This window comes from Cryptomeria japonica, chromosome 7 (assembly GCF_030272615.1).
Source record: "Cryptomeria japonica chromosome 7, Sugi_1.0, whole genome shotgun sequence".
NCBI classification, from domain to species: Eukaryota; Viridiplantae; Streptophyta; class Pinopsida; order Cupressales; family Cupressaceae; genus Cryptomeria; species Cryptomeria japonica.
Genome location: NC_081411.1, coordinates 321,339,018 through 321,411,106, shown reverse-complemented (window position 1 = coordinate 321,411,106; position 72,089 = coordinate 321,339,018). Strand labels below are relative to the sequence as shown.

Below are 72,089 nucleotides of genomic sequence, written 5' to 3'. Positions count from 1 at the left end.
ATGAGAAATGGGAATGAGTTGGAAATGGTAGGAGAAGGAGATGAGTCTACAAAGGGGAGTAATGGGAAGTATGTAGGATGAGTTCCAACACTTCAACCTTCCCTTGGGTTCTACAATATTTGAGTAATTTGCATGTACATTCTCCATCTTTTGTGCACATAAGTCCAAACATATGACACTTTGTCCTCTACAAATTTATTGCCCCAATCACATACAATATTATTGGTGGCAATCAAAATCCATTAGAATGATAAGTATTCCAAGGTCCTCATTTATCCATGGAAATTTTTTATGGCATGGGGCCTCCCATTTTAATATTAATTCAAATATAATAGTCTGACTAGCAGCTGGCAAGCCAACACATAATATATGTAATTTTAATCTACATAAAGACTTGATGCACTAGTACCCTCCTTACAGTAGAATACAATTTTAATTCAAAGAAAAAGAATAAGATGAATAAAGGAGATTTTACTCTTTACACTATAATAAGAATCTCCTACAAAAAGATTCATGGAGTTTATTCTTGCATATGCTTTATTGGAATTCTAGGACATATATATGATGACATAGTGTGTATTCCAAGCAAAAGATTTGTTCCTTGGATTTTCTCATTTGGTTCAGTACTAGGCTTTCCCTTCAATTTTACATGGTAGTAGGTTGATCGATACCCTTTCCCAAAAATACTATCTAAGAAGTGACATGTAGAAAAGTCCTATGTTTCCTTTTTTTTTTCTGTTAGATACATATTTCATTTTATTTTCTACTTTTTGCTCAATCTGATAGTGGATCATAATGTATGATCCTAAATACCGATCAAAAGATTTCCAAATTTCATGTCTCTGGAACAATAAGATAATTTTTTTTTTTGAATGGCCAGGTTTGAGTAGGAGCTACTGTTTGTCAATATTTCATATGCATTTTTAATAATGTTAAATTTCTACTCTTGCTTTTGATTCATAATGTAGAAAAGCTATCTTGTTATGCATCAGATGATGTACGATTGATTCTCACATTTACACATTGTTTGAAGCTTAATGCCTCACAAAAATTAAAATGTGTTTATGTTCATAAAAAGGTATCACTTTAAATTTGAACATACCACACATCCAATTTTAATCCATCATACATAATCCACAAAGAATATAGAAATCAGGAGTTGTCTCAAGATTTAGCACAAGTTTGTATTGTAGCATTATATAAGATGCTAGGGCACCAATGTGCATAGTTCTTTAAGTGTAGAAGTAAATTATAGCTCATAGAATATTTGAAACAAGTTATAGAAATAAGTTATGTGTATCTAGAAATAGTGTAAACCAATCCTAAACAAAATTAGATGAATAAAAGAGGTAATTAAAGTAATAAGATCAATCATTTTACAATTGTGATCAATGTCTAATGCATTGGAAAAAAATAAATTGTAAAGTGTTCCCTTATCTAGTACAACTTCTTATGAGATGTAATAGATTCATAATCTTTAAAAAATAATAGCATACATTAATTGGTTCCTTAAACTACCATTACAACTAGTATATACAATATATTGCTTAAATGATCAACACCTTGCATATATAATGATATAGACAAAAGTGATAAGTCAACTATATTTAATAGGATATTTTAGCTTAGCATAAATAACATTTATAAAAAACCTTAAGAGAAATTACATCGATGAAGAAAATGTTTTTTGTATCAAGTTTACTACATGAAATAGAAGAAAAATCCCAATAATCAACTGAGAAGCTTGTAAGTAGTCTTTTTTAAATTGTTATCATTCATTGAAATGTGAAATAGGCACCCTTTGTAAACAAGAGACACATTTGCATCAGGTTCTTGCCATAATACCTTTGTATTAAATTTGGAACTTTTGTGAATTCTAGTAAAAACACTATTTTGACATCTTTAAATAATAATTGTAAGTATTTTTTTCTATATTTTTCACCAATAAGATGCTGACTAATAATACAATATGTGAAAGTAAACATGATTAGATTTTCAGTGTCTGAGGCCCTATGTTGTTATTTCCTTCTATGTCACACGTATGTAGAGAGTTTATTTATTATAGATAACTATAAGATTTAATGAAATAAACCAAGCAATTTTATTGTTATACAAGTTTCTAGGATAGTAAAATTATAGAGTATAATGATTAAAAAATGTAGCTACGTAATGAAATATATTTCAAAGCCATTTTTTCTGAGCATGAATTAAACCATAAATTTTATAAATATATATACATTTTTTATTTATCAACATTGATAAAATAGTGTAGTCTACACATGCAAAAAAATATATAGTAAATCTTTTGACAAATAGCAATGAGGTAAGTTTAACATTGAAGTAGCTATATTTAAATGTTAACCATAAAAAAAATTTCCTTAGTAAGTAAGAAAGAGACACATGTAGCATTTGTAACATGTTACATGTTGCCTAGTTAAACAACATTATAATAATTTTTTTTGCATTTAAAAGTAACTAAATATATATTGTACTTCAAATGAGCTTCTCTCCCATAATGGCTTCATGCTCATCCTTCCATCCCCAAAAGTCAAAAATCCACCTCTTGCCATTAGTGACTGGGAGTAATGAATCCGTTGGCAATGACTCTATTGGCAATGTATCTCTTGTTTGCAAATTGGTTGTGGAAATATCTAACTAGGATCAATCCCCCTCATACAAAACACAAAATGTCACCCTAGAGGATAATTATTCTATTAACTCTTCTCTCAAAAATATTTTTGTAGATTTATTTTCTAAACCCTTAAGGGGATCTTCTACACAGCCTACAAAATGACTCCCTTATGCTTGCTCTCTTTCAAAGGTGGTTTAGGGCAAGGAGGTTTTGAACTAAATTTTATAATTTGAATAGCTAGCACTTATTGGTAGGTTTAGTTACTTGTGGTCTTCTCTTCTAGTATTGAACTCCTAGATCTTTGAACAATGTAATCTACTGGTCATTGGTAAAGTAGAAATTTACCCTTGTGCTTGTGGTTTTTTTGTGATTTCCTTTGACTATATGAATGATAGGGATGCAGTTCTATCATTAGGTATTTGGAAATGGAGTTCACATGCTCTATATCATTTCCCTTAGATTCCCTCCTTCAATCCCTTGTGAACCCTATTAATTTTTCCCCTGCATGGATCAAGCTCCCCCACCTCCCTCTCCACTTTTGGTGCATTTCTACCTATAAATATAGTCACAAATAATTGGTCCTTTGGTATCTGCTCAAACTCTATCTTTGCAAAGTGTTGTTTCAGATCATCTACCAGTTGTTTGTAAGGCATTAGCTTTTCATCTTTTGTTTGATAATCATCAGTTGCTTGATGGATGACAAGTTGAGAATCCCCAAAAACACGAAGTTCTTGGATCTTCCACTGAACTGCAATTCTTAACCCAGTTGTTAATGCCTCGTATTCCGCTATATTGTTGGTGCATGGAAATGATAAGCGGTATGACTTTGGTATAGAATCGCCTTGGGGAGTTATAAAGAGTATACCCGCTCCTGCCCCATGCTGTGTTTATGAGCCATCAAAGTATAGTTGCCATGGCTTTGCAGGTGATATTGTTAGAATGGACTCATCTGGAAATTCTGACTGTAGAGGAACATCATCTATCATGGGAGCATCTGCCAGTTGATCTGCGATGGCTTGTCCTTTTATGGCTTTTCTGTCCACGTATTCAATGTCGAATTCACTCAAAATCATTACCCACTTGGCCAGTCGCCCAGTAAGTGTAGCTTTGTTGAGAAGATATTTTAGTGGATCAATTCTGGCAATCAACTTAGTCTTATGAGTGAGCATATAATGTCGTAATTTTTGTGAAGCAAAGACCACAGCGAGACATGCACGCTCAATAGGTGTGTAGTTCAGCTCATATCCCACCAACGTGCGACTGATATAGTAGACTGCTTTTTCCTTGCCATCAGGTATTTGCTGTGCTAGGAGTGCCCCCAATGCTGTTGGAGTAGCTGATATGTAAAGTAGCAATGGTTGATCCGGAATTGGTGGCATCAAAACTGGCGGGTTCAAAAGATAGTCTTTGAGTGCCTGAAAAGCCTGTTGACAGTTCTCATCCCATTTGAACTTGATGTTTTTGTGTAGCAGGTGCTGGAAAGGGTTACACTTATCTGCAAGTTGTGCTATGAATCTTCGTATGGACTGGAGTCTCCCTTGTAAAGACCGAAGTTGACTGATATTCTTGGGTGGCGGCATGTCCAAGATAGCCTTGACTTTTGCTGGATCAGCTTCTATTCCTCTTTTAGACACAATGAATCCTAGGAGCTTCCCGGAGGTTACTCCAAAGACACATTTCTTTGGGTTTAATCTTACCTTGTATTTTTCCAGCCTATCAAAAGCAACTGAAAGTATGTCCAAGTGTGTATTTCTGTCTATTGATTTAACCAAAAGGTCGTCAACATAATCTTCCACCGTTACATGCATGAGATCATGGAAGATAGTAGTCATAGCTCGTTGATACGTGGCACCTGCATTTTTCAGTCCAAAGGGCATGACATTCCAGCAGAAGGTTCCCCATGGACAAGTAAATGATGTTTTATGTTGATCTTCAGGTGCAATCCTGATCTGATTATATCCCGAGAATCCGTCCATTAAAGATAACATCTCATGGCCTGCTGTGAGATCAACAATTAAATCAATGTTTGGTAATGGGAAATCATCCTTCGGACAAGCCTTGTTGATATCCCTGAAGTCTGTACATATTCGGATGCTGCGATCTGGTTTGCTAACAAGTACTAAGTTGGAAATCCATTCAGGATAATCAATTGGGCGTATGAATCCGACATCCAGTAATTTCTCCAGCTCTGCCTTGACTAATAATGCCACTTGTGGATGCATTTTCCTCAATTTCTGTTTTACTGGTTTTGCCCCCGGTTTGACTGTTAAATGATGCATTACTAAATCGGGGTCTAGTCCAGGCATATCAGCATAAGACCATGCAAAGTTGACTTGTCGTTCCTTAAAGAAGCTTATGAACCTTGCTTTCTCGGCCTCTGTCAATGATTGAGCCAAAAATATGTTATGTGGAACCTCTGTTGTACAAATGTTTGTCTTTATAGTCTCCTCTACCAACATGGATGATTTTTCCTCGTATGATGCTGGGAGAATGTCAAGCCTTCCATCTTCGGGCGCCTCAGAGAGGTTTTCACCCTCAGATACGTCCTTTCTTTTTACTTTTTTAGAGTCAGATAGCGCCACAGTGTGGTTTTCGCCATAAGACCCTTGTTTTATTTTTATTTTCACATTTTTGCGACTAGAAGGCCCGACACCCTCACCAAAGTATGCCATGTTATTAAGCTCTATGGCGTATCCTGCTTTATGGTCTCCAAGAGGAAGATCATCGTGAATGCCAAGATAATCGACAATAGCTTCGTCATTTTGAAATGTATCAAGCTGTGTTGGTCCATCCTGATCCCAGTCAATGAGTTGGGGGTGAACGAGGGGAAGGTCTTTAGTGTTTTCAGAGTTCGCAAGGCTAATAGTGAAGATGTGGTTATATTCAGGTATGTCAAGATAGTCATCGAGGTCGTCAATGGCACTCTCCTCATCAGTTTCGATCGTGAGTGAGTCCAAATTATCATCACTAGTAGCACCCTCAGGGACAGGTGTCCTCATCCTATGTGATCTTGACCTAGGGCCTTGAAATGAATCTTGTGCGGGATCCTTATGGGTCGGTTCTTGACCAACTCTGAATTTCTTGTAAAACTCCTCCTCCTCTGTAGGTTCCTCTAGCTCTCTAAACGTCTTGTTGAGCTCATAGTCGCTGGAGGATTTGTCTGAACCCCATTCCCATTCGTTGGAATCTGTAGAATAGTCATCTTCTTGTTGGACTTCAGCCACTTTGACTCGCCATATCTGTTTTGTTCTTTTATTGTGAATCTTGGGGTTTAGAAAACCAAGCCCCTTGGAGCGTTCCCTTCTTGTAGTTAGCTCAGGTTGTAAAGGCTCCATGACACCTTCTTTGCGTAGTCCAAGAGGGCTTTTTCCATCATACCCAAATCTTTGTAGAATTTTGAAACCTTTGCCATAGTTCTCACAGGGTATTATAATTTGATCATGTGTATCCTCTTCAGCGTCCTTATATAGCATTTTATATAAATTTTCTTCCTCTAGTTCGCCCCATTTTTGAAAGACGGTAGGATCCCATTTGAGTAGCATGATGGAGATTTGCTTATTAGGCTGTGGCCTCCCATATTCCTTGGGAGAGGTCATGACTTGTCGTAAGAACATTGTTTGATTCAGAGTGTATTCTCCCATGCCTTTGTCTTGAAACTTGGCTCTAAGTTCACCTTGTTTGGATGTCGAGGGCTTTAATGACTCAGGATCAATATACACTGAAGAAGGAGTAGCCTCACGATTGCTGGGAATGATAGTCTCAGTATGCGATCTCAAGTTATTGCAATATATGAATGGATTTGGATCACCATTGACCGTTACTTCGACTCCATTATGAGGAAACTTAATGCATTGGTGGTATGTTGATGGAACTGCCCTCATTTCATGAATCCACGGACGTCCTAGCAATATGTTATACGTGAGGTCTAGATCCAGGACTTGACAAACCACATCCTTTGTGACTGGCCCTATTCTTAGTGGTAAGATGACTGTGCCCTTGGATGAACGCTCTTCATCATCATAAGCCTTAATAGTGATTTGGTTTGTAGAATTTACAGCTTTGTCAGAATATCCCAATTGTCTGATGGTGCTCAATGTACAAATATTAAGACCTGCTCCTCCATCTATCAGGACTCGCTTTATTCGGTGTTTATGTATGAAGGCTTCAATATGTAGAGGTGCATTATGAGGCTGACTTATGGAGGCGTCATCGGCTTCTGTGAATGTGAAGGAGTGTGGAACGGATAGGTATCCCACCATGGCTTGAAACTGGTCCACGTTTAGATCAGTAGGGATAGCAGTATCTCTCAAGGTTTTGTCAAGGACAACTTTATGTGCAGGAGATATACGTAAGAGCTCAAGAATAGAGATGAGTGCGGGTGTTTTCCCTAATTGCTCTACAAGGTCGTACTCAGGCTTAGTTGACGGAAGATTGGTATTCTTAGTAGAGGTACCTGGCAATGTGATCTTACCTCGACGGGTTGTAACATGACATTCGGAGGTAGATGTGGACGAAGATCCCACACCTCTTAGGACAATTTTGGGTCTTTGAGAAGAATTCTCAGGATTTTTATTTTTGATAGTAATGGTAGAAATATGATTGTCCATTGAGATGTGATTAATAGTGGAATCATAATTGTAAGATGCTCTGGTGTAATTGGCTTGATCATCTGTGACTTTGCCTTTTCCCTTGTCATGTTTTGGGAATGGTTCCTTAAACACCTCATGCTCTTGATTAGATGAATGTCCCTCAATCTCAATATCTCCTCTGTCAATGAGATCTTGTACAATGTTTTTCAATCGATGGCAATTACTTGTCTTGTGACCCTTGCTCTTATGAAACTCGCAAAATTCATCATCATTCCACCAATTTGGTTTGACCTTTGGTTCATATGGAGGAAAATCTGGGACTGTGATCACTTTGTTTGCTACAAGCTTTTTGAATACTGATTCAAGTGGTTCTCCCAATGGAGTGTACTTCCTTCGTGGTTTAGCAGCCATTTGATTGTTCACTTGATTGTCGGTAGAACTTGAACCAGAAAAGACGAACTTTGGTCTTACTGTGTTGGCATCAACAACACCATCATTAACTGTGTTCTTGTTCTTGCTCCAAAATTTTGGTTTGTCCTTTCCTTTGAAGTCCTCTTTATTTTCTTTGAATAGCTTGATAACTCCTTGTTCAATTAAGACCTTTTCTGTTGCTAGGCCCTTTTCAATGACATCCTTGAATGTAGACAAACAAGCTTTTCTGAGATCATAGCCAATAGCCTTGTTAACGTTTTGTGTGAACATCTCCACCATTTGTTTTTGCGGGATCTCACAAGAGCATCTGCTAGCTAAGTTTCTCCATCTTTGTAAAAATGTTGCGAAAGATTCTCCTTCTTTTTGTTTAGTATTGCACAAGGTAGTAACTGAGACATCTGTTTCAATGTTGTAAGAAAAATGCTGAATGAATGCTTCTGCCAAGTCGCCCCATGACTTAATACCGGGAGGTAATTGAGAAAACCATTCCATAGCTTGATCTCCTAAGCTCTATGGGAACAACCTCATCAAGTATGTTTCTTCTGCCGCTACCTCAATGCAAGCTGTGAATAATTGTCTTATATGTGCCTTGGGGTCTCCTCTCCCTCTATATTTGTCAAATTTTGGTGTTACAAAGTGCGGAGGAAACGGAGGCATTGGAATGCTCTTATCAAATGGATAAGGGCATATATCTCTCATAGTATATGTGGGTTTTGATGTGCCCATGTCTTCCACTTTCTTTTGTAGATCTCTAATTTGTTGCTCCAAATTATTTTTGGGAGGAGATGGATTTCTTGTAGCATATCCCATGTTTGAAACACCCATTTGAGGAGGAGCTTGTTGCATGTATGGATGATACTGATCGTAAACATGTCCATATGGAGGTCTATATTGTTGCGACATGTATGGAGCACTTGGCATAACTTCTTGTTGAGGGACCCCATATCTGTTTTGTGTGTATAAACCATATTCAATAGGCCTTTCATTTTCCATTGTGTTGCCCCCAATTTTGGCATGAGGTCTCCTTGTGTCAAAATTTTGAGGATGTCCTTGTGTATCCACTTGTCTTAATTGACCCATATCTTGAGCATGTGTTTGAGCATAGGGCCTCCATGATGGTCTTTAAGCATAAGTATCATGCATTTGAGCTTGTGTATGTGGGATTGCTGGTTTCTGAAGCAAAACTGATGGTGACTCCGACATCATATTATTTGGTCCTCCACTATTAGGTTGAGTTTGTTGTGAAGGTCTACTTTCCATAAATTGAGATAAGTCAAAATCATGTGGTATTTTAGCTCCACTTTGTGCCATCATGTTTAGGAAATATTGACGATCTCTCCTCATTATCTCTTCAACCAATCTATTGAATTGAGGATCCATTATAGATTCTTGTATGTCTGCTGAAAGTATTGAAGAATTGTCAACATTGTCATTGTGTGTAGCATTGTTGTTTATAGCGTTTGCGCTTTCCACATTTGGATTGTGTCTATAAACATTCATGTCTGGCAATGTAGTGTGCTCAGGATTGTAGAAGACATCATTGTCATACTCATAAGAACTCATGTTTGCGGATCTTTGAGCTTCTTTAGCTATTCTCCTAGATTTTTGAAGGCGGATTTCAACCATGAACTAGGTGTTTAGCAATATGTGAGAGACTAGACGGAAAATATGACAAGAGTATGGAAGACCAAGAGTTGTATGGAGTGTAAATGAATCTTGAGGTGTACTTGCAATGTCCAAAGTGTAAGACCAAGTATGTAAGTAGTAGAGTAGGTGTGACTTCCAAAGAGAGGATAGTTTCTCTTGATGAGGTAAGCTGACCTTGACTCTAAGTAAGACCAAATGAGACCCAATGGTAAGAAACCTTGATGAGGGACCACTTAGCAAAGTGTAGTTGTGTGTAGTGTGTTGACAAAGTATGATGAGGACAAGCAAGTGACCTTTTGACTCAAGTTTAGACAAGTATGAATGTAAAATGAGATGTGAAGCAATGATGGACTATGTGAGACCTTATAACAGGCTGAATGCTAGATGAAATCTGAAGAGACAACCTAGGAAGCTCAAGTATGCCGAAACTGATTTCTTTGTTTGTTTGACTGTTAAAATTTTCAAATCCTGACACAGACGCCTCTGTATACTTCACAGACGCGGTTTTAAGACACAGACGCTACTCTGTTTAACGCAGACGTGATTCTGAGATTTTCCTGTTGATGCTTGCTGGGATTGTAACAGTTTTTGCAATTGTGGACATAGACGCGCCTGTATACTTCACAGACGCGATTCCCAGACACAGACGTGTCTCTGTTCGACACAGACGCTGATAAAAACACAGACGCTATTCTGTACTTCACAGACGCGTTTATCCGACACAGACGCGGTTTGAACAGACACAGACGCGTTTCTGTAACCTTCGTGCAATCTTTCCTATCTGTGAAGTTGTTTTGTTGTGACCAAATCTGATTGTTCAACTGTTTTTCGTGACAAGAGGACACAGTGCTGATGACTCAATGTTTGCTAGTGTTTAGACTCCAAAATGACTCCAAGAAAGTGTGTTGTTTGATGTAAAAGGTTTTTGCATACACTTGAAGACACAAAAGACACAATGTTTTGCTGTTTTGTCTTGATTGTTTGAATGTTTATCATAAGTCAAGCACAATTCTTATGGCTGGCCAAGACAATAGTTGTTGATCCCACATGGGGTTTTACCCCCGAGGCTACGCTATTCAGAGCGGATACTTAGATGCTTGACCTCACTGGCTCCACCCTCGGCACTCACTTCTCGGGTCAGCCAAGCATCAGTCCCCATGAAAACTCCCCATGGCGAACTTTGTATCTCTACTAAGAACCGTATGTGTGTGGGCCGCTACCAGAGGTCCGACCTCCTGCCCCAACAACTAGAAGGATTTGGGCCTCTAAAACAAAATGGTGCTAGTAAGGGCATCCGCTCGTGTGGCCATACATGCGGCACTTTCAGCTCTGTAAATACAAAAGGCTCCCAGCCGGTAGGGGTTACGCCCTACAAATGATCAAATAAATTTGATCAAACGGGTTTATGGGGAGACATAGTGTCGGTATGAACTAATCAGCACACGTTATTCATAGTTTTCACCATGAATACATTTGATTATAGTGGTTTGGATGAGGTGGGTTTTCCTCACTACCACTTGGGTCGTTCTCTTCTCACTAGTAGTCCTAATGACCACACGGGAAGACAGGCCCTCTAAAGAGTAAACAAAAAGAGCCTATTGCTCAAGACACAAAAGACAATGATTCAATTTTAGTGCACCAATTGAAGTGTTTGCTAAGCTATGAAACAAGGCACACAATAAAAATTACAAAACCCTAGCTAAGGCCCTGCAACAAAATTGTTAGTAGTTTGGGTTGTTTCAAATGATAACCCCTTCCTGCAAGCACACAAGTTAGGTAAATTTTTAGAAAACCCAAAAAGACTTTGTGAAAAGGGGCCTTCAACAAAAACGTATTTGTCTCCAAAGCAAGCTGCACAAACCAGGTTAGCTAGATCTGCAAAGGTTAGCCGAAAATAAACCAGATCTGAAACCCTAAGTACAAGATCCAAAAATCCGAATCGAAAAACTTGAAAAATTTGCAAAACAGAATGCACAGATGTTGTTATACCAGACATAGACGCGTCTGTCTGACACAGACGTGGCTCTGTAATTCACAGACGCGGCCACAGAACACAGACGCTTCTTTCTGCTACAGACGTGATAAGATGATGCACAGACGCGATTCGGAATCACAGACGTGACTTTCGGAAACCTGCAAAAATAGAAAATGACAGAAACACAGACGCGATCCAAGATATCGCAGACGCCTCTGAAATACAATAACGTGATCCGAACACTCGCAGACGCGGAAAAAACCTAGAATGTCGTCGAAATCGTCCGATCTGCAACTTCAGAAATGCAAAATCTGCAACAAAAATGTTAAGTGTAAAGGGACAAGGGTCCCACCGGGCATGCCAAAATGTATATGGTGAAAATGGATAACAATGATAACAATATTGAAAGACTAAAATGGATTCAACCACTAAACCCTAGCCTAACAATGAACAAAGATCCACCATAACATATGAAGATAACCTAAGACAATGCAAATAACTCAAAAATCACAAAGATTATACCATCACATGTCCAATAGGGTTTTGATCTCCATTCTTCCTATCTCCATTGATCTTGCTTGATATACTTGCTCTCAGATTTTTATATGCACAAGAGCTCAACAAAGAACGGAATGTGGTTGCAAGTGGAATTGTAGTGTAGCCAAGTACTCCAAAATCAGTCATTAGGGTTTGACAATGAAGAAAGCATCTCCTTAAATAGAAGACACAATATGAAATGGAGGGTTAAGATTGAGAGGTGTAAAAAGAGAGGTCGGCTAGGATTAGAGGGTAGGTATAAGAAATACCAAAATAATGAAAGAGGTAGGTAGTGTATGAATTAAGAGATGAATGACATGTGTCATGTGTAGAAAAGGATAATGAATTAATTAAATAAATAAAGATTTATTTAATTAATAGAAGAAGTAGGACAATTAAATAAATAAAATATTTATTTAATTTAGAAAAGGGATAATTTAAATAAATAAATGTATTTATTTAAATGAGAAATAAGGCTAGAAGAGGATAAATGAATTAATTAAATAAATAAAAATTTATTTAATTAATAGAAGAATTAGGCTTAGATTATTAAATAAATAAAATATTTATTTAATTAAACATGACAATTTTGAGTGTCTACAGCCCCCATGACTGGTGATCATAGGAGGAATGTCTTGTATAGAAGTAGCCATTATGTTTGATGTAAAGGTAGGTATGCTAGCAATAGAAGTTGTCAAAGGAATAGAATGATTGACTTGTGTAGGAGGTTGTGTATAACCTAAAGTTTCAGCACAACTCTTCATAGGCATCACATTCGAACCCACAATGTGTGCAATACCACGCAAAATATCAATTCCATTCTTATCACTTTGAAGCATATGTTTTAGACCCTCAATTAAAGGAAGAGCTTGACTATCGGGGTATTCTTGAGACATCCATTGTCGAAAATCATCAAATTGATTATCCAATTTTGCAAGTTGTTCTACAGAAACCTCATGGAGATCTTCTTCATCATTAGGAGGATTAGAGGAATTACCCATGTCCTTGTTAAAAAGGCTATTCAAATTAGGTTCCATCTCCTCAGTAATTAAACCTCGGAAAGACTTAATTCTACGGCTTCGTCTAACGGGAATAGTGTAAGTAGGGCTTATTGTTGTAAAACTCATGCACTAGAGAGAGAGAGAAAATTTTGAATTTTAGAGGTAGCAATTTTCAGTAAAATCAGCCAATCTTCTAGATTTAAGCTATTAAATGCAATCACGACAGTCTCCTGAAATTTCGGAAAAAATGTCCGGGACCGTGGCGCTCGGAGTGCACACAGTCCTTGCAACTTTTTTCTAAATTTGCAGGATGAAAGTTATGATGATTTTACAGCTAACCTGAAAAAATTGAGTGATTTTACGATTTGTAGATAGGCCAAATTAAAGTTGCGATCTCAAAATTGAACCCTACCCAGATTGTCGAAAAATGCAAAATTTGAATTTTGAAAAAGAGAGGGAAACTGAAATTTTGAATTTTATGATTTGAGAGGGAATGTCAAAAGCAATGCAAGTTTTGAATTTTAAAAGTTGACTCAATTTCACGCAAAATTCAATTTTGGAAGCGGAAATCAAAGTTGTTGTAATTAAGCACTTAATTTCAAAAGTCACAAATTGCAAGAATTTGAATAAAGCACTAAAATTTCGAATGAATGCAAACACACTTTTCAGATTTAGGACAGTAAGAACACAATTTTGACACAAAATTTCAATTTCAACAATTTTTGAATAATTAGAAGCCTTAATCCAAGCAATCACAAGACCAACTTTGACTGTAATTTTGAAAGTGTTAGATTTGATAAAATCAGCCAAAATTCTGGATTTTAGCAGGAAAATACAGTAAGATCTTGCTCCCGAAATTTCAGAAAAAATGTCGTGGACGATGGCGCTCGGAGTGCACACGGTCCTCGCAACTTTTTTCCAAATTTTCAGGGATGAAAGATATTGTGATTTTATTGCAGAATCCAAAGTTACAGCTGATTTGGAGATGTTTTGATCAGTGAAATTGTCGGACAAAGGTTGAATCAAGAGGGTTTCAAAAATTAGGGTTTTGACAGTTAACCACTTAATTTTCAAAATTAAAGCACAAATATGAACTGATAATTTGCAATAGAAGGGCAGATCTGAAACAAGCATTAATAATTAAACATTTCACAAGTTCAATTACTAAAAAGAAAATTTAGGGTTTTTTTATGTAATTAACTTCTAAAATTTGCAAAAGATCAAACATGGAAATGCAATCAAGGAAGCCAATTTTCAGATCTAAGCATGAAAAATTAGAAAGGATGTTCATGTCGGGTTCACCAAAATGTAAAGCGGAAAATCGATCGAACCCTAGTTGCTCTCCCCTCTTCCAACTCCGAGGAGAGAGAAGGGAGGTCGCTAGGGTTGATGGTTTTCACTTAGGGGAGACTTTACATTCAAAAGAGGGGTTGAAACCCACAAGATCCAATCCCACACAATGCAAGATTGGATGCTAAATGAGTTTCAAGGGTTAAGACAGCAAGGCTACCCTCTTTTGTAAAGAATGTAGATAGAATGATTAAGCTAGGAATGCATAGAAAGTGAGAAAGATTCGCTTATAAACTGAGATAGGGATATAGGATGAAGCTGCGGACCTGGAATTAGCAGTAAAATGTCGATACGGCGCTGTCCTACAAATTTGAACAAAAGTTGATGAGATGATGGCACTCGGTGTGCACACGGTCCTCCGAAAAATCCGCGAAACGAAGGGGGATCTGTTCGTCTCTGCACAAGGATTCCAGATCTTCAATTTCAGCCGCGTACCTGTAACCTACACATAGAAAAGCGAAGACGATTGGGGGGTTAGGGATTAGGGGTTTGCCTTTAGGTTAAACCCCGATTTTGGAATTAACCAAGAAATGAGAAATGCTGTAAATGTAAATGATTGTAATGTAAAACAAGTACTAATACCTTGTTGTAAGGATGTTTGTATCCTTATGTGCGAAGGTATAGATGTTGTTGTATGTTGTATGTTGTAGTAGTATGTAGCATGTAGTAAGTGATCTCCTCTTCAATGGTTGAATCCTTGTCTTGAATGCAACACTTAGCCTTGAATGGAGACTTGGAATGATCAATTGCTTGAAGGAATGCTTGAATGCTTGAATGCTTGAATGCTTGAGTATCATTTCCACGCTTTTTCCATCATACCAAATGAGAGAGGAAAATGTAGTTTATATACTTGTCAATTAGGGCTGATAGACTGATTTTCCCGACCTTAGGCCGACCAAGAAATATTAATTTTCCAATTTGCAAACAAAAAGACCCGAAGTCCCAAGGAGACCGGGCCCAAAATAGGGCCAGGGACCAAGGCACTGGGTACCATGGTCCTGGGGGACCAGGGCACTGGGCGCCCTGGTCCTAAAGGACCAGGGCACTGGGCGCTTAAGTCCCACCTCCTGAGACAGCAGGGTGCAAGGAGGATCAGGCCAGGGTGCTTGAAAAATGCAGTTTTTGATGTCGTGGACAAGTTTCGGGGTCTCCATTCAGGTTCCGTGTTGCGTCGCCATCGTGAAGACCGAAATGCAGTCGAAATTGCAAGTGTTGCAATTTTAGGACGCTACAGTGGATAGATAAGTGTGATAAGTAGGTAGATGAGGTGAATACATAAGAGTGTTTTTTTCTAACTAGATAGGGTAGGGGAGTGCATAGGGATATGTATGTGTAAAAATGGATAAAGAGGCAATGAGAGTGAACCCAACTTCACACAAGAGTGTGTTATGTACCATTATGTGCATGTATGATGACATTGCCTCAAGATAAGCATAAAATTAATGGAAAATGATAGTCACAAATATTCATCCAAAGTACATATTTAGACACTAAAATAATATCATAAAGGATTCCATATAAATTAATAAAAAATATAAGAATATGATCAGGTGTGTTCAAATTTGAAGTATGTATTTTTCATAGATGGGTTTCTTTAAAATTTTAATTGCTATTCAAGTATATGAACTTAGTAATGTTAGTGATAGGATACACCCTGATAATTAGTTGTATTCATTGGATAAAATTAATTCTTAGAAGATAAGAAAGTGGTATATGAATGCCAAATCTTATTTGGGCGTGTAATCATGTAAGCATATTATTATATAATTATGTAATCGTATGAATATTTAAAGAAATAAAATTAAAGAGCTCATCATGAATAAACATGGGTTAAAAATAACATTAAGGGAGGTAATATTATCTCAAATATGAGTGATAAATTAATGGTGTTAGTATTAATATCCAAAAATGTCAATGTTAGTACTAAAGAGAACTAGGGTAGACATATGCAGCTAATTTGGCATCTAAGAACACAATAAAATAAAGGATATATGGAAGGAAATGCTTGTCCATATTCATAGTGATAAAATTAATGTCTTGAAATGAAATCTATGGGCAAGGGACCAAAACATGAGATAAAGACATTGTAGAAGGCATAATTTAAACATGATATATCGTAGGGTCCCATATCTAGGTATAAAGACAAAATTATGGGGAAAGTAATCAAGTTATGATAAAATTTAATATAATTTGAAGTATAGGAAAACATGATGCCCCACATATAACACAAATGAGGGAACTTACCATAGTGTCTTTAAATGTAAATAATAACCATAAATGTGTGTGTAGTGTAGTAAATCGTAGCCCTTTACGATTTCACACTCTATTTGGGTGCCCACTTTAGTGCACCTTTTGCTAGATCATTTTAAGCCTAGTTGGGCTCTTTCCTACCCTATAACTTAATCATTAATCATGTAATTTAATTGTCATAAAATACTAAAATAAGGACCTAATTTAACATCACAAACTTTGAAACTCTTAAATTCCTTTTGGAGGCCCTATTTTGGTGGTTAATCATGTAATTTAACTATCATCAAATACTCAAATCAAGAGTTGATTTAACATCACAAACTCTAAAACTCTTAAATACCTTTTGGAGGCCCTATTTTGGTGGTACTAGGGTGCCTAACATAGTGTCCCACCAAAATTCCTGAAAATTGTAGCCATTAATAGTGTTGACCTTAACAATTTAAATTTTGGTCTCGATTTTTTAACTTGACCATTTTATGTCAGTCTAAACTCAAAAATTCCTTGCAAACCCTATATAAACCACATATTTTATCATTTATAAGGTCTATAAAAAATATAATATACAATTCTAATTGATCCAAAGACAATTATACATCACCAAGAGAAGATCTGCATACATTGAGAAGCAAGCTACACCACTCTACATTCATATATGATTTCATGTTCATAATTTATGTTTTGTGGTTATGTTATATTGTAAAAACACTTGGAGGACTTTTCTAAAGAGAATTGCATCATCACTTTTATGTAGAACTCCATGATAAGGTTTCATACCTAATCTTTAATCATTTCATTTTAGCATTTTTATTACTATCCCTTTCAGGATTAACGCTCTTCTTACACCATCATTGTTCTTGTGGAGGTGGGAACACCAACAGGGAATTTGAATTAGGTAAGCACCTATACAACACAACCATTTTACCTTATTTTCATGTATGTAGGTTTAGAGATGAAACAAAATATATATATATATATATATATATGAGTGCAAAGCAGACTAAGACATACGACTCTTAATTTTGAAAAAGAGCAAACACTAGGACTAGGGTTTCTAGTGCTAATGTCTGACACCTTTCTTCTAGATTTTTGGGAAAGAGACCTATGAGAACTCTTGATTTCATTTCTAAAACTTTCTATTAGTTCAGACAGCCCCCCAAAATAGGGCACCCAACACACTAGTCTATCATTTTTGGCTCTACAATGTAGCTCCAAGTTCCTTGTTTTTCCTCATTTCAAGATTTGGATTTATATGTTGATTATCAGCTATGTATTTCATTGCTTATGTCAAAAAATTTCATTTTTATATCATTTAACTTCATTCACATATACTTCATAATCTCAAATCCATTGCAATAAAATAAACATACATCCTTAGTGTTCAACTCTTCTATTAGGATTATAGTTAAACCTAGTTTATGATCCCAATGACATCCCTTGGAAATTTGAGATTTTAGTTTATGTCTCTACTCTATGATCTCATTTATACATGTCATTTTTTGTGAACCTAACTTGTATTACACTTGTAAAAGAAATTATTTGAATTATATTTCATAAAAAAAAAACAAATCTAGATGCATTTATTTTGTATATTTATTGATTATGTACTTGAATTGATTGATTAATCTCAACATTTCATATTGCTATTTATTACATCATTGCTCCCTTATTTATTACTCTGACATGTGTTATTTCTTGGAAAGTAAATTTTCTTCATTAAATATCTCATTTTATATTCAATTAGATAGTTGTATTATGAAGACATTTCATGAATCTAGTAGGGGCTTAGCCTCCCTTATATCACTCTAACCCTCTCCTAAAATACCTCATACACATAAGTATATTTTGGCACAAGAGGATGATAACACTACAACATTCATCAATTCTCCCCCTTCTAGAGATAAAGCATTGATGAATAATACTTGTCCCTCTTCCAACATTTTTCTTACTTATGAGAATATTTTAGCAGAAGAGGGTTATATTATAAGAATTTTTGTTAATTTCACTTTACCTTGCATGTGCTTAAATCACATCTCTTCTAGAGATGAAGCATTGGGAATTTTGGTGATCCCTCTCCCAAATTTTGTCCTACACATGAGGATAATTTGTCGTATATACATCTGAAATAAACTTTTTTCTCCCCTTTCAAGTTAGAATGTTTACATTTCCTTTCCCCATTACTATGTTGTCATTACCTAATGTAACAAAAAAGTATACACCCTCATTCAAGATAGAAAACATTTCTAAGTTCCTAGTCATGTGATTGCTCCAACTTGAATTTAAAACCATAAATTCTTCTCACTTTCTTGTGCAACATTGTAAGCTAAGAACAAACTACTTTGGTTTTGGTTTTCTTTGGTAAAGTTTACATTTTGTTTCCTAGAACTATATTGTTTCTTTCTATATTAATTTATGTAATTCCAATATTTCTTCCAATCATGACATTGACTTAAAGACTTATCATACGTTTTACCTTGACATTTATTTTGAGTTGAAATTTGATGATTGCCACTTATACTTGAGTTTGATGGGCTGATTTTCCACCTCTATATGAATTTATTCCTCTACCTCTTAAATTTGATCTTTTCTTGCCACTACCATGACTGATTTAAAAATTGTGTGTTGAAAGCATGCTCCAAATTTGAATTTTCTAACCTTCTTAGCCCATGCTTGTGAGAAATGAGAGATGCATGTGAGTCTCCAACTAAAAATTGTTAAAGATTCTTTGTCTCCTCTATATCCACCATAACTGATTTAAACCTTGTAGGCAAACTTCTTATAATCTTTTCAATCACTCTCCCATCTTCAAGTGTTTCACCATGAGACCTAATTTGGTTTACCAATCCAATGATTTAAGTAAAATATATATCTATTGTGTCTCATTCTTTCATGTAAATGGTCTCAAAATCCCTTAACATTTGCAATTTAGTTGTCTTCACCTTTTTCATTCCTTGGTAGGTAGTTTGGAGAGCATCACATGCTTTTTTGGAATTTTTTACTATTGCAATCCTTAAAAGAATGCTCTCATGCACACCTTGAAAGATACAAAAGAGCACTTCAGAGTCTTTTTTTCTATTATCCTTCAATAATTATTTCTCTTCTTGAGATAATGCATTATATGCTACTGCATTTGTTGGTTCTAGGTAGCCATTCTAAAAAAATTACCACGAATCTTGTGAATTAAATAAATCCTTCAAATTGTTATTGGCTAATAATTAAAATTTTTACCATTAAGCTGAGTAATTTATGGATTTGTAAGACATGTTCCTGGAGCTGCCATTGTTAGCTATGAATATCTTACTATAACCCTCTTAACTCCTTGAGGAACTTTTGAAAATATTCAACACTACTGACATACTAGTCTAATCCTAGATAAATGAGAGAGATATGGGAGAAAATGGGAAAGAGTAGATAGCAAATGAAACAATAAAAACAAAAATAGAACTTAACTGAATTATTATATATACATATATACATATATATATATATATATATATATATATATATATATATATATATATATATATATATATATATATATATATATATATATATATATATATATATATATATATATATATATATATATATATATATATATATATTCATTTAAAGATGATACAAATATAATTGCATTCAATAGAGCTATATTTGTTTCTATTGTCATACACAACAAAAAAACTTTCCATCTCTTTGCCTATTTCTACTCCTATTGTTGGTACAACAACCCCTTTTTGTACATTTTTTCGGAGACATTAACCTCCCAAAACAAAAGGTTACTTTCTACTATTTGTATATGCTTAGAAAAAGAACAATAAACAAAAGCAAATAAATTCAATTAATTATGCTTCTTGTTCCAACGAGGTAAAATACCAAAGGAAATTATTAGTAATGAATTTTCAAGTTTTTAACTATCGTGTTATAGTGGATGAGGGAATAAGAAAAATGTTCCAAAGATAGAGAAGTGAATTCTTGTACGCATGAGAAATGGGAATGAGTTGGAAATGGTAGGAGAAGGAGATGAGTCTACAAAGGGGAGTAATGGGAAGTATGTAGGATGAGTTCCAACACTTCAACCTTCCCTTGGGTTCTACAATATTTGAGTAATTTGCATGTACATTCTCCATCTTTTGTGCACATAAGTCCAAACATATGACACTTTGTCCTCTACAAATTTATTGCCCCAATCACATACAATATTATTGGTGGCAATCAAAATCCATTAGAATGATAAGTATTCCAAGGTCCTCATTTATCCATGGAAATTTTTTATGGCATGGGGCCTCCCATTTTAATATTAATTCAAATATAATAGTCTGACTAGCAGCTGGCAAGCCAACACATAATATATGTAATTTTAATCTACATAAAGACTTGATGCACTAGTACCCTCCTTACAGTAGAATACAATTTTAATTCAAAGAAAAAGAATAAGATGAATAAAGGAGATTTTACTCTTTACACTATAATAAGAATCTCCTACAAAAAGATTCATGGAGTTTATTCTTGCATATGCTTTATTGGAATTCTAGGACATATATATGATGACATAGTGTGTATTCCAAGCAAAAGATTTGTTCCTTGGATTTTCTCATTTGGTTCAGTACTAGGCTTTCCCTTCAATTTTACATGGTAGTAGGTTGATCGATACCCTTTCCCAAAAATACTATCTAAGAAGTGACATGTAGAAAAGTCCTATGTTTCCTTTTTTTTTTCTGTTAGATACATATTTCATTTTATTTTCTACTTTTTGCTCAATCTGATAGTGGATCATAATGTATGATCCTAAATACCGATCAAAAGATTTCCAAATTTCATGTCTCTGGAACAATAAGATAATTTTTTTTTTTGAATGGCCAGGTTTGAGTAGGAGCTACTGTTTGTCAATATTTCATATGCATTTTTAATAATGTTAAATTTCTACTCTTGCTTTTGATTCATAATGTAGAAAAGCTATCTTGTTATGCATCAGATGATGTACGATTGATTCTCACATTTACACATTGTTTGAAGCTTAATGCCTCACAAAAATTAAAATGTGTTTATGTTCATAAAAAGGTATCACTTTAAATTTGAACATACCACACATCCAATTTTAATCCATCATACATAATCCACAAAGAATATAGAAATCAGGAGTTGTCTCAAGATTTAGCACAAGTTTGTATTGTAGCATTATATAAGATGCTAGGGCACCAATGTGCATAGTTCTTTAAGTGTAGAAGTAAATTATAGCTCATAGAATATTTGAAACAAGTTATAGAAATAAGTTATGTGTATCTAGAAATAGTGTAAACCAATCCTAAACAAAATTAGATGAATAAAAGAGGTAATTAAAGTAATAAGATCAATCATTTTACAATTGTGATCAATGTCTAATGCATTGGAAAAAAATAAATTGTAAAGTGTTCCCTTATCTAGTACAACTTCTTATGAGATGTAATAGATTCATAATCTTTAAAAAATAATAGCATACATTAATTGGTTCCTTAAACTACCATTACAACTAGTATATACAATATATTGCTTAAATGATCAACACCTTGCATATATAATGATATAGACAAAAGTGATAAGTCAACTATATTTAATAGGATATTTTAGCTTAGCATAAATAACATTTATAAAAAACCTTAAGAGAAATTACATCGATGAAGAAAATGTTTTTTGTATCAAGTTTACTACATGAAATAGAAGAAAAATCCCAATAATCAACTGAGAAGCTTGTAAGTAGTCTTTTTTAAATTGTTATCATTCATTGAAATGTGAAATAGGCACCCTTTGTAAACAAGAGACACATTTGCATCAGGTTCTTGCCATAATACCTTTGTATTAAATTTGGAACTTTTGTGAATTCTAGTAAAAACACTATTTTGACATCTTTAAATAATAATTGTAAGTATTTTTTTCTATATTTTTCACCAATAAGATGCTGACTAATAATACAATATGTGAAAGTAAACATGATTAGATTTTCAGTGTCTGAGGCCCTATGTTGTTATTTCCTTCTATGTCACACGTATGTAGAGAGTTTATTTATTATAGATAACTATAAGATTTAATGAAATAAACCAAGCAATTTTATTGTTATACAAGTTTCTAGGATAGTAAAATTATAGAGTATAATGATTAAAAAATGTAGCTACGTAATGAAATATATTTCAAAGCCATTTTTTCTGAGCATGAATTAAACCATAAATTTTATAAATATATATACATTTTTTATTTATCAACATTGATAAAATAGTGTAGTCTACACATGCAAAAAAATATATAGTAAATCTTTTGACAAATAGCAATGAGGTAAGTTTAACATTGAAGTAGCTATATTTAAATGTTAACCATAAAAAAAATTTCCTTAGTAAGTAAGAAAGAGACACATGTAGCATTTGTAACATGTTACATGTTGCCTAGTTAAACAACATTATAATAATTTTTTTTGCATTTAAAAGTAACTAAATATATATTGTACTTCAAATGAGCTTCTCTCCCATAATGGCTTCATGCTCATCCTTCCATCCCCAAAAGTCAAAAATCCACCTCTTGCCATTAGTGACTGGGAGTAATGAATCCGTTGGCAATGACTCTATTGGCAATGTATCTCTTGTTTGCAAATTGGTTGTGGAAATATCTAACTAGGATCAATCCCCCTCATACAAAACACAAAATGTCACCCTAGAGGATAATTATTCTATTAACTCTTCTCTCAAAAATATTTTTGTAGATTTATTTTCTAAACCCTTAAGGGGATCTTCTACACAGCCTACAAAATGACTCCCTTATGCTTGCTCTCTTTCAAAGGTGGTTTAGGGCAAGGAGGTTTTGAACTAAATTTTATAATTTGAATAGCTAGCACTTATTGGTAGGTTTAGTTACTTGTGGTCTTCTCTTCTAGTATTGAACTCCTAGATCTTTGAACAATGTAATCTACTGGTCATTGGTAAAGTAGAAATTTACCCTTGTGCTTGTGGTTTTTTTGTGATTTCCTTTGACTATATGAATGATAGGGATGCAGTTCTATCATTAGGTATTTGGAAATGGAGTTCACATGCTCTATATCATTTCCCTTAGATTCCCTCCTTCAATCCCTTGTGAACCCTATTAATTTTTCCCCTGCATGGATCAAGCTCCCCCACCTCCCTCTCCACTTTTGGTGCATTTCTACCTATAAATATAGTCACAAATAATTGGACCACTTCCTAAAAGTCAACCCTAATGTGACTCTCTTCTCCCATACCTCCTTTGCAAGAATCTTCATGGATTTTGACCTCTCCAGGACACTTTCTACTAAGATCTCTCGATGTTGGAGAGTTATAGTAGAGACAAATCATAGACTATGAAGGGATCTTATTTAGTTGTAGAAGTTTCTTTGAAAATACGCATCTGGTGTCTTCCTATCCTTATGATTCTTGACTTCACTCCTCTCGTACCTAGAGTAAATATGCTTAAATTTTCCATCTCATGATCTTTTCAAAGGTTTTGAACTCAACTTGTAAATCTCCAATAGCTTCGACAACCCCTCTTCAATGGTTGTCCCTACTTCGGTGACACATTTTAAGTTGATTCCTGTAGCCTCTATAGTCTCTTTAGATGGTGTTGTGCCCCTTCTTACTCTATTGCCTCCTTACATTCCATTGGAACTCCTCTAGCTCCTTCTGGAGTGCTCTCTAGTACAATTCTTATTCCTTCCACAGGCCTTAATTTCCTTTCTTTGGACTACTAGGTTCTCCTTTCTTGATCCATGAATCCTTTATCTGGTTCATTTGTTGCTTTTGAGGGATCTACTAACATGCTCCCCTTGGTTCTCTAGAAAAGCTAGTTTTTGGGGTAATAATATGATTGAAGGAAAACAATCAATCTCTCTAGACCTATATATCTTGGATTATTTTGTTTGGCTTGCATTGGGCTCCCAACTTTGATTTTATATTGTCTATAATTTTACTCTATTTCATCTTTTTGGTGTTGTTCTTGAGTTACTTGGCTAAACTCTATTGTACCTCAAATTTGTTGTTTTGATATTTTTTGTTTGATTTTTAACAAGTTGGGGCCCAACTTTGATTTTCTATTGTCTATAATTTTACTCTATTTCATCTTTTTGGTGTTGTTCTCGAGTTACTTGGCTGAACTCTGTTGTACCTCAACTTTATTGTTTTGATGTTTCTTGTTTGATTTTTAACAAGTTAGGGCCCTTCCACACTTACATTAATTAAAAACTAAATATGTATTGTAGAACTTTTCAAAAAATAGTTGCATCAAATTAGAGTTAAAGTTTAATGTAGAATAATTTTTCATCATTCAATTAGAATTAATAAATATATATAAGTATAAATTTATAATTATAATAGCTATTTAATTATTATTGTTTTTAATTAAGATAAATGGGTTTTATAGGGACCTAAAACCCAAATACAAATAACAAGATATTAAAATAGTAGTGAACCAGACTAAAACCAACAACCAAATGACATCAAAAATTGGGGATACACCCCACAACATCGAACCAAACAAAGACCCCTAGGAAAAAAAACAAACAACAAAAACAAAACGCTAGCCGAGAGCATGCATGAGCTTAGAATTCTTCTGTATTACATTCTTATTAATTTCCTCGAGCTCCTCCATTATGAATCTCATGGCACTCCTCTCTTGATTTCTACTTCTTCTTCTGGTATAAGGTCCAATAGTTACCTACGCATCCACCCCCTAAGAACTTGTCTCCAGATTCTTCTTTTTTGATTTAGCAATTGAAGGCATAACACTGCTAATTGGTCGAGCTTTCTGAACAACAATTTTCTCATTAACCTTTCAAAGACCTTCCACACTACAGTTCATGGCTTCTTTTCTTATTTCCACCAAGCCCCTTGGGTTTCCTTTTAGATCCTCCATATTCTTCTCTAGATGAGCAATTCTCGACTCATGTTCAGTTTTTATAACTTTCACATCCTCAGTAAGTTTTTGAGTCAATCTCAAGAGCTTATTAGTATTGTCTGACATGAGATTCTATGTGAAAGTGTTGATAATGTCTTTAATGCCATGTTTTAAGAAGAGAATTTCATTGAGAATTATCTCTATTCCTAGCCTCAACTCCAACAAAGCCCGAAGCCGCACCATTTCTCGCAAGGGAAGGGGACCTAGGTCAATGATTCTAGGATTTGGCTTGAGTAAAAGGATTTGAATCCTCAAGCCCCAAATCAAAATCTAGATTCTGAGAGTTTGGGGACTTAGATTTCATGGCTTCTAAGGTAACATTGTCCATCTTCCCACTTGCACCCTAAGAGTTTAAGGAATCTGAATCATTACCCATGTCAACAACTAGCTTGAGAATCTTCTCTCCCGAATTAGGAAAAATAGAACCGTCTGAAACCAAAATCTCACCCATAACCTCCATAGATGGGCGGGAAACATCTGTCTCCACCTGGACAGGAACACTATGTCCATCGTGTGGAGCAAGCCCATCAGAAGATACTTCATGATTAACAACATTGGGCCTTGTCTTTAACGGTTGGTCATCCTGAACCAGAGAAATGAACTTCTCCACCTCTTAAGTCAATAGACCACTCTGCACCAGGTTAATGTTCTTCTACCTAGAATGATCCAACTCGGATACTTTCTTCCTCTAGACTTTTTTCATAGGTTGCTTCATGGACAAAACCTAGCTCAATGCCCCACCTTCTTGCAGTGGAAGCAAGCAAAAGGAATGGATTCATATTCCACTTTCTAGACCCATTTTCCTAACTTCTAATTAAAGGTAATTTCTAGGGGAAGGTTCACCGATTGTTTAGAATTCACATAGATATGAGAATACACTAATCTTCTTTCAGTCACTGTCATAAGTCCAGGGACAAAAACTCACCAAAACAAGTAGCCAAACCATTGAAGATTTCCTCATCCCAATATTCCAATGGGAGACCAAGAAGATGAACCCAAATGGGGGCCTCATTACACTCCCAATCCTTGGGGTTAAAGTCAAGTTCCCATTTTTTTAGTTGGCATTGTACACTCTAATGAGAATTAAAGGTAATTGAAGGTGTTGTCATTGATGACAACCTTGCAACCCTGTCGATACCTTTAGGCAATCTTGTGGCATTCATATAGTAAACCACCGGTAGGCACAACCACCAATAGGCATAGGCATTGACACCAGCAGACACTTCACTGACAGCGACAACAATGTATACCAACACCCCAGCCAACAGGAACAAACTTTTATTTATTATATTTAATTATAAATATCTTTTGTAAAGCTGACATGGCATATTGTAATAAGACTCAGATATGTATGAGATCTTGTAAATCATTTTGATAAAGAGGATGGATATGATGGATATGGTAGAAATGATGAGCGAATATTAAGGCAGCTTTTGTATAAGACTGTGGTTATAGTATGAGCTTAAACCAATACTGAACTTGGCATAGCAGATGCTAAATTGTAGCAGTACATTATATTGGATTCTCATAATCCATTTTGTAAATTGAGTAGTGAGCTCTAGGCAGTTGGCCTTTTTGCATGTGCAGATACCACATTGTAAGTAATATCCATTCATTGGCTAGTGAGTGAATATTGTGGGTCACAAATCCCACCGAGGTTTTTCCCACACTAGGTTTCCTTGTTAAAATCTTGTGTTCTGGTGTGTTTTCTATGTTGTCTTTATTGTTCCTATTTACTGCACTAATTCTTATTTATCGGTACACTGTTTTGGAAAGAAATACTTAATAAGGTCAAATATTCTATTAACCAATTAGATACTAATTCACGCCCCCCTCTTAGTATCTTTGGGACTATCATTAATCCTAACATTCAGTACCAAGGAGGATTTGCCTAACATCCAAGGTCCTCCAGACACAATAGATTTCAAACCTTCATCACAGTTGAAGGAAAAGGAAAAGAAACCATTAGCCATCACCACAACTTCAATCTAGCCTTTTCCTTTCCATTTACAGGAAACCCAACTCGAACGGTTTCAATATTAGGACAGGGTCTCACAAATTTACCAACCAACACAAAGGCCATATTGGCCATAGTTTTACCCACAATGCAATCCAGAATTGAAATGGAGAAAATCCCAAAAGCAAGGTTTGCACTATGGGATACTAGAGAGACCGACTTACCTTTAGGCAGTGTACCAAACAAACCTAACCATTTCCTATTATAGTCAAACACTAAAGAAGAGTCCAACCTGCTAGCAGATTCTCTAGGACCCTTAGAGACACGGGAAACATCAGGTCTATCAGATGAAGCATCATTGCAACACATTAGAACATGCAAAGTTCCGCCATCCTAGACAACACTTCTGCCTCCATCCCCTTTCTCATTTGCATCCTCATCCCCTGAGACACTATCCACATTCCCTCTACCAAATCCACTAGTTTTGCTCCTTCCCGTCTGCTGCAGATTCAAATTCTCTTCCGCAATGACTTTTTTTTAATAACTATTATTGTTAATTAATCTATATAATAATAATTATATAATTAATTAGTAAGGATTATATATAATTATAAGTACTACTTATTTAATTATATTTAATTTACATATAATTGATGTATTGTAATTATTTCATTAATATATGTAAATTAAACTAATTATTATCTAAATAATTTATTTATTATATAATACTATAATAAATTATCATCTCATCATTATATAAACAAGTTAATTAGAGCTGAACATTTAAATATTTTATATGTTTGATATTTATAATGTTATGTATTTTTTTAATTTTTAATTTTTATTAAAAATCAAATGGCTTTATTAACCATTGCATTGTCATAAAAAATGGAACAAAAATGGTTACTATTATGAAATAGTGACATTATTGTAAAATACTATTGTATGAAAATGTTAAAAAAAATCTATTGAATATAGACAAAAGCTTGTAACATCATACCAATTTTACTATTTATTTATTGACATTCTATATATGTAATCAATATCAATATATATATATAGAACATAAAAAATTAAATGGATCTATCTATCACTATTGCATAGTCAAAGAAAAAAGAAAAGTAATCTCAATAAAATTAATTGTAGAGTACTATTACCCAATAGAACAAGAGACGTGTAGTGTCATGTTCCTGCGGAGTGTTAGAATTGTGAATGGTAGAGTGAAAAAGGGAAAGTAGTGAAAGGTAGAGTGGAAAAACAAAAGTAGAGGATTGTATAAATGAAAGGGTAAAAGAATGCAAAGAGAAAGGGAAAAAAAAAAGATTAAACTAATACAATTAAAAATTTAATCCACTAAAATGTGTTTATGAACCAAATAACTTCACAATTAAAAAGATAATGCAAACAATATTTTTATTTTAGTATTTCTTTTCGTTTTGCTTAATGATAATTTTATTGTTGAGACCTTCTAACAAAGGCTCAGATCCAGTTGGATGCATTTTTAATATAACTTGTATTCTATTTAATATTTCAAAAATTAGATTTAACATTAATAACAACCAGTGTGTAAATGTAAGAAAAATAAAATGTAAAACAATAGAGTTTATAATATACTTTTATATCATGTAAACTTGTTTTTTTCAATATCATGAAATCAAATAAATAAAACTTCAAAACTTTCAAATTTTAGTCAACGTAAGTGTCTTCTTAATTCCAAAATTAAAGAATACCATAAAAAATTACTTCAACAAGCAATAATCATGAAATTTTAACTATATAAATTGAAAGGTTAAATCATTTTTTATTTAGTTTATCATCTCAATTTCTTAAAAATTGCAATCTAGATTAAATCAGTAGTATATGCATCCCTAAGTTATAACTATTATGAGTACTAGTGTTATGATTATACCATTTGGTGGAATGATTAAAGTTTAATTTCATATGGGTTTATTCAAAGGTTGTAGTTGCATTTGCGTGGAAGTTTTTAACCCTTTCACAAAATCCATTTTGCACATGCCCTGCGATCATGGTGCGCATACCCTGCGATCATGGCATTCCGTGAGACCGCATTTCTGTGAGGCATTTTGTCAAACAGTTCACATGCCTCGTCTATCCTTCTACATTTTGTATACATGTCTACCATGGCAGTTGAAACTATAACATCTTACAAAAGTCCTTTATGCTTCTAGGTATGTCTATACCCTGTTTGAAAGCTCCTATTTTGCAGAGGCAGTAAGGATGGTAGCAAACGTTGTGGAATTTGTGTCTACACCTGCCAATTGCATTTCATTGAAGGCTTCTAAAGCCTTTCCAAAAAGATTCGTTTTGTGCACATCCTGCAATCATGGCATTCCACGAAACCATATTTCTTTGAGACATTCTGCCAAACAGTTGGCATGCCTTTTGCATTCTTCCACATTTTGCATACAATTGCTATATGATTTGTCTGCAATTGGGGGTAGTAATAAATCATCACAAAAACTAGTTGATGGAGCATATTGCAGGGATTTTATCAAATACGGTTCATCGAGTAAGGAGAGTCAATCTTTTGCTCTGTGTAAAGGGAAGCTCCTTGCTCATGGCCTACCCTTTCCATGAACACAATTTTAACATAGTCACTTGCAGACATGAGTATATAATATTTGGAAATCTACCAAATACGATCAGCAACCGCCTCTTAATATATTTTAATCAGTGTCCAACATATGAGACCTTGCTACCCACTGAATTATATCAAATATTACAAAATTTGGCGCATGTTGAAGCCAATAAGGATCTGAAGTTTGAAAAAAAGAAGGGTTCTCTTTTCAGACAATAGTCCACTGCACGTGGAAATGAAGACACTATTTATTGTATAAATAAAGAGACAGGTGGAGCAATAGAACGATGTAAAGAGACAGGTGGAGCAACGAAACCATGTAAAGAGATGGGTGAAGCAGCGGAACCATGTCAGAAGAGAGGCACATAGATCAAACTATTAATGGTTCAAACCATCATTCTCCACTCTTAAGAATATCCCAAAACCCCATTTGCTTTCTTATGCAAATCACATTTTTAACCGTTTGAAAGCTGAAACTTGGAGGGAGTATATATATACAGTGATATTATACATACTGTACACATCGGCAACCATGTTCAGTGGCCACAAACGCTCTAGATTAAACAGCTCTTACAACAGCTGCATAAGTAGTAAGAATTCAGCGGAGTCCAGGCTTATGTTTTGTATTTCGGTTCATATGCCCATGTCAAAATTCATGAAGAAATGATCAAGGTGAGCATTATGGCCCAGCTATTTATTGCTGATTTTTAGGTTGGAGAGGTGAGAGTAAATTCTGAAGTGCGTATGATAGTAGAAAATAGTTGTTATTTTCAAGTTGGAAAGATGATATGGTTGCAATAGAACACGAAGTAAAGGTGCAAAGAGATAAAATTATAAAGCTATAAAATGAAATGCAATGGCAAAAATGGGTTTTTGAATAAAATGCATGTCTTCCAAAAAGGTTTAATTTTTTTTTTTTTTTTTTTTTTTTCTGTTAGGATGAACAAATGACCATATCAAGTACTCAATTAATTTTTTGCACAAAATCTATATGGATGAGTACATCCAACAATTGCATATCGATGCAATAAGAAATTGCAGCATATAAACATGTACAGAAGATACCTTGTCTTGGTCCCCCACATCCGAAGCAGTGAAGTTGATATTCTGGTATTCAACTGTCTCTACATTGAATCCTAAATGATGTCATTCTAGAATTTTCTTGAATCCACTTGTAGTTAATTGCTTGAAAATGGAACATCGAACACAACAGGTCATAAAATATACATATAATGGAAAAATGACATACTCAAAACACAAGCTCAATTTCTAGGGCAAAAAGATAATTTTTTGACAGAATTACATTCGGCACCCACATTTTGTTTTTAATACAGAAACTTTTCTAGTCTTCCCCAACTACCAGACTTTTGCACGGTAAGATATTTCTAAATTTTTCTGCTATTTCATTAATCTTATTGCTGCATTCTTGAATTAGGGTTTGATTAGCACTGTTTGGAGGATTTTATCACTCGAACTTACAGTTTTCTTCATGCAGTCTGTTGGATTCGATTTTGCTCACTGCGGATGGAGTGATTGTAATAATTGTCTCTATTTTCCTCAGGCGAACGCTACTCTGGTGTGATAGCGAAGGATTTAAGGCCTATTTCTTGTGTAAATATTGCCTGAAACTATGATAAAGGTTTTTCTTCTTTGCTCTTCTGTGACGTTTTGACGGTTCCCATCACATAACAAAAGAAAGAGGGTGATATGTCTATCGATTCCCGTGAATCTACTTCTGCTCTATCAAATTTTTGAGCTCTGCTCACTCGAGATTGTTTGGTGGTTTCATTGGATATATTTTACTTCAAATTTATGTAATTGCAATTCTTTTAATTTATTTTTAATACATCATATACTAGAAAAACCAATTAAATGGCAATGCTGATTTTTGGGTGTTTGATCGAAAGGAAATGGAGAGGGTGCTCTGTTGGGGTTGTTGTCTTCTCATCCGGATCCCAAAGCGAGACAAAGCATGAGAAAAGTTCGGTATATGTTGAGATTGGAGGCTGAGGTACCTCATAATCCTTTCATTGTTGAAAGAGACTTTTTTGATATGTACGTTCATCAAGAATGATATCAGACGGGATACCATTTGTAGGGAATCTAGAGTTTTCATGTGACAGATGTTAAACAATGGTTTCTTAGATCTCTTATAGGAGGATACAAGTTGAAATAGGAAGACTACAACTGTACATTTTTATATTTACCTCAGAAATAGATGAGTTATTTGTCTTACTTCCCCTGCTCCATGATGCATTTCTGGGTTCAGGTGGCATCTCCTGCTGATTTATGAACTGTATATTTATTACAATTTTTTTTATGAAGCTTTGCACAGGCTTAATTAGTTGCGAAAAAATTATTCACATCAGATGGTCGAGCTCGTGGAAAATTTAACAAGGCATTGCTATTTTGACATTTGCAGAGATAATTGCCTAGGTTTGCTTTATATCTTGTTCCATTTCGGTTGTGGTCTGCCTTATTACAATGAGTAAGTGTTTCAGAATCCATTTTGCATGATATTGATCTCTACAATTTTTTCTATTTCTATTGATAATTTGTTTTTGTCTGCCTCATCTGTTAGGTATTGCGTGGTTAAGGTTTCCTGGAAAAGCTCATTTTTTAAAATTCTTTTTTCATCCATTTGATGCTACTTTAAGTTTTTTGTAATCTACATATATTTGTTTGAAGTTGCTATGATTATTAAGCAGAGAATGGTATAACAGAAACCCTTCCCTGGCAATCTCAGGCTGCACCAAATCGACAATTTTGTGATTCCTCAGAAGCTTATATCTGAATGTTCTAATTTCATTGATGCTATTATGCGTCATTATCTCAAAAAGTTTGTGGTAAAATTTTGGATTATTTGTTTCAATTTTGTTGAACAAATGCGATGAAATTGGGGCTGTTGTTGTAGATTTTGATTTTTATGAGGGCTTAGAAAAAAGAAAGGTGTACCGACTGAACTCAGGTTTACAAATAAAAAGTAAAGACTGAATAGAATACCTGTATATGTGTGCCCTATCACTATGGGTTCTCTTGGCTGTCGAATAGGCTGAACAAAATACCTGTATATGTGTTCTGGTACTGTGGGTTCTCTTGGATGTCTCGGCACTGTGGCATTATGGCTGTATCATCCAATCATAATTAGAGAAAATGATTTATTGTTAATTATTAAATATTTTTAATATTATAACATTTGAAAAACAATAAAAAGCTCAAAAATACTGTACTCTGATAGGATAGCCAAAAATCATTTTTTTTTTTCATCCAACAGATGCTATAGTTACCTGCCTATTGGCAGGAACTAATAACATATAAAACAATTTGTATATCTTGAATATCTTGGATCTGAAAAATATAAAGATTAAGAAATATAATCAATCTATTTTGGTGAATACATTAGCATTCCCCGTCTGACACGAACTAATAAGATTTGACCCAGCTCCAACATTTCAAAAAGCTAAGCACTGGGTAGTCATTTCATCTTTGCTTTTAACTCGAATTCTTTCACAATAGTCCATAAACGCTGATTTGACCTCTCACATTTTAGCCAGGTCTGTGTATCACAAGAAATATCAATCAGCCTTTCCTTAGGTTCTACAACATTTCAATTACTTGTATGTTCTCGCTCTTTTGTGCCCATATGTCCCAACATACGTCACTTTGTCCTCCACAAATAAATGGTCCCAATAACATACAGGATTATTGGTGGCCATCGCAATCCATCAGACTCATAGGTGTTCCAGGGTCCTCATTTGTCCACGGACATATCGATGGCATGGGGGCTTCCATTTCATTTTCACTTCATTTATGATAGTTTGACTAGCAGTTGACAAGCCAGTGCATAATATATGTGATTTTAATCTACAGGGAGCCCTTCTGTACTAGAGCGCTCCTTACACTAGAACAGGCCTTTAATTCAAAGAAAAAGAAGAAGATGAACAGAGGAGATTCTACTCTTTATACTACAATAAGAAGGCCCTACAGAAAGATTTATAGAGCTTATGCTTGCATATATTTTGCTGCAATTCTGGGACTTATATATTATCGCATAGTGTATATGCCAAGTGAAGGATTTGTTCCTTGGATTTTGGCATTTAGTTCAGAGCTAGGCTTTGCCTTCATTTGGGTATTAGATCAGGCCTTCAGATGGCAGCCTGTTAACCGATATGCTTTCCCGGAAAAACTATCTGAGAGGTAATATATGTAGATAAGCGTTATGTTTTCTTTAATTTTCTTTAATAATTGTGGTAAACATGTAAGAGCTAGCTCCAATGTTTCTGGGTTGGATTATGATAGTATTTTTCACGGGATCATATTTCATGATTACTTTTTCAATCTGATGATTTATCATCAAATATGATTAAAAAATATTCACATAATCTAGTTCATAAATATTCGAGGACTATGAAAAGATTCATGTCTCTAAACTGTAAGCTAAATTTTATTCCTTTATGAATGGTCAGGTTTGAGAAGGATCTACCGCCTGTGGATATATTTATATGCACTGCGGATCCAGTTAAAGAACCCCCAATCAGTGTTGTAAACACTGTGTTATCCACTCTTGCTTTTGATTATCCTGTAGAAAAACTCTCTTGTTATGTATCGGATGATGCAGGATCGATTCTCACATTTTACGCTTTGTTTGAAGCTTCACGCTTCGCAAAAATTTGGGTTCCTTTTTGCCACAAGTATTCCATTCAACAGAGGTGCCCAGAAGAATATTTCTCTGAAAATTGTGCGGAGGGGACTGCGAATTTTTCCTTCAGAAAGGATTGGGAGAATGTCAAGGTGAGGGTAGAGTAAGTAGATTGATCGATTCGTTCTAGAAGCTATGTATCTTTTTATATAATCCAATGTTTTGTTTTAGAAATTGTACGAGGACATGGAATATTGTATCAATGGCACTGTGGAGAGAGGAGCCGTTCCAGAAGACAAATTGAAAGAGCACAACGGCTTCAAAGAATGGTTCGTTGGAAGCAATTCGCGAGATCATCCAAGTATTGTTCAGGTCATACAATTTATTGTTTATGTAGAGAAAGCAATTGTAAAGAATACCATATTGTTAAGGCTATTGATTATTGGTACAGATTTTACTAATGAATAAAGAGGAGATGAAGGTAGACAGGCAGGGTTTGCCGAATCTTGTATATTTAGCACGTGAAAAACGGCCTGGATATCCACATCATTTCAAGGCTGGTGCTCTCAACGCTTTGGTAATTTCTGAATTTCTTTCTTTTATGTTTGCAGATCAAATGCTTTGAATCAACGTGCAGTCGGGTTCTGTAATTTTGTCTACTTGGCACACCATGCAAGCATGGAGTATATAAATGATTGTTAATTTAAACTTTTTTCAAGGTTTTAATATCAAATTCAGTATGTCTTAGCTATTCAGATGGGAAAGTATGAGTGTAGATTGAAATCTTTTGAGTTTAAGATTAAAGGTTGAGGATATCAATTTTACCAATTTCTTAAAATACAATTTTGATCTTATTTCTTATGATGTTGGGTCTTATATTCAACAAGACTTGATTCTAAAGTGAATAAAGGATTCACTCAGAACCATCCACATTCACCAATTGATCAAAGATCTATTGACATTTTACCAAATCTGATTGAAATATGACTGCTTCTAAAAAAAATTTAACAATGATTTGTTTCTAATTAATTTTTATGTCATCCAATTTTATTAGAAAAGCCAGAACTATTTGTAAATTTTTGTATTCTAGAACTCCCTGTTATATTTGTATTTTTTTTTTTTTCTAATTAAATCTATTAAATAACCCAATTTTTGGATGACAATCCACAATATGTTACGAAAAAAAGGCATAATTCATGATGATACTAATATGAGTAAAAAATAATGCAACCCTTAAACATTACCAACTCAATTTCTAAGTATATCTGACAAATTTAATCAATTTAACCATAATGTCTGTGTTTGACAGATCAGAGTCTCTGCTGTAATAAGCAATGCTCCATTTATTCTTACCCTGGACTGCGACATGTACGCTAATAACTGTCAGGCACTTCGCGAAATGTTATGTTTCTTCATGGACCCGCATACAGGGCACCAGTTTGGATATGTTCAGGTTCCCCAAAGATTTAAGGGCGTTACAAAGAATGATCTCTATGCTAATAAGCTCACGAGGATAACCCAGGTGGGTATTCATATATGCAAGTCCAATAATCTGTAAAGCCTTGTATGGAATTCTACTTAATCATGATGTCTGTGTCCAATTTTAATTTAAAAAAACTTGAAAACAAAGTAATTTGTTCAAATCAATTTTTCACCATTTTCTTCCTGATTAAACATAATTATGGATAGAAACCTCCCCCTGTTTGGCTTCAAGGCTAACATGGATGTCGTATCTTGAGTACTATGTAGTTTCTGCAATCCTTTAATTTTAAATATTTTTATTATGTTGTTGATAAATGAATGAGGGAAATGTTATCTAAAACATAAATATTAGAGTTATACAATGTTTGGAAATCGGTAAATATTTTTCTATTACAATCATTAATCGAAGAGAGACGGGATTTAAATTAACTCAAGCTCTTTACATGAAATTGATAGAATTGCAACTCCTGTGAATTACCTGCTGCATGATGAAACTCCATCTGCCTCTGCTACTGTCTGTACTCCTCTAGGAGCTATAACCCTTATAAGTCATGCATCCAAAGTGATCGATTATACCATTTATCTGACTTGTTTGACTAAATATCATTATAAATCAATAGAAACTTGATGTTTTTAAGTGATTTATTTTTAAGATTCCAATTACTCTTAACTGATTCGATTATGGTAAATACTTTTTATAGAAGCTATAAATGAAGATTTTGCAACGACCCTAAAATCTTTTACAACATGGTCAACAAGAAAATAGAACAAAGGTCGAACCCACAAATCACTCTCAACTGTTTGAGACTTACAAATCATTCTGATTGAAACTAAAAATTTCGTTAGTTGTTTACGAAATTTGTTCAGAATTTGACTAAATTTCAGATTGGTGAACAATAATAAAAATCCCGATTTCCTTTACAAGAGCTATATTTCTATATACATTTTCTTTTAACTGGGCAAGTGCTCTTTTTCTTGGAGAATTATTAAATTAACCAATGGATTAGTATCTGCACATACAAATTATTAGACTTTTCTTTCTTCGTCCTTTCAGATACCATGTCAAGGACTGGATGGAATTGAAGGACCATTATATGTGGGCACTGGATGTATCCACCGCAGGACTGCGCTGTGCCCTGTCAACGAACAACACAATCACTGGAAAAACTCAGACAACATAATAGAAGATGCCAAAGAGCTTTCTAAGTGCACATACGAGCAGAACACCCTCTGGGGAATCAAGGTAATTTCATATTTATTTTTCACAGTTTTGATGTGAAACTGATATAAATCATATATTCTAATCCAAATTTTCTGGCAATCCTTCAGACTGGCATGATGTATGACTGTGCAGTGGAGGACGTAGCGACAGGCTTTGCCATACAATGCAGAGGCTGGAAATCAGCTCTCTGTATTCCCACAAGGGACACCTTTGTGGGATGCCCAACAATCAATCTGAACGATACATTGATTCAACAAAAAAGATGGACCGCAGGTCTTTTAGAGATTTTTGTAAGCAAATTTTGTCCATTACTCCATAGCAATAACATAGCACATATAATGGGTTACACTTCTTACTGTCTCTGGGGTCCATCTTCATTACACATTCTCTGCTATGGCTCTCTCCCAGCTCTATGTATGCTCAGCGGCAAATCAATATTTCCTTCGGTAAATTACAATTTCATTCTTTTTTTTCAATCAGGATTTGTATACTCTTCTTATTGATTAACTTACCTTACATTTTTTCATAAAAGGTTCTTTACTGATTAATGCATTTAACTTGTGTTTATCAGATTCGGGATTCATGGATCCTCCTCTTTGTTTTTTTATCAGTGTGTGCATATTCCTACAGTGCAATTGAATTCATATACGTAGGAGGTGGTTCGTTGAAACGATGGTGGAACGAGCAAAGGATGTGGATGATCAAAGGCGTGTCATCGTATCTGTTTGGACTGATTCAAGTCCTCTGCAAATTAATGGGTATTTCTAAAGTGGGTTTCGAGGTAACAAGCAAAGTATCAGACAGTGAAGCAGAAAAAAGATATGAGGCAGAAATTTTTGAATTTGGGGTGGCCTCTACACTTTTCATTCCTCCCTCCACGCTGGCAATGATCAATTTGATTGCATTGATCGGTGGAATAGTGCAATCGACCATGGCAGGGTATGAGGTAACTGAGAGTATGTTTGTGCAGTTAATGTTATCAGGCTTCCTTGTTATAAATAGCTTTCCAATCTTGGAAGGGATGTGGGTGAGGAAGGATAAAGGGCGAATGCCCACATCCATTACTATTTGCTCCTGTGCTTTGGCAGTGTGCGCGTGGTGGATTGTTTCAATCATGGTATGATCACGTAAGAAGTTCCAGACTCATCTTTGAGGATAAATGTCACTCTGGAACCACTAATTTATGATGAAGTCGGATGATGAGGATGCTCTTCTCTTCTGACTATTGCTCTTGTTCTCGCTGTTTAGCGTTTTGTTTGTTCTAGTTGTCAGAAGGTTCTTCTTCATTCAGACTTTAGGGGTGTATATTCTCGAACCCACTTTTTTTTAAAGAAAAATACATGTAGTGATTAGTAAAACAAAAAAAATTTATTAAAAAAGTATACTATAAATGATCTTGTTGTCTTTATGGATAAAAGAGAATTCTTTACTCAACTTATAATAATCTTTTAATGGTCGTAGTTATCTATAACTTTGTATACTAAGTTATGTTTGTCTTTCTAAATTTATTATATTATTTTGTATGTGAGTTGTTTTGGATTTTCTTTTAATATATATTTTAGTTTGGAAATTTATATTTATCAATTATTACCTACTTCTTGTAGTAGAATTTGACGGTCACCCTTACCTTTCATATAAAAGTAGAAGATTGAAGCAATGAAAATCAATGCACATCTTTATCATTATGAGAAGAAATGAAAATCATTATCTTAATGAGAAAATAATGATAAATTAATAATATATGCAAAAATCTTAAATTTACTAAATAAGTTTCTAAATTATATTATATATTAACATTAAATGATAATCAATTAATAATTACTAATTTAGCAATAATAAACATTTAAATTTTAAAATTATATATATATTGACAAGTTTCTATAACAATCTTATTAAATATATTTAAAAAATTAAATTGACTAAGTTTCTAAATTCATATATAAAAAAATAGAATATATTATAAAAATTCATATTAAAATATTTTATCAATTATATTCTACCATTTCAATTATGACAAGTTTCTAAATTCATATGAAAAAATAAAACTATTCTAAAAAATTATATTAAAATATTATAAAATTAGAAACAACTACATCCTTCCATATTCTAAATCCTTCCATTTCAAAATATTCTAAATAAATTTGTATTTTTATAATAAACATTGTAAACTAATATATATATTACCTACTACGGTTCAAAAGTGAAAAAACGGCCATTTTGCCTTCAAATTCCAGGCCTGGGTAATACTATTGCATTCACTAAGTATAATTAATCAATTATTTTGCACTAATCAAATGTGATTACTATTTTTGCTTTCAAAATAAATTTGGTTTTTGTAAAGTTGAGATTTTGTATTTTTAAATTTAAGATATTGTAAAAAAGAAAAAGAAATGTCTATTTTAAATAGTTTTTTTTATTATTATTATTTATGATATTATAAATTAAATATTTTTTCTAAATAGATATATAAGGAAGGGTCGATGAGAGTGCTTAAGCTCTATTTTTAAGGAAGAGGTGGTCTCTATTTTTAAGGAAGAGGTGGTCCCATGAATATTTTTTTTTGTGTGCTAGAGGATTATTTGGAAACTTTTCCAAAAAAAATAGAAGGCCTTTACAATGTTATCTACTACTTGTCAAACATGTAAGCTTAATTTCTATTAAAAACTAGTTATGGAGGGAAATGCTTTTATTATTTAAATTTTTAAGTTGAACTACACTACAAATATCATGGGACCACTAGCTTTAAAAGGAGCTACAACTCTATTTTTTAGGAAGCCCCTCTCCATGGGACCCGGTCTAAATTTTAATATTTATTTTTTATCTCAAAATATAGATAATAAAACTAATTAAATTAAATACAAGTATTTCTATTAGAAAAAACCGAATTATTATATGTATTCTTTATCATTGTATCATTTGAAATCATTCTATTTTTAAATGTTTTTTTGAAAATCATAATTTTTTAATCATTATAATATATACAAAATAATATAATAACTTCTAATCATAAATTTCAATATTTTTCATTAAGTTAATCAAAAAATGTCTATTTTCACTTTGATAATTATTAATAGTTATTTAATTAAGACCAATTATAATTAATATTACATAAACATGAAAAGTAATATACACTACAAGATAATAATTAAATTTGAGATTAATTTTATTATTATAATTATAATTACATGTTTTTTTAAAATTAAATTAGGATTATGCTTATAAGAAAAATATATGTTTTCACTATAAAATTTGTATTATATTATAATTATTTTATTAAAATAAAATTTATAGCTAATATTACATAAATATATTTATACTAATATAATTTTAAAATAACAATGGTTCAAATTTATAATAATTAAAAATTAGACACATATTTTAATTACAACTCAAAATTATAATAATTAAAAATTAGAACAAATGTTTTTATTACAATAATGTGATACAAGTACTTGCCATTACAGGATAGTTGTTTTAAATGTGACATGTTTTTATTAATTATGCAATTATTTTAAAAAAATGAATATTAAATATAATTTGGTAAAATAGATTAGATTCATATAAAGAATAGCTTAATAAACAAAATAATGAAAAAGAGGATTTAAATATCTTTATTTTCTTTTATTAATTTTAATTAGTTAATGATAGATATTTTATTAAGCCGAAGGCATCTCCTTACTCCTTATATGAAATAGATGACCTCATTTTTTAAATCAATGGTTTACATTTTTCAATGAGCGTGGAAGACGATTGGAATGTATTTAACCGTTATATTTGGTTTTGTTTGTCAATGGTCATTTCTTCTTTCTGTTTTCTCCCATCTCCATCTCCATTTTTTCGTTTGTCATTTCACGTCCGCAATAATGCTTTTTGCAATGAAATAGTGCAACAAATTGCATGATATTGTCATGTAAACCGTGTGCAACAAACTTTTCTCTGCAACCACCACAGAAATCATGATCTCATGTCATTGGCTATTTTTATTTTTAAATAAAGTTGTAACTAGTGAAAAGTTCAATTTGCCAACACATGTGCCATACTTTTTGTATATTCTTTATTTTTTAATGTTGCAATGCTACGACATTATGAACCCTTTTACTGCCAAATCTTTCTGAACCCATGAAAATGATTCGACATGCTCTTGCTCCATTTTATTAAGAAAAAAAAGTAATATTATTAAAGAATATAAATTCCTTTGTCTGCAATGTGTTCCCTTAAGCTCTTAAAGAGCTTCAACTAATTGCTTATTTAGTGTCATGGTAAAAATTAATTAATATCCATAGATGTTAGAAACTTATGTAGAATACTAAATGAACAAAATTTTGAAACTAAGTTTGTTATTTAAATTAAATATATTTTTTTATTATTATATATGATATTTTAATTTTAACATAATATAAAGTATTAAATATATTTCAATGAAATCATAATAATAAAATAAAAAACTATTAGAAGTAGTTCAATTTATAATAATTACTATTCTATTAAATTCAAACTATTGTACAATCATTATATTTTAAACTTATATATCTATCTCTACCTCCTTACTTATTACTTGCTCTATCATGTTCTTTGTCTGACACTACTACCCCTCTATCTCTATCTTCCCGTCTATCCCTCTCACTCTCTATATATATCTCATTATATCTATCCATCTCTCTTATTCACTCCATCTCTCTGACTATCTCTAAATGTATCCCTCTACCTCTCTATATATCACTTTGTATATATCTTTATATTTTTATATCTTTGAATCCCTTTTTCTCTACCTCAACCTTCATTTATTACTCTCTCTATCACTTTGTCTGTGTATGTGTTTTTTTTCTCTCTATCTATATTCCCATATCTCTCAGTCCCACTCAAACACAATTCTCTCTCTCTCTCTCTCTCTCTCTCTCTCTCTCTCTCTCTCTCTCTCTCTCTCTCTCTCTCTCTCTCTCTCTCTCTCTCACACACACACACACAATATTTATTCTTCTATCTCCCCTTGTAGCTCTAAACATGTCTCCCTCTCCCTCTCTCTCACTCTCCCTAGAGGTATCTCCCCTTGTATCTCTAGACATGTTTCCTTCTCCCCCTCTCCCTCTCCCTCTCCATAGTGGTATCTCTCCTTGTATCTCTAGAAATGTCTCCCTCTCCCTCTCCCTAGACCTATATATTAATTTATCTTTACTTTTTTAGCTCTATCTCTCACTATTTCCTCTTCCATCTCACCCTTTATCTCTATCTGATTACCTATCTCTCTATTACTTTATCTCTCTCTATATATATTTATCTCTTCTATCTTTATCTCTCTCTCTCTCATGTCCCTCTTAATGTTTCCCTCTCCTTTTCTACATATCCTTCTCCATCTTAAAATATCCATCTTCCCCTCTATTTGTCCCCCCCACCTCTCTCTCTCTCTCTCTCTCTCTCTCTCTCTCTCTCTCTCTCTCTCTCTCTCTCTCTCTCTCTCTCTCTCTCTCTCTCTCTCTCTCTCTCTATCTTGCTCTTTATATCTCTCTCCCTCTCTACCTATTGCAAACATAACATGAGCCTAGATTTGTAATGGATCATGATTATCTTCTTGATTTAACTATCACTTCCCTATTGATACCTTTTTGGTACAAACAACATTATTTTGTAAATTGCCTCAATTGATCTTCATGTAATATAGAAATTTATGCAAATAGTTGAACTCTTGTAATACAAAAATGCATGCAAATAATAAACCAAATTCCATTCCTATTTGACATACCCATTGCACACCAGGGTGCAATTGCTAGTTCTACTTACATTTGATAATTAAGATTTATTATTGAATTAGCATAACTATAACTAATACATTTTCTAAGAAATTCTCTCTTGCATTTTAACCAAATTAAGCTCATGAATCTATCCCAGGATGCTTTTTATGGGGATTGATTTGACCTCTATTCTATTAATTAGTAATACTTGTATACCTTCAAGTGTGTATAGCGTATAATTAAAAACCAACCAATTAAAATTGTTCATGTATAAAATGGAGACATGGAGCTTTATTGATAACAAATAAACCTCCTTTGTTGATGTACACATTTTGAAGATATGTCAGGTAAATATGCCAAGTTATTAGATTACAATGTAGTGTGGTATCTAATATTAGAATCTAGATGCAAAATTATGATGAATTGGTGTAATATTCTAATGTTAAAATGCAATGCAAATTCTATCCATAGCTAACTCAAAAAATCATATTTTTTCTAGATGACTTATTTCTTTAATTATCTACATTTTACCTTTTATTATGATTATTAATTTTCAACTAAATAAAACTCCTAATTTTTCTAACTAAATAATACTTTTATCATTATTATTTTAATAACATTATAATTATATCAATTTTATAAATATTGAGTAAAATTACTTAAATAATATTTATAAGAGGAATAATACGATACTTATTAATAATTAAAATAAATATATAATAATAAAAATCTATTTTTTTTATTATGAACAACTAATGACAATATTTGTTATTGAGTACAGTTGATGATGATGATAAAATAATTTTTGATTAGACCATAAACCATTATCTAAATAATTTAGAGGTTGTATATAAAGAATGAGGCTAGAAACATGTCCCAAAGAATTCCAATAAAATAGATATTAACATAAACTTATGTTCCAAAATAAAACAAGGCTTTGTTGTAGCATAGTTCCTACAAATTTGTCAAAATAGTTTTGTTCAATCAATTGAAATTCCAAACCTTTAAAAATCAAGGTTAAGTTTTAATAGAAAGCAAAACCAATTTTTGTAAACATTCTTTGGCACATGAACATTTGTTTCTATTATTTTTAATGATTCTTCGGAGAGTTTTGAATTTTGTGTGGTCTAAAAATAAAATATTCATTGAATAACCTCACTATATGCTTTAATATTTATAGCTTCGCCTATGTTTAAATAAAAAAATTGTTTATGATTAAGGTAAATGGGTTTTACAAGGACCCGAAACCCAAAAGTTCTACAAAAATCATGGAAATAAGCATTAAAGTTTGTAACTAACAGCCAAAGAAAAATGAAATTGGTCCAAGCCCACAAAACAGTCTACAAAAGACCAACAATTAAGACCAACACAAACAGATACCTACTGATAGGAATGCACCAAATCTAGATTCTTCTGAATCACTTTCTTGTTGATATCCTCCAACTCATCCATGATAAATATGGAGCTTCCTTGCTCCTAGTTCTTGCTCTTGGTACGGGTACATGGAGAAGTCATAGTTTTGGATCGAGGCGTCTAACCACCTGCACCCTTCACAATCTTCTTCTGTTTAGAGTCTGAAGGTGTCACACTGTCAATAGGATTAACCCTGTAATCCAAAATCATGTTGTTGACCCTCAACAAACCTTCCGAACTATTATTCATGGTGGCCTTGCTGATCTCAACCAGATTTTTCAGACTACCTTTGATTTCTACAACACTCACCTCCAAATTCCATATCCTACTTTCATGATTCAATTTTAGCTTGTCCACGTCCTCGCTCACTTTCTGGGTCAATTGGAGATTTTTTTCCAATTTATTTGGTCCTAGATTGTCTGTAAAAGTATAAACAATACCGTTAATACCCTCTTTAAGGACTTCAATCTCCATACCCATTTTCCAAAGGCACTCCATTTGACTGTTGGACAGAAGGGAAAAACAATCATCCAGGTCAGGGTCAATGGCATCCCTCCCCTATTTCCTAGGATCAACATTAATGGGGATTTCAATTTTAATCTCCTTTTCATTATCAATGTTGTCCCCCCCATTTCCAGATTTGAGCTTCTTAGGTATGGGAGAGACAAAGTCAACATGCTTAGTCCCCAAATTTTTGTATTTATTAGCGACCTACCTAGGGTTCTTATTGCATCTACTACTACCTGTCCCAGGGGTAAGAATGGGACTCTCACCTGTAGGCAGACAATACTTGGGATCATCAGACAAGTCTTGATCCTGCTAATCCCCGAGAAGCCCACTATCTTCCCCTTCTGAATTTGTATTATAAACTACCTAGACCTCTGCTTTGGAACAAGAAACATGGGTATTCAAAACAGGGTACAACTTGACTTCATGGGCCTTAGCACAATTCATAATGAGATGAATAAGGCCCTCATGGAGGACTGGGTTGTCCACATTCTCAACATGTTTCTCCAGACCATGCTTTAAGGAAGACAAAAGATAAAAAGGGATCGAGATTTTCGTATCATGTCTGAAGTGATTCAAAATGACAAAGTGATAGGAAAAAATGCTCGCATACCAACCATCAAGAGTAATGTATTGCACAATCACTTCTGCCACATCAGCCTGGGGTGTCTAAAGATCCTTCCTAGTAGCCACCATCATCCATCTTTTGAAACCTATTTCGCTCCTTCATCTTGTCGAAGAAGGTGGATATAGCTTCATCTGCAAATTTCCTCTCTCTATAGAACTTCCTTCCCTCCATCTGCAGGTCAATAATTTTAGCAATAAATTCTTCATCAATCCTAAATTCTACATTGTAGACCTTAAGGATACCATTATCCCATCATTCGGCAAATACCCCTTCAACCTTTCAATATACGACATCAGTCCTTTGTCCAAAATCTCATTCCAAACCACAGAGTTCCATTTCTAGATTTCAAAAGAGGTGGGTTCCATCCTATTCTTATCACCCCCCATGACATGCACAATTATGATAAATCCAGAAAGCACACCCAGACCACAGAGCAACAAACCAACCCAAAAACAAGCAAAGCCTCTAGAATAGAAAGCATTGGTAGTCAAAAAAATCTTCTACCAGAAAAAATTATCCCAATGGCTTTCAGTCGTTATGCATTGGTAATGAGTGGCCTCTTAATTCAGCATCCCTTCTAGACAACTCAGACAAGTTCCTCGGGAAATTTTCCATTTCTGTCCACCATTTAGCCTCCATGTAATCCACTCCAAGATTTGCCATATAATCAGTGGGGGAATTCCCTTCTTGATGGGCATGCGAAGCTTTAAAGTCCTCTAGGTTGGCAATCATGATATGACAATCCTTGATCAAATGCCTGATTGTCCAGCTTGGCTCCTAGTGTCTATTAATGTAGATGATTATGTTCATCGAGTCACTTTCCAACCAAGCACGGTTAAACTCTTGTCTAACCGCCATCTGTAACCCAATGTAAGCCCCGTGAGCATCAGCATAGTGGTTTGTCTGGGTGCCCAAAGGGAGTGCTAGATAAAAATATTGTTAATATAATGTTTAATTTTATTTTTAATATAGATTTTAAATATATGTATTGGAGCCATTCAATTTCACAAATAGACTAAGGACCCATTGACATAATATTTTTGTTTGATTGATTTAAAAAAATTATTTAATCACTACTTAAAAATGTAACCACGCGTATAATTTCATGCCATGACAGAAACTAATAACAAAAAAATATTATATAAAAATCCCCTCTTTCTTTGACATTCAATCTTGAGTCATCAAGATAATCTTGTGCATTCAAATAAAATAGCAAATTACTTATAAATAATACATAAATTCAGGTGTGCTATTGAAAATTTTCCGGGGAGCTTACACAAGCTATCTGCTTAAGCAACTTACAAATACAGTCTACAGCGCATAAATCAGTTGCAATTTAGTCTACCCCATATCTCTTCCTTATTTTGAAGCCCAGTTCCAGAATCCGGTCAGAGGAGGGAAGAATTTTCTTGACGCTCTCTCTCTCCAGACATCTCTTGACCCAAGCATCAAGCAACGGATATTCAGTCTCAAACGGTATCTTGAAATTCCCAATACTTTCATATGTATGAAACCAACATATTATAGGTATGAACGCGAAATCCAGGAACCCCAAATCCTTTCCAGTGAAGAAAGGCAGTGATCCTCCTCCTGACATTTCTTTCATTGCACCTTCTAATAATTGGAAATTCTCCAGCATGTCACGCTTCGCCTGCTCCTGAGCCTCATCTTTCGAAATCACTATACGAAACCCCGTCTCGAAAATCTGCAAAAACAGACAACGCATGTATTATGCTTTCTCAATCTCCAGCTAGTTGAAAATGTGTTGATTTAATAAAATGCTTATGCCAACAAGAGCGGGCAAACCATTACCTTCTTATCAATGAAGTCAGCCCAGAAGCGGGCAAGGGCTCGGTCATATGGCAAAAACTTCTCGGAGCCCCAGGTCTCATCAATGTAGTGAAGAATAATTAGAGACTCGCATATGGGCTTGCCATTGTGGATGAGGACAGGTATTTTCTTGTAGACAGGATTCATTTGCAGGAGGAGGTCGCTCTTATTGTTGGGCAGCGCCTCTTCTTGGTAATCATATTTGACTCCTCTCTCTTCAAGGGCAATCAAGGGGCGGATGCCGAATGGGCTCATCCATACGCTGAGCACTTTCACTTGCTCCATGTAAAATCACAAATTTTTGACAAAGGTAATGTTTTCTTGGTCTTAATCTTTTCGCCTGGGAGTGAAAATATATAGGAAAAAATAATGTCCGCAACGATAAGAATGATCAGTGGCGTAGAGTTCTGCAGAAGATGTTTCAGCGGGTCCCGGCTTAGCGTTAACCTGACGTCAACACTTACGTCAATGTGCACGTCGTGATCATGCCAATTATTAGGGTATATATTAATTGCTAAGGGTGCAATCCATGAAAATACCGATAACCTAGTCCTATATTTAATTTAGGCTGTGCGAAAAATCATGGAGATTCCATTGAATATAGTATGATTTCCATTTATGGAACATCCTTGCATCGTTCAGCTCTAGTACAATGGAACCCTACAAAGTCAGTATCTAGTCATTTGAATAATCAACTATAGATGCCATCTGCTAATGCCAGCAGAAACGACACATTCAGCCGGTCTATGGTATCAAGCAAAGCATACCCTACTTGCTGGTGGGCCATAAAGCGAAGAAGGGTTGAGCTCCTTGAATAAAATAATTAGGAGATATTAAGACTTGAAAACATATTAACTTATTATGAGGACATGTTCCTAGTCGATGTTATTTTTCTTTGAAAAAAACATAATATAGGACAATTGTTTTAATTGAGAGTGAGGAAAAGATTATAATATATGATTTTTAAATATCAAAAATCATTAACAAAGTTTGAAGAAAAAAAAATTATGTTTTTTAACATTTCACCTTACGAAAAAGTTGAAGAAATTGTGATGATTTATCAATAGACATGGATTCTCATTCAATGAAATTTTAATTTATATTGACATAAATTTTTATTTGTCGAAGTAATCGACAACACCATTATATTCCCTAAGAATATGAATAAAAGAAATAGAATTAAAATTTGGAGTAAGTTTGATAATTTGCTTCACTAGCAAGACACTAGCCTCCAAGAAATTTCATGAAGCTTCCTTTTATTTAAAATAGAGAACAAGATTATGGAATACTTCTTAAAGATAAAATATTTTCAACCTAGCTTGAAAGCATCATTAAGCACCACAAGCATAGCCCAATCATCTCATGTGATTCGTAATGTTAAACCCCATAGAAAAAGAGCAAAATAAATGAATAGAATTATCATTATACATCAAACCCCACTAATTTCGATAGCATTAGTATTGTTCCAACAAGAACCGTTATTATTAATTTTGATATAGATTAGAGGGTATACATACATAGAAACAAGCTTGCACATGTGCACACACACACACACACACACATTAATGAGTTTTATGGAAGCACGTCATTTAATCTTATTAATATTAGTATTGCGCGCACACACACACATGTATGCACATACATACATGCATGCATGCATGCATACATACATACATACATACATACATACATATATCTTAATGATATTTTATGAAAGCACATAGTTTAATCTTATGATAATTTGTGTTTAGAAAAAATAATTTTTAATTGATATACAATTTCAGATTTCATTTTTGTAGTAGCTTCATATCATTTCTCAACATTTGGTATTGGAACTAAAGGTTATGAATGGACAGGGACACCTTTCTATTAAGTGTTAAAAAATTTTGTAGTTGTCGCAAAAGAAATTGTATTATGTCATTTTAAAGATTTTAAGAAATGTTTCTAAATAACATATTCTTCTCCTCATGTAGATCTTTTAAAAAATAATAGTACTAGAAGTTGAAGATGAAAGTTGAATGTGGCGGATATCCTGGAGGAAAGAGATTATTGGTTGCCTATTTTACAAGTAAACAAGCCATTTGATATGTATGACAAATATTAATAAAAAATACAAAAGAGGGCATGGAGAACTATATGAAAATATCTAGTACATTCTAACATCTTGCATATTTATTTAGCAGACCACCACATACAAGTTGAGGGTGATGATCTCGGTGATATCAAAATATGGTTATATCCATTGAAAATGAAATATTTTGATTCTATTGAAGACCATGTCAATATTTTCAAATTGATTTTAAGTCATCTTACTTCTATATTTGTTAAGTTGGAAGATGAAAACAAATATATCTTAATACTGTGATTTTTATTCAATACAACAAAAAAATTAATTATTGTCATTATTTGTAATATTAAAGAGTAAAAAAACTATAATCGTTTTTCTATTGTCCTTTAAGAGGAAGTGAGAAGAAAATATATGAATGTAGCCTCAAAGATGCTTGCATGTTTGAGAAACATACAAAGAAAAATAAGGGCCAAAGCTAGATAAGAAGGATAGATCTATGCCTAAGAGTATATTAAAACACTATGATAGATTAGAGTAGAATTTTGGAATTGTTTAAAATTGGGACATATATAAAGAATAAATATTGAAATTGAAGAGTAGAATATTAAATTAGACACAAAAACTACACTATTACTATAGATCGGTAACAAAATTGAGATATTGGTTTTTAATTGGGATTGAACTAGACGATCTTACAAAACATAATATTGGCCTCTTAACTCCATCATTTTATTCACAACTACCCTATGAAAAATTATTCTTGTCAATTGACTTTTAACAACTAAATATTTGTTTAATCTAGTAACTATTCTAAATTAAAAACTATTCATTAATGTAATATTTTCCAACATTCCCTCCTTAGAATATTAATCTAAACAAAGGTTAGAATACTACAAGAGTTGGCAAAAACCCTTCTAGAGACTTTCGTGAAGGGTCTTCATTAATCCTCCTCACTCAACTAGGAAACATCGAATTGACTGCATCAATGGAACTCCTAACTCTAGACATTGCAACCATCTGCACAACATGAGATAACATAAAGTGTTTCCAACCACCTTGCACAATGAGACAAATAACTTTCTTTTAAAAATTCACATCTCGTTCGAGTGTGCCAAAATATCCTCTCTAATACCACACGTGACAGAACAAATCTCCTCTAAGAATCCACATCTCCTCTAAGTATGTCAGATACCTCCTTCAATAATCTTGAAACAATACCTCTTTCTCCATATTAAACCTAAACAAAAAAAATACATCAATTGCATTCACAAGAAAACGCTAGCTCTACTTTTCTCTTTGAAGGAACACAAATACTTCCAAGAACCCTATTTTCTTTAAGGAGAAAAATATTTGCAAGACCCATATTTTATCAAGGGACATAAATGTGACTAGTTATTTTAATAAAATAAATCACCCCTAAATGAGAAGCTAGCTAAGGATGATAGATATCATGTTGCCTCCATTTCCTCTAACTTCCAATGTGTTATTTTCCTAGACCTTATCCTTCATAATTAGAAATCAATCCTCTCAAAGTTTTATCAAGTGTGGCTTTTAGGTATCAAGTATGCAAACATTTAATGAATTATCCATGTGATGTGTGGCCATATGCAATTTTAATGATTTTAGCTACTAATACATCCTTATAATATTTTTACAAAATATGACCAAATAAACCTTATAACTCCAAATAAACCTATAAATCTATTTGTTTTGTCTTAAATTAAAATCTTAAAATTAAATTATAATTCTCAATAGATGAATTATTTTTTTATGCAAAAAATTGATCATGATAAACTCCAAAATTATTCTTAAGGAAATTCAAACAAACCTTTGAAAGTGAACCTCGCCACACACTAATTTATTATACTTGACAATCAACTACATATGCTATTTTTTGCAGCCCACATAAATGCTAAATAAAAGTTTATAACTTTAAAAAATTTATAGACTCTCTTTTCCTTCTTTACATTAATGCAAGGGAAGTCATTTGATGAATTAATCCAAAAAAATCAAAATGACCTGATAATCCCTTGTATGTCAATCATGTTAGGTATCTTATTATTTTCACCATTCCAAGTATGAGTGCCAAGAATAGATATGGAGTTGATTCAAAGGACAAGCATAGGTGTGTGGTGCAGAGTGCTCCTTTATTGTTATGTGAGCTATAGAAACTATTGAGAAAGCAAAAAGTTATATCATAATCAAATAGACATTACCATGTAACTAATGCTTCTATCCTTAAATCACACCTATGAATGGCTCATCGCTCTATGAAAACTTCTTCTATTGCCTTCTCACTTCATTCATTAAAAATATCAACAATTATGTCTATAATATACTACTTGGAATAGGTATGCGACATGGAAATAGTAGGCAGAAGAAGGGATCTACCTACTTCACATTCTCCAATACATCCATTTATCATGAAATTCAAACTCTAGAGGACATTTTCATATTATGCAATTTTCTATAATACTAAATGAAGAGTAGGAAATAAAATTTCACACAAAAACTACACCTTTGTTGTAGTTTAATAACAAAGTAGAGATATTAATAATCAATCAAAATTCAACTAGACGATCTTACATAACACAGTCCATTATTTTTATAAAGTCATCATTTTATTCATAACTAATCTATAAGGAACTATTCCCATCAAGTAACTCTTCACAACTAAATATTTATTTATCAAATATAATTTAAAACTCTAAACTAAACAAAACAAACAATGTAATATTTTCCAAAAGAAATGAGGAAAAGAGCTCAAATTCATCAATGAAAATATTTTCCAATGTTGTTGAAAATTACATAAATTATCTATTTCTTCTAACACTATAAGCGATGATACTTTAATTATTGATTCAATTTTCTCCTTACTAAATGAGTCCTCACAAGGAATAATTTTCAACATATGGTTGTGTACCTACATGATAGATGCTCAAGATGTTTCCTTTTGAGAGGACAATATAATATGTAGATTGTAGATGAGGTAAACAAAAATATATATTTTAGTCTTATAAGTGTAACAAACCTTGATCACTTTTTACATGTTCTAGATCATGAGAAATTTAATCTCTATATCCAAAAGTGATCCTCTTCATCAGAATATTTTGACACAAAAGGAACATATCATTGAAATTTCTATTAATGCTACTTTTGAGGAGAGCAAAACAAAAGGTTTCAATGAACTCAATTTGATATAATCAGATAGTTTTTACATTGATGTGTATTGGCCATATAAAGCCATTATTTTCCTATATAATTGCTAAAACTCCCAAAATAACTAACTATTTATTTTATTTATTTATTAATATAAAAAATTTAATAATCCAACATTATCCCTCTTATTACATTAATTCAAACAAGAGTAGAACATTTCAAGGGTTGAACCCAAACCTTTGGAATCTTTGATGAAGCATCTTCACCATTTCATCTTCCTCACCTAGGAAACACCAAAATGACTACATCGATGGATCTCCTAATTGTAGAACCTAAAATCATCTACACAACATGAGATAGCATAAAACTATTTCCAAAATTTATGCACACTGAGACACATTTCCTCTAAATCTCCACATCTCCTCTGAGTGTGTCTAATGCCTCCTCTAGTGCTACACATGAGACAACTTTCCTCTAAAAGTCTATATCCCTTCTAACTGTGTCTAATGCCTTCTCAAGTGTTGTGAAAACAATCCATCCTTTGCATTACAAAGAATCAACCAAATGTGGATACACCAACTACACACATAAGAAATATTGCCACTCTATTTTCTTAAAGACATAATTCCAAGCTCCCTCTTTACTTCAGAGACACAAATAGGGTGCTTCTCATGCAATAAATCACCCCTGAGTGAGAAGCTAGTTCAGGATAATAAAACACCTCTTGGCTCCTATGTGACCCTATTATATTTTATCGATTTGGTGTCTTAGATGAGATTTTTGACCCTCATCAAGTGTAGAAAAGATATCTCTTAATGTCCAAGCAAGACTATTCAAAGATCCATTCAAACCATGACTATTGAAAAATGCATTAGGTACACTCTCAAGTGTAGAATGAATGGATCCAAAAGAACAAGAAATTTTTGGAATGAGTAAAGATGACAATCTTGACTTCAACCAATGATGAACCCTACACTAGTCAATCTTATACCTCCAAAAGTTCTATAATATCTAAAACATTCATAAGATACATTTTAGCATGTTATTTTGGAAGTTCACCATAACCAATTTGAGAAACTATTCTATATATTGTAGTCACAGTTTCAACAAGTAAGAAAAATAAAATGTTCTTATAGATAACAAAAATTAATCCAAAAGAATTCAGAGCTAATGCAATCTCTGGTTTAGTGTGTTTTAGGGTTTATCTTTTTCTATTTTTTTTTTGCTTTATGGGGTTGGCCCATGTTTTTGTGGCTATTTTGCCATTGGTTCTGGACTTGCTAGCGACTATTCATTTTTTGTATTTCTCTTTGACTTTGGGTTTCGGGTCCCTGTAAAACCCGTTTATCTTAATAAAAAACAAAAAATATTTTTTCCTTGTAAAACCCACTCTCATGGTTGAGGGAACCAGGAAAATCCCTATGTTTTTTGTTCCTCTCAAGGACAAGATGTATGCTAGTAGTTTTCAAGGGCCTAGTTTGGCTAGGTAACGGTTTTTGGTTAGGTTCATGCTTTGTTTTTTGTGGTCTAGAGATTCAATTGCGGGTTATGGGAGCCTAGAAAAACCCTTCTTGTTGGCTAAGGGTGCTTGTTAATACCCTCATTCTCTATTAATCACTAGCATCCACACACATTCCATTAAAAAAAAAATTGAGTTTTTATCAGCATGCATATCCTTATTATCAGCACACATGTCAAAATTAAATTCAAATAATCCCATTCCCTCAAGCTCCTTGTCTTCTTTCACATTCGTTGGTTCAAACATGGGATGGAGACTGACAATAAGTGCATTGCATGTTGCATCATAGGAGACAACCTCACTATCAAAAACCAAATCAACAGGGTGCATAGATTCTTCACTCTTTCCATGTGCATATCCCAGGTACTCTGCTACTAGCAAGTCTAAGATGTCTTCACTACTGATAGAACATATGTCATCTTTCTTACTAACATGTCCCATGTTGCTATCCTTTTCAGCCGAAAACTCACCAGATTCATAAGAGCATATGTGTGCCATGTTATGGGAGATTGAATCTCCAACAACATTCTCAAAATCACAATCACCATCCAGAAAAGAATGTTGACCCTATAGATGTTCATCTTCAACTTCATTTAGGATGTCATGGCATTCATTCTCATGCTCATTCTCTTCACCTATCTTTTTTTCATACACATTATCTTCTCCATGTTGACCATGTGACTGGTCTTTAATTATACAAAGAATATCATTATCAACTTGTGCATCCTTATGATATTCTTTCTCAACCTTGTCATTATTAGCATGAGAGTTTTCACCTTCAAGCTGTGCTACATTTTAGATTTAAAATCTTCAAACATGTCAATCCATGCAAATATTTGATTAAAACAAGCTAGTTTCGAATTTCTTGGCTAGTGAATAGTATCAAGTTCATAGACTTGAAAAAATAAGTCTATCCACTCATAATCTTGAAGCATAAAACTCATAGGAATACAATGTAATGCCTTCAAGAATCTAGACAATAACACATAAGGTTGCTCACCCACTTTTTTGTTCATGTCCAAATGAGCGTTGACATACATTATTGGGTACTCAACATAGAAGCTTTGTTCTTACGCTATTTGGGGTTGATAAACTTGCTCATACTGCCGAAAGTATAAGCTATGACAATAGGGATACACATGCTTTGAAATTTGTATTAAGCATTTCACACATGTTTCTCTTGTACATATATTGCATCTTCACATGTACGAATATTTTGAGGACTGGGGGCTACTCATTACTGACTGTATCATCACCGAATCTTTCTAAAAACAACCTCTTGAATCAATCCCATGAGGGCACACTTTGTGTTGCTAAACTTTCATACCACTCCTTTGCACCATCTTTCAATGATCTCACAAAGAACTTCATGACTATGTCTTCATTACAAAACTAAAAGTCTTCAACAAACTGATTGAATGCTTGAATGTGGTATTGTGCTGATTTGGATCCATATGCATGAAATAAAGGTACTTGATCCTTAAACTAGATAGGGAAGTGATGTGGGTACCCTTCAATGTTGTTGAAACTCAAAGGTCTATACATCTCAGGGATGACCACCCTTCTAGGCCGGCCTTCAAGTTGTTGATTATTCATTATGCCTGCGACAACATAATGACCAATCATCTTGCTTGAATTTACAAGCTCCTCATACAAACTTTGCAGTCACACATGACTTGACAACATTTTTACAATAAGATCTTAAGCAAAAGTAATACATAAAGACTGAAAATCAGACTTAAGACCTTTTGAATGAACCTATTACAAAGATTTGCACACTCTTTCAACACAAGCATATGACTACAAATACAACTGAAATGTATAAAAATTTGAAAGTAAACATTTTCCCTTTCTAATAAGTGTTGCTACACTTGACAGGGAAGATTTCAAAACTTAAAAATTTATGGTTTTCAAAAAACTTCTCAGAGAAGAATACTTGGAAAATATAGCAAAAATTGCTCTCTTTTTTTTGACAAGGAACTCCTTTACAACTAGAGATATTCTTGCTTCATAATCAGGTTCTTTGAGATAGAGTCGCCACCTCCTTGCATAGGAAAAAAGTTTTGAACAACAAGGAGCTATTCAAAAGAGTTTTCCATTTTGGGTCTTCTCCAACATCAGCAGAGTCACTTGATTTTATTTGCACAAGTTGCTACAAGACACCTTCCAAGATGAAAACACACCAACTATCTGAAATAAAAGTTCAGACCCTTCACTTTGTTGACTCTTTTCAAATAGAGTGATGGGGAAATCTATATGATGATTTAGACTTTGCTAACTAGAGATTCTAGACACTTCTACAGCGGAGTCACCATTTTGTTAGTTCGCAAACCAACAGTCCTCGAGTCCTAGATAAATTGCCACTAACTCATCGACAAACCTAGAGAGGGATTTGGCCAATGAATGAGAATCAGTCACAAGACTGAAATCTCCTGCACTTTTGGCTCTATGAGACCAAGGCGCGTGAACCTATGAAATGTCAAAACAACTAACAACTTTACAATACTCAGGACATTACATTTACAGTAGATCATCCCAATGAAAATATACTAAGGAAGATGGTTTAAGTCCTAGTTATAGATTTAACCTTAGTTTCTAAGAATCTATGCACTTCATTGAGGAGGGGGGTTTGTACACTAATCCTACTCCTAATGCAAAGAGTAAAAGAGATTTTGATTTAAGGAGTGATTCTGAAAATTGGAAACAACTCCATGACCGGTGCCTTGTATGGGCAGCAAAGTTAACTTCACAATATGCAGATTTAACATATAAATAGGGTAACATGCAACCATTGAGCTTGAAATGTTAATGCATTACACCAAAATTCTCCATTTTGGTTTCACCAACAGTCATACTTGAGAATCGTATATATACACAACACTATTTCTATGTACCTTGAAGAGGAAAATTAATCTCTTCCTTGAAGAGAAGAAAACAACAAGATATACACCTAACTTGTAGGGACAAAACAAAACAAAATAGAGCATACATAAGAGAGACAACTGCAAATAAAACCTCTAAATCTGCCTGTATTATGGTTACAACTGTTTGAAACATTAAGAAATACAAACTGAATGAAAACTCTAATTGGCATTAAAACTTGTATTGTACATGGAAGCCTTGCTTCTAGAAGAAATTACATTCAGAATCAACCCCTTCTCACTGGCCCTAAATTCCCTTTTACAGGCACAAGTGAGAAAAATAAGCTTCAGGCCAGGAGAGATACACACATCAAAATTTTATTGCCTAGGACATAGATAGGCCATGATGTGTCTATTTTCCTACTTTGTACACAATCCATCATGAGGCAATTAATGCAAGCAGTGCAATTGCAGCCTTTGGGACTTGGGACCATGAGCTTGAGGACAAACAAAAGTAGGTGTCGAGAGCCACACATAAATTTTCCTTAAGTTCATCCTCTATTGCATCATGACCAAGCTCCAAACCTAGATTAATATACCTAGTAATTTATACCTGCTCTCTGTCCTTTCATATTCTCGGTTTGTGACCCTCTAGCATGCTCGAGGCTATAAAATATTATAGACAAAAGATCCTCCGATCTCATAGAACCACTCAACTGATCTTCTGTCCAATCTTCATTAAATGTACCTCCTCCTTGGTGCCATTGTTGAAATCCAATCTGATTTGGTCACAAAAATCTACCTGCAGCATGTCGGCACAACAATCTTTGTCGGCATCGTCTCTCCCCTCAACAAATGGAATTTGTCCAATCAGCATACGTCACGTTCTCAAAATATTCTCCTTATCCTGTGGTCAACCTCCATCAACCCTCCACGTGGACAATTTGACCATTGTGCTATCCTTTGCAAATCTCATAACATGCATGTTATGTGCCCCTGTGATTTCATCATTTGGTCCTTAGCGTTACGCAATAACGGGTTCCTCCTTCCTCTTCATCTTTACTTATCCTATGTTACCTTTGAGACATCACTTTACCCCTATGGGATAAGCCCTTTCTTCATTTTTCCTTCATCTCGCGAGTTCCTTGTGTCTGCTTGTTGTTTGTGTGGGATAAGCCTTCCTTGGTATTTCCTTGTTTCCTTATCCCACATGCTATGGGGACAATCTCATTATCCTCATGGGATAAACCTCATTCATGCTTTTCTTTGTTGTTTTCCTATCCCATGTTGCTTGTTTCTTTGCTCCCTTGATGTCAGAAGGCCACGTGGGATAAGCCATTTTGTCTTCCGCCTTAATTGTTTTCTTATCCTGTAGTCATTTCCTTATACTCATGGGCATGTGTGGGATAAGGAAATCTACCTTTGGTCCCCTTCACTTTCTTATCCCATGACCTTCAATTACACCCTTCTTGCCCTCACCGGATAATCCTTTTTCCTTTTGTCTTAATATTTTCTTATCCCACGGCCCTTTCCTTATCCCCGTGAGGACGTGTGCGATAACGAAATCCTTCTTTGTCGCTTCATTTTCTTATCCCGCGTTGCACTTTTATTTTTGCTTTATTCCTTTGTGCATCGGCAACCTGGGTCTTCATCACCACACGGGATAAGCCTTCTTGCTTATCTTCTTCTATCCTCCTTATCCTACATGACCTATTTGTATTACTCATCATGGCACAGGATAAGCATTTATTTTTGTTGCCGCTTTGTTCTCTTGTCCTGCATGACTATTTATACTTTCTGTTTACCTTGTGGGATAAGAGATTTTGAGCTCCTTTGACTTGGACCTTATGCTGCACGGTCATTGTTCATTGCTTTCCACCCCGCGGGATAAGGGAAATGTCCACGTCAACACCTTGCTTCCATATGGGCCTTATCCTGCGAGCCTTGGAGATGCTTTTCTTTGTAATGCGAGGCAACATTTGTTAGGTAAATAGGCCTTATTCTTATCTCGCACCATTAGGAAACTGCATGATGATGCTCATGGGATAACACATTTCCACACAACCTCATTGATTTTCTTATCCCACGTAACTGGGATATTGGGGCTGTCATTTAAGTGAAGAATTCAAGCAAGTGGGACTCATAATGGATAAAGTGTTGTGCGATGGGGCCATCCTAATAAAAAATATGACTAAGCTTTAGTCACCAGGGGAATTATATGATCCTTAGGGAACAAATATTTTAGGTAATCAACCCGATATTAAAAAAATGACATGTGGGGTCAGTAAACCTATAATAGAGAACCCTCCTGATCATGACCTAAGGTGAGAAAACTGGCTGATGTCGATCAACTATGAAACATAACATGGCCCAGGAGAACAAAGGGGAAACTTAGCAAAGTAAAAATCCTCCAAAAACCCTAAACCCTAATATTATTATCACAAGAGAGGCATATCAAAAGCCAAAATTCAGCACTTCTGATAGTGCAAAAATATGAGCTTAGTAAATGATCTACAAAGGCCTATTCTGAAAGGCAATTCTAAATGAAATCTACAAAATTTCAAGTCTGGGTCTTCAAAATTAGGCAAAAATTTTGAAGTCCCAACATGCCAGACCCAAGCTTGATCTTGACATGTTGTCTTGAGACTTGCTTCAAATTCTTCCATCATATTACTCTTCATTCAAAGAGGGAACATTTTTTTATTTGTCATTTCAACCTTGTAAATCACCATGTAACTAGGGGGAATATCTAGTATAGTACACTCATTATTCTCAAAAACAACTTTATAACCTTTTTGTATAAGTTATACCATAGTTCTAATATTATATTTTAAACATGGTACAAAATAAAGATTAGGAATGGATTATTACCAAGCTTTGTTATGACATTGATTTCACCTTTACCCATGAGTTTTAGTATGTTATCATTGGCCAATTTAACTTATGATTTGACTAAAGTATCCAAGCTTTCAAACAAGTCTTTATTCCCTACCATATGATTGCTACAACCACTATTTAGAAACCAAATGCTATTTGAACTTTCTTGAGCTACATGAAAGTAATAAATAATGTTCTTGAACTACTCTAAAAAAAAAGTACATTTTGCTTTCCTGTATCCACTTGTTTTTCTTGACATTCTTTTGCAAAGTGACCATACTTCTTTGCAATAATACCATTGACTGTTAGAATTATCATACTTTCTTTATGGCTATTATTGTTACGTCCTCTTGTATTGAAACTTTTATTTCTCCTTCCTCCTTGTTCAAAACTACTTCTTTCTTCTCTTTAAAATTGCCTCTTCGTCTTCCTCTAAATTTGAGTTTCCTCTTCTTCCGCCTCTACCAAATGTCATATGTGTCTTAAATGCATTTTCCAATGAAGTTCTATTATTCGTTACAACCTGTATTCATAATTTTCTCAACAGTTCAAATAACTCATCTATAGAATATTTTGACAAATCCTTAGATTCCTCAATTGCCACCATAATAGCATCAAACTTTCTATGCAAACTTCTAAGAATATTTTTTACAATTTTTTATCTATTAGCTCATCACCATTTAATATAATTTGATTAACCACATTCATAACTTGAATTGAAAATTTTTCTACTGAATCACAATCTTTTATTTGAGGATTTTCAAACTTCCTTCTAAGTACTTACAATTTAGCTACATTTACCTTACTTGTACCTTGATATGTTGTCTCTAGTATCTCCCATGATTGCTTCGCTGAAAAAGCTCCACTAATTCTAGCAAGAACAATGTCATCCATACCTTGTTGAATGATTTGTAAGGCCCTTATATCCTTTTTCCTATTTTCCTTTAGTTCACTCTTTTCATATACGGTTAATGATTATTCATCCTCTGGTTCTACAAATCTTTCCAATTTCCATAATTTTTACTAGAAAAAATTGGAATTAGAGGCTGCATGATACCCGATACCATGGTTTTGTATAATTTTTACTACACTAACTCTTTATATCTTCCCTTTTGCTTGGCAAAGATCTCTTCGAATTTCTCCAATCCCTTTTGATCGGCGATTGCTTATGTTTAGATCATCAACTTATGCTTTGTTGACTATGATCTTCTTTAATGGTTTCTCTTTTAATAGTGAGACTTTGATCGGCTTTCAAGCTTGCAAAATGACAATCATTGGCATACAAAATGTTGTTCTTTTGAAAGACTACGAGTTCCAATTGTTAGATTCTATGACAAGTGAGAACTGAGCTAGAATTTGATGTTATTCATAGATCACACACAACTCCAAGAAATATATGATCGAAGATCAAAATAGCTAAATGAAGATCAATTTGATATGAGAGAAAAATAGAGGTCCAAAGAAGAGAATTTTGAGAAGACTCTCACTAAGCTATCACTAAAGTAGTGACGGTGAGAGTATATTGCTTATTATATAGAAAAATAATAGCATATACATCCAAGGGGTGCATTAACTCCTATTCCCCATAAAAGGTGGGAGGTTTTACCTTCTTTGTAAATGCCAAAACATGTGGCATAACCTCCTTACATGAAGGCAAAAAAGAAGTTGAGAAAATTGGTACATAAGGCCTAAAGAGGGTGAGAAAACCAACTACCCCATAACCCACTTAGGAAATGACAAAATAGTGGTTATGAGAGGTGGCACAACAAGCCAAAAGAGGGTGTGTAACTCAACTACCCATGTGAGGTGTAGAGTTACATATGTAGCTGAATTATTTTGCCACGTGTCCTCATATTAACCACTCCTAATAACCTAATAAATTTCAATAATATACATGTAGGAAAAATAATTATTCCCTACCATAAGGAAGATTAAAAAACCTACACTAACACCCTCCCTTAAGCGTAGCTTAGGTGGGTGAAAAGATGGGTCCTGGAAAATTAGGCCATGCTAGGTACCCATGTACAAAGATATGCCCCCCAAAAGAAGAAGGCCCCCCATAAGAGGAATACCCCACCCTTTCTTAAATAGAGAGAGAAAGAATGAAGCACTAAGAAACCCCTCCTGAAGTAGACACCTGTGTGCATCCCAAGCAAATATCGAAAATGAAGGAACTTGTTTCTGGTGAAGGGTTTGGTGAAGATGTCCGTAGTCTGCTCTGATGTAGAACAATACTTAAGATCAATGATCCCTTCCTGAATTAGCTCCCGAATGTAGTGCATATGTATCTCAATGCGTTTTGGCCTCTAATGATGACATAAGAAATCCAAACTCAACCAATGAAACTACATGAAGTACATATGAAATAAAATACTAATATTACCTTCATGGCTTATGTCCCATTGTGTCCTAACTCCACTGTTCCTGATTGCAGATGGTTTGCTCTCAGACAATGCACTGATAGCTTCCAAGATGGCATATGAAGAATGGACTGATAACTTGTAGTTAACTGATACTATGATATGCAATACTACATGATTATGCTAAAATGATTATGCTATGATGCTATATGATAATTTCTATTGCTATTTGCTATTTGCTTCAAAAACTCATGGATGCATATGATTAATTTGAAGACTAACTCTCTCTCAACTGAATCTCTTGATTTTATAGACCTTGAGAGGATTAAATGATGTAGCTCAGATCAACAGTCATGATCAGATTTGTAGATTTGAATGGTTGTGAGAAAATGTGAAGGCTGAGAGAAAGGGGGAAGCAGAAGACAAGTGTCACTCATCTCACCTTGACTGGGTTGCTGACTGAGAGAATCTAAGGATGGTTGGAGGAAATTTAGGCATGAATATGACAAGTAGACTCCAGTCCTTCATAAGATGTAGGGGGTGTTGGAGAGAATATAGGAAATGGTTTTGAAATATGTGTACATACACAATTTCATTAACTTTGGAATTTGAAGATAAATGATGAATTAATATTTAAGAAATATTAATTTCCTTAGCCACATGTTTGATGAGTTGGCAAAGGGAAGATGAAGTGGAGATGGAGGGTGAGTTGGAAAAGGGATTTAAATAATTTAGCAATTATTTAATATTTTAGACTATAGGATAGGAGAATAACTATTAAATATGAGATATTTAATTGTTTGCAGAAGATAATTAAATATTAGATATTTAATTAACTTGGTTAAAAGGATAATTAAATATAAGATATTTAATTAATTAGAGGAATGGGATAGATGAATTAATTATTATAATATTTTAATTAAATTAATTAATAGAAAGACACGAAAAAATGAATTAAATAAATTAATCTTTTCAAATTAACTATTTAATAGAAGAATAATCATTAAATAAATATAAAATATTTATTTAATTGCTCATAGTCATTTTATGTGTATACACATATGTATCTCAATGTGTTTTGTCCTCTAGTGATGAACTGGATTTCTTGAGATCTATATAGCACTCTAATTATCACAAAAGATGATCATAGGTTTTCTGATTGGAATACCAAACTGAGTGAGAATATTCTGAAGCCAAATAGTCTTAGTCGTTGCATTGACTACCCCTTGATATTTAGCCTTTATTGATGAAAGAGAAATTACAGAATGCTTCTTGGTCGACCAACAAACTAGACAAGAACCAAGTGAGAAAGAATACTCTGAAGTGGACTTGCAATCTTGAGAATCACCTGCCCAATCTAAATCTGTATATCCCACCAAGGCAATATCCATGCATGCTACATATTGAATTCCATAATTGTGAGTACCCTGAATGTAGTGGAGAATCTACTTAGTTGCTTTCCAATGCAACTCGTGTGGCTCCTACATGAATCTAGAGACAATACCCACAACATATGAAATGTTAGGTCTCATATGAGTTCATATGAGTCATGTAGATGATGCTCCCAACAAGTTGTCCGTATAAAGTGTCATCAACCAAGGGTGAAGAGCACTTAGCCTCAAGTTTGACCCCTGATAAAAATGGAGTAGGTGTAGGCTTACAATCAGCCATGTGAAATCTGGAGTGCATATCAAGTGCATACTTGGGTTGTGCAAGGAAGATACCTAAAGAAGATTGAGTGATCTCAATCTCCAAGAAGTAATGTAGAAGACCCAAGTCTAACATAATAAATCTATCATGTAGAGCATTTTTTACTGCCTTGATGGTGGATGAGTGACTCCCTATGATAAATAAGTCATCAACATAAGGAACCAAAAATGTGAGAGTATCAGCTTGCTGCAGAATGTATGCGTTTGAATAAGAATGGCACCGAGAGAAACCAACTGTCAGAAGGAATGAGTTCATCTTGGCATACCAAGCTCGAGGAGCCTATTTAAGGCCATAGAGAGACTTTCAAAGTTGACACACAATTGAAGGATCCTGAACAAACCCTTGTGGCTGATCCATGTAGATTTCCTCCTGAAGGTCGCCATGAAGAAATGCACTCTTCACATCCATCTGACAAACTTCCCAATGATGGGTTACATCTATATCAAGAACAAGTCAGATGGAATTCATGTTAGCAACTGAAGCAAAAGTCTCAGAGTAATCAACCCCTAGAACTTGGGAAAAATCTTTTTCTACCAAGCGAGCCTTATACTTATCAACTTACCCATCAGTTGCAAATTTTGTTTGATAGATCCACTTGCATCAAACAAGTTTCCTTCCCTTAGGAATTGGAACTAAATCCCACGTGTGATTCCTTTCCAAGGAATTAAACTCTTCTTGCATTGCAACATCCCACTCGGGAACACCTGAAGCTTCTCGAAAAGATTGTGGATCAAAAGTTGAAGAAATGAAGAGATGTGGAGCCTGCTGAAATTGTGACTTTTTTCTTATAGTATCTGATGGATCACCAAGCCAATCTCCTACTTACTCATATTTTTGTCGATCCCAAAGAGGTACTGAGTCTGGAGAGTCTGGGGGAGAATTGTTAACCTTTGAATGATGAATATGTGAGGAATATGAATCCTCATAATCATTGTCCCCATTTGAAGTGGTAGAAGACTCCACATCAAGATTAGGAGAATTGAAACTCTCTAACGAACTATCATCATGATGTAATGTATCCAATGTGATAGTGGATGGAGAAGTGGTATGAGATGAGATAGAAGAACTCTCCTCAAAATAAACATTCCTCTTAATGAGCAACTCATGAGTAGAGGGATGGAGAAGTCTATACCCTTTGACATCAACTAGATACACAAAAAATATACAAGGCTTGCTCTGTGGATCCATAACTTTGTGTTTCTCTGTTGGAATGTGGGACCATGCAAGAGAACCAAAAACTCTAAAGTTCTTAACTATAGGTTTTTGACTTGTCCAATCTTTTAAAGGAATTACCCCCTTCACAATTTTGTGAGGAACTTAGTTCTGGATGTAACACACACAGTTGATAGCCTCTTCCTAGTAATGAGGTTCCAAAGACTTGGAGTGAATAATACAATTGTCCATCTCCTTCAAAGACCCATTCTTGCATTTTGTGATACGATTCTACTAAGGACTATATAGAACTATGTGTTGCATATTGATACCTTCTGAAGCACAAAACTGTTCCAGTTGATTATTAATATATTCACCCCCATTATCTGTATGTAAAATCTTGATGAACTTTCAAGATTTTCTTTGTAAAATTCTCAAAGACTTCAAAATTTTGTTTGAGAAAGAAAACCCTTGTATATCTAGAAAAGTCATCAATAAATGTCAAGACATATCTAACCCTACTAAAATATTGTTGGGTAAATGGTCCTGCCAAGTCACTATGTACCAACTCCAATAGCTACGTAGATCTCCATTCTTTGCCTTTATAATACTTCTCCTCGGGATTCTTACCAAGAATGCATCCCTAGAAAACTCCATTAGAAAATCGAATAGAAGGCAACCTTGAAACCATGTCCTACCGACTGAGTTGTTGCAAGTAATGGTAGTTCAAGTGGTCAAACCATTAATGCCACAAACAACTCACCTTATCTGCATGAGTGAGTAAAACTGTTGAAGGAGAGTCAGGAACAAAGTGAGAAAACTAATATAATTTGGAATGATGATCTGTTTTTCCCACAGCAACAATAGACCCATTATGCATTTCATTGATTACCGTTGTATTTGGCGTGAACTTGACTCGCTTGCCAGAACCATTGTGTGTGATCTGATAAACAAATAGGAGATTAGTTGATTAAGATGGAACACAAAGGACATCCTATAATGTTCCTTCGACCACATCAACAAACCCTCTCCCATGCACTACAACATGAGTGTCATCACCCATTAGTACGGTAGGCATAGAACATGGCTCTAAAGAGGTAAAATTATCTTCTAAAGAATTCATGTGGTGCAAATAACCTGAGTCAATTATCCAAGCATTGGGCTATGAATAAACAACAACTAGGCTCTTCCCCTTACTCTTATCTGTATCCTTAGAAGATCCTTCTGGTGAACTCTATTTGACTAAATCAGGCACCTTGATATTATTCTTTTCAAGAATATGTGAAAGGTGATCAATTTGTTTCTTTAAACACTTATGTTCATCATGACTAGACCTCTTACAATAAGAACACTTTACCTTCTTCTTCCTAGGTTTTTTACCTTTTGATGAAGAGGTTTGATTATCTTCTTTTGAAGTAGCGGATTTTTTATCTTTCTTCTTCTCTCCTTGGTTCTTTTGTTTCTTATCATTCTTACACGACCCTTTTTGTTCTTTTATGCCTTGATTTACAACTAAGGCATGTGACTTAGAGGTTTTTATTGTGCCCATTTGAACCAATTTGTCCTACTCCCTAGTGAGTTTTGCAACAAATTCATCTAGAGAATGCATTTTGAATGTCGTACCTAGGGCACATTTCATAGCATAGAATGTAGAAAAAGACACTGAATAGTTAGGACCAATATTAGAAAGAGTACTCAAGATCAGTTGCTTATCATATTTCTTAGTTCCACACTATTCCAACCGCAATCTTATAGACTTAAGTTTAGTGAAGAAGTCTTGTATAGTATCAAAATTTGTTGGATTCAACTCTATGAGTTCATTTTCCAACTGATGACCTCTTAGCCCATCCTACTTACCAAAGAGGTTTTCCAAAGTGGTCCACACTTCATTTGGTGTAGTGGTAGATTCAATGTGAAAAAGAAGGTCAAGGGAGACTCACATACACAGAGTACCAAGAGCTTCATCACACTTATTAAACCATTTAATATTTTCTGCAACATCTTGAGGTTCAGTTTCAAGTCCCATAGTAACACGATTATATTAATGTCTTTTCAGATATATCATCATCATAGATTTCCATTCAAAATAATTATATGGTGTTAAAAGGGGAACAATAGATGCATCCATGATAATAGGAAAGAAGATTGCAAAGAATCAGGAAGAGTGCAAAGAAGAAGACACAAGAGACACACCCCCTTTCCACTAGTCTCAGAAATCACCCCCCAAAATATTACAAGGTTGGCACTTTATAATTAGTGTTTTACAAGGTTTTTTATCTGATTACAACGCTTTTAAGGCTCCAATAGCTAGAAAAAAAAAAATTTAATACAAAGAAATTTCATACAAGATCTAAAGAAATTTCATACAAGATCTAATAAAATTAGCCTTATAGCTGCACAATAATTCTCAATACCTTTCCAACAACTATTTGTTTTTGAAAAAAAAAAGTTGTGAGGTGAAAGATATGACTTGTTGAAGAGAAAAAGAAGCAACTGATACAACCTACAATATTTGATGGAGAAATACAAAAAATTTCAATGAGACCCACATGAATGAAAATTTCTCCTTTCCAACTCTTCGCCAAGTACTTGTTTGCGAAAATATGACACCCGAGGCAAAAGTTATGCAACTTTTAAGAAGGGATGTTGAATTTGTCTGCTAGAAAAATGACTTATTCCCTCTTCAAACTCGATTTTTGCAAAAAAATATTCATTTTCTGGGAACAACGCCAAAAACCCAAAAGTGTTTCGATGCAGACAAGAAAAGCCAAAAATCTTTTTTTCTACAAGTGAGTGGAAATTGGAATTATAAAGTTGAAATGAAAATAAATCCAGTAAAAAGATTTTACTCTAATTTTTTTTACTATGTCCTCCATACTCTGATTTTGGTGAAATAAAAGTCACTTTTGACTTTCTTAAGCCTTTTGGACATTCAAAAAATACTCAATAAGATTCCAATATTACCAAAAAACTACAATCACCCAGATCTCAAAGAACACACATATATATAAAACCAGATTTAAGTAGAAGCTTATTTTCCTTTTAAATTGATCAGATTCTCCAAGTCACACGAGAATGTAGGAGAAGAGCATACTTAGTTTTTAAGGAAATTTATAATCTATCAAATAGTCTCAAATCTCTCAAATAAATTTAAAAAACAATGAGCTATAGCAGGCAACATAGATCTAATACCATGTTAGATTCTATGAGAAGCAAGAACCGAGTCAAGATATAATGATAGTCATAGATCACATGCAACTCCAAGCAACAGATGATCGAAGATAAAAATGGCTGAATGAAGATCAATCTAATATGAGAGAAAAATAGAGACAAAGAAGAGAATTTTGAGAAGACTCTCACCAAGCTATCACTGGACTAGTGAAGGTGAGAGTATATTACTTATTATATAGAAAAATAATAGCATATACATCCAAGGGGTGCATTAACTCCTATTCCCCATAAAATATGGGAGGTTTTACCTTCTTGGTAAATGCCAAAACATGTGGCATAACCTCCTAACATGAAGACGAGAAAGGAGTTGAGAAAATTGGTACATAAGGCCAAAAGAGGGTGAGAAACCCAACTACCCCTTAACCCACTTAGTAAATGACAAAATAGTGGTTATGAGAGGTGGCACAACAAGTCAAAAGAAGGTGTGTAACTCAACTACCCATGTGAGGTATAGAGTTATACATGTAGCTAAAGTATTTTGCCATGTGTCTTCATAGTAACCACTCCTAATAGCCTAAAAAGATTAATAATATATGTGTAGGAAAAATAAATATCCCCTAACACAAGGAAAATTAAAAACCTATACTAACACCAATATTAGTGACAACCCCTTACTTTCAATGTTATCAACAATGTAATCCTAGGCAAGGTGTGCATAGGCCTCCACAATGTTAGTCTTTTGAACAACAATGATTATAGAAATAATAAAAAACCTTTTCTTTCTCTGTTCAATGCTTTGATATCCCTTTTAGTGGCTAAATTTTTTCAATTATGGTGACACCAATATTTAAACCCTTGATAGGCCTTCGATGACAATCTCTTATAACAAAGCTCTAATTTTGGCAAATCCTAATGCTAGTTTGACTTCACAAAAATAGAAATTCCAATCTGTGATGTTGGCAATCTCTTATCTTTGGTTTTTTATCTTCTTGCAACAACTTCAACCTATGCTCTGGTACCATGCTATTAGGGGTAGAGACATGGAAAAAATAGGGTAAATTAAAAACAAAGTGTTGCTGCACAAAACCAAATTTGTATTTAGTTACTTCAGAAATAACAACTACATATGTCTCTTATATAGAGGGATTTTTATACTTCAAGAACAACTTATAATGAGCCAACAATAGCTGACTTACATTTAAAATAAATTTCTAAAAAATCTTTGTTAGCTGTCATTACAACATTAAAATAAAATTACAATGAAAGATAAAAGTTGCCTAATCCAATATAAATCTTCAAAACATGCAGAACATTGTAACGAATTCGTAGAAATTGAAATGTTTTTATGATAGTAGGAAACTATTTAAGAATACATTTTCTTACTATTTTGATTGTTGGATCTCGTCTCAGGGATAACATGTCATCTCCTTGCATTTGAACTCACAATTGTCCTATTAATTTATATTTCTAATGCATATAATCTTATTATATTTGTGGAAATTTATGAGATACAAATTGTTATATCCATTAAGGGAAATAAATATTTCTTAATTGGTTAACCTAGTTTTGGTAAATAAATGTAATTAAATAATTAATAAATTATGGTGAGTTTGTACTTGAAAATAATAAATTATATATTATGTTTTAGAAATTAAATAAGGTAGGAGGATGGTAGTTAGTTTAATGACAAAACAATGATATCAAATGGATGATATTCTTGAATTTGTCTAATGTTAAATTTACAAATAATTATTTTCTATTAGTTAGATACATATAATTTTTCCTTATATTTTTGTTCTATCAAAGGATAAGTTTATGGATGTCAAATGTATCTACAACTGTGAACCTATATCCATGCTCCAATTTCAACTGGGTAATTAGTGGTGTTTCACTCTATACTTTCACTCAATAAATGACCTACTATACTTTTTATATAGAATTTGAGAGCTATAACTATGTAAAGATCCCTTTAAGGATTGTCATTGTGCCACAAAATTATTTCACCTAGATAAATTCTAAGACAATTAACAATGTTGATGATAGTAGGAAAGTTCCTACAAATACATATTCTTTACAATTTTTATCATTGAAAATATAAATATTTATGTACATCAACTACTCGAATGCTCTAGAATGATGTATTTTCAAATACTTGAGTGGATAAAAAAATGAGCACATTGATTGTTATTATAAATACATATATTGCCTTTAAATACTAGCACAAAACATCAAATTATGCTTTCTTATTCAACTTCTGCTAGAAGCTTGCAATTATTCATATTGGTCTTGGGGTTTCTTGCGTGACCCCTTCATTGGTTTCTTTAGTCATAATTCAAGGGGTTCTTTCTCAAAGATACTATGAGGTTCCTTATAGAATCTCCCAAGTCTTAAAATGAAACTCTAATTCAAGGCCAGGAACCCTATTCCTCTTAACTCATTGTCTAGTCAAAATGCTCAATTTCAAAAAAGCATTTGGTCTTTTTTTATTTTGGTACACTCACTGGGTGAACTCACAAAGCTAGTTCCCACTTTTTGGTACATCCTGATTTTTGCTGAAATCATACATTTTTTAGAAAATATAATTATTTAAGCTTTAAGAGGTCCCATTTGAAGTAATTAATTGAAGAGAGTTAGATCAAAGGCTCTTAGATCAAAATTTCTTGGATAGAACCTCTCTACTTCTAAATCATACTTGCAATGGAGTCTCCTTTGCATCTATCAAATGCTGATAAAAAAACAATTTTACATTATCTTTTGAGGGGTCAAACAAATTCATTTAGAAGTTTTGTTTTCTTAAGGATTTAGTCATTATTATAAGCTTTCCAAATAGTATAATTTTTAATATATTTTTATTTTATTTTTTATGAATGTAGGTTTTTCAACGAACATAAACGTCTTTGTTCAATGCATTGGGAAAAATAGTAAACTAATTCAAAAAAAATATGAAAAATATCTACGCACTAGGTATTGATGTCTTCTTTCTAACAAAAAAAATAAAACTGAATTTTGATATATATAGAACAAGTTATGTGTTCAAACGTACACCTATATCTAAATTATAATTAGTCAGACTTCAAAACTTAATAAAATAAAAAATATTCAACATATCACTATCAAACCAACTACATGCCCTAGGTATTGATGTTACAAACCAAAATTTAAAAGAGATAAGTTTTTATCATTTATAGAAAAAAACTTATACGTTTCGGGATGCACATCACTCTTAAAAAATGTTGTTTGTTGTAAAAAACTACTTTTGAGGGAGATGGAAAAATCAATAAAATTTTATTCATAAAAATTTGAAAAAACTATATTTAGAATCTAAAAAAATGGTGTTACAAATCACTAGTTTACATTATCTTCAAATTCTTAACGGTTTAAAAGTTATAGGTGTCGAAAAGTGAAGGCTTTTTGCAAAATGTTCATCTAAGTGTCAAAGTTGGTCAAAAAGTGGGAACTAGTATTGTGAGTTCACCCTACTACTTGCGAGATCCCTCTTTTCTACCTAGTTGGATTTTATGTAAAGACTTTAGCCTCTATATCTTGATTTACCTAATTAAAACATTACATTACACTAGAAAAATAATTAAGTCCTTAAAGTGGAAGGTGAGGGAGGATAACTAGAAAATTAAAATTTAAAATCAAATTTGGAAAGGGATGATTTTGTAACCATGAACATTGCATAGAATGCAAAAATTCCTAGATATAAGTGTTAAATAGCTAAATGATGGTAAGTGGATAGATAAGTGTGATAAGTAGGTAGATGAGGTGAATACATAAGAGTTTTTTTTCTAACTAGATAGGGTAGGGAAGTGCATAGGGATATGTATTTGTAGAAATGGATAAAGAGGCAATGAGAGTGAATCCAACTTCA

General features: G+C 33.9%; 2 protein-coding genes across 3 annotated transcripts; one reads left to right on the top strand and one right to left on the bottom strand.

Moving 5' to 3' along the window:
* Positions 1 to 31,919: 31,919 nt before the first annotated feature.
* LOC131051595 (cellulose synthase-like protein E6) lies at positions 31,920 to 38,663 on the top strand. 2 transcript variants are annotated; one of them, XM_059209111.1, is made up of 8 exons: positions 31,920 to 32,379; positions 34,358 to 34,682; positions 34,762 to 34,902; positions 34,982 to 35,107; positions 35,840 to 36,052; positions 37,067 to 37,255; positions 37,342 to 37,680; positions 37,806 to 38,663. In XM_059209111.1, the coding sequence occupies exons 1-8, from the start codon at positions 32,261 to 32,263 to the stop codon at positions 38,355 to 38,357; spliced, it is 2,004 nt and encodes a 667-aa protein (XP_059065094.1). In that variant the 5' UTR covers positions 31,920 to 32,260; the 3' UTR covers positions 38,358 to 38,663. The 2 variants fall into 2 exon arrangements, with proteins under 2 accessions (XP_059065094.1, XP_057842154.2); XM_057986171.2 differs by lacking the exon at positions 31,920 to 32,379 and adding an exon at positions 33,291 to 34,088.
* Positions 38,664 to 46,778: 8,115 nt separating this feature from the next.
* On the bottom strand, positions 46,779 to 47,623 carry LOC131051625 (probable glutathione S-transferase). Its single transcript, XM_057986194.2, has 2 exons — positions 47,321 to 47,623; positions 46,779 to 47,213 (listed from the first exon to the last, which is right to left on the bottom strand). Exons 1-2 carry the CDS (start codon positions 47,621 to 47,623, stop codon positions 46,845 to 46,847), a joined length of 672 nt encoding a protein of 223 aa, XP_057842177.2. The 3' UTR covers positions 46,779 to 46,844.
* Positions 47,624 to 72,089: the final 24,466 nt, after the last annotated feature.

Bases quoted from the DNA above. Each gene is read 5' to 3' on its own strand.
- LOC131051595 (XM_057986171.2), top strand. From the start codon at position 33,829: ATGAACAGAGGAGATTCTACTCTTTATACTACAATAAGAAGGCCCTAC. The intron at 35,108-35,839 runs GTAATTTCTGAA...TGTGTTTGACAG, and splicing joins CTGGTGCTCTCAACGCTTTG to ATCAGAGTCTCTGCTGTAAT. The intron at 36,053-37,066 runs GTGGGTATTCAT...TCGTCCTTTCAG, and splicing joins AGCTCACGAGGATAACCCAG to ATACCATGTCAAGGACTGGA.
- LOC131051625 (XM_057986194.2), bottom strand. From the start codon at position 47,623: ATGGAGCAAGTGAAAGTGCTCAGCGTATGGATGAGCCCATTCGGCATC. The intron at 47,214-47,320 runs GTAATGGTTTGC...CTGTTTTTGCAG, and splicing joins CTGACTTCATTGATAAGAAG to ATTTTCGAGACGGGGTTTCG.